This window comes from Tenrec ecaudatus, chromosome 10, assembly GCF_050624435.1.
Source record: "Tenrec ecaudatus isolate mTenEca1 chromosome 10, mTenEca1.hap1, whole genome shotgun sequence".
In the NCBI taxonomy this organism is placed as follows: Eukaryota; Metazoa; Chordata; class Mammalia; order Afrosoricida; family Tenrecidae; genus Tenrec; species Tenrec ecaudatus.
Genome location: NC_134539.1, coordinates 119,217,053 through 119,268,508, shown reverse-complemented (window position 1 = coordinate 119,268,508; position 51,456 = coordinate 119,217,053). Strand labels below are relative to the sequence as shown.

Sequence of the window (51,456 nt, the reverse complement as noted above, 5' to 3'; positions counted from 1 at the left end):
CCCTTCAGTAGCAGTAGAACCCCTGATTTTTACCGCCCTGAAGAAAAAGCGACCTTCCCTGTATCCTTTATCCGTGTCCGCGTGATTAAACTCTGGCCAACAGAATAAACACCGCCTGCAGCACTTATTTGTTCCCCCTTCTCTTTTTCTGGTGTGAACCCGCTCCTGAGTCAGGCGGCACTTTGCCCAAGAAAAGTACTTTGAGAGAACTGCCCGTGCGTGTAAAGTCTCACTTGCCCAAGGGTGACCTAAGGAGCCTGGGGCCGCCGTGTTGGACTTACAAACCACAAGGTCCGAGGTTCAAACCTACCACCTGTTCCTGAAGAGAAAGAGCAGGCCATCTGCTCCCATGATGATTTACAGCCTCGCAAAAACTTTATATAGGGTCGTGACGAATGGGGATAGATTGGACGACAGTGGTGTGACCTGTCTGTTCTTGAGCGGCACAAACATTGAGAGCTGAACTTGAGGCCAGGGGTTGGACGTTTGAATCAGGGCCTTGGACCGCTTTGACCTGGTGTGAAGCCCTGGTGTGAACCCAGCAAGAGGCCCTGACAGGCCTGGCAATCGGCTTCTGAAAGGTGGCACCCTTGAAGATCCAGGGAGCAGTTCGACTCTGTGAGCTGGGGGTTGCTGAGCGGCAGTGGACTCTCACTAACAGCATCCCGCTACACTAGTGGGCCCTGGACATCCCAAGACTTACTGAAGCCTTAAAATCAAGAAGCTGGAAAATAAAAGAGCCCGTTTAAAATCGGTGACTGCCTATGTGGAATTCACACAGGACAGACTGAGAGAACCAGCTGTAGGACCTTTGAATACAAAGGGATTCAAAAGTTCACAGGAAAAAAATCCATTATCTTTTAAATCTATTTTTCCATGGACTTTTTGAGGACCCCTTGTAGAAAAACAAATCTTTACTCCTGACTCAGGTCAGGAACACGAAGGAGGGTGTTTTATTCAGAAAGGAGTATTCTGTTCAGCAGTTAAAGTTGTGGGTTATGCTTTTGGCCCAGCTAATTCTCTGAAAGAGGCAGACTTCGTTGGAGGAGATGTGTTTGTTTATTTTAGATTTAATTTTTAATCATTTTATTGGGGGTTCTTATAATATTTGTATCAAGCACATTTGTACATATGTTGCCATCATCCTTTTCTAAACGTTTACTTTCTATTTGAGCTCTTGGTGTCAGCTCCTCTTTTTACCCTCCTCCCTACCCACCCCCCCTCGTGTCCTCTTGATAAATTAGAAATTATTATTTTCTTATATTGACTGCTGTCTCCCTTCACCCACGTTTCTGTTGTTTATCCCCCCTAGGGGTGGTGCATGCTTCCATCATTGTAATCAATTCCCTCTTCCTCTCCTCCCCTCCCCTTCCCCCTCTTCTGCTGGTATCACTACTCCCATTTCTGTTCCTGACCTGGATTCCGTGTGTCATGAGCTCTTATCTGTACCAGTGTACATGCTCTAGTCTAGCCAGAACTGAAAGGCAGGACTGGGGTCATGATAATGGGGGGCGAGGAAGCCTCAAAGAACCAGAGGAATATTGTGTGTTTCATCGATGCTATACTATGCCCTGCTTGACTCATCCTTTCCTTGTGACCCTTCTGTGAAGGGATGTCCTATTGTCTACAGATGGGTTAGGGGGTCTCTGCTCCGACTCCCCTTGTTCTCAACAATATGTTTTTTTGGGTCTTCTGGTGCCCATTACCTGATTCCATCAGCACCTCATGATTGCACAGGCTGGCATGCTTCTTCCATGTGTGCTTGTTGTTTCTCTGCCAGATGGCCGCTTGTTTAACTTAAAGCCGTTAAGACCCCAGACACTATATCGTTGATAGCCCGACACCATCAGCTTTCTTTACCATATTTGCTTATGCACCTGTCTTGTCTTCAGTGCTCAATCCTGTCAGGTGTGTGTGTATGTGTGTGTGTGCACATGCATCACAGAATGCCAGGTTGTTAGAACAATGTTCTTGCATTGAGGGAGGGCTTGAGCAGAAGCCCAAAGTTCATCCACTTCCTCAATGTATTGCCATATAAATATATGTACATAGGTCAATACCTCTATTTTATGGATTAATATATTTACATAAGTGCACACCTATGCTTACACCTCTGTCCATAGCTTAGCTTCCCAGATCTTTCCTGTTTCCTTTTACCTTCCTCCTGCCACACCATTATGCTCACCCTTCTGCCTCTGGGTAATTCCTCTCTGCAAGATTGCTGTTCCTCCAACACCACTGGGATCTCTACAGCCTCCTTGTTATTGCTTTTAATTCCCTAGTTGTTCCCATGTTTGTGGCATTGTTTGCTCACTGCTCTCTTCCCCCACCTCCTCCTTCCCTCAAGTCCCTCCGGAACAGTGGTCCGGTTGCTTTCTCCTTGGGTTTACTTCCCATGCCTATTTTATTTAGGCAAACCAACAATAACAGAGACCAAACAAAAAGAAAATAAAAGAGTGAATAAAAAGAGAAAAGCAAACAAAAAAATGAAAAGCGTATGTAATTCCAGGTCTGACCGCTGGCCTTTATGATTATCTTTCCCACTGGTCCTGGGACATTTCAGGAACTGCCCCTCCTAGTCTGAAGTCTATTTGGGGGTCTCCTCAGGGATTTTGTGGCTTTGTTTTGCTCCCATTGTTGATCTGTTATGTTCCCTTCGTGGTTCACCCACTGTGGAGGTGGTCAGACCAGACTCACTCCCTGCTGTGTGTCCTCAGTATTGTCTTCTGTCACAGTATACTCCAGCAAGGGGACATAATGTCTCGAGCTGTTGTTGACCCTACAGTCCTCTCTTTGCCTTAGCAGCTCTATGCTGGGATGTCATCCTCAGGGATTGGTGTGCCAGTATGGGATCTAGTTCCTTATTCTCTCTTTTTCCTTCTTGGTTTGCTTCTGTATGGGCAGGGCAGGCTGGCACCTCTCCCCAACCTATAGATTTAGTGTTGTCCTCTGTATCACATACTTCTGGGGGTAGGGGAGGAGTGAGTTTGAATCTCGGGGCCATCCCTGTAGACCTTTCTGTTCATGAGTTGCTCCATGCGATTACGTTGTCCTCAAGGTTTGGTGTGCTGTGGTGGGGTCTGCATTCACACTCCCATTTCTGTGGAGGCATGAACAATATTTTCCCTCTCGATGGGTTAGTGCCCTGCTCCCCCGTGCCATTATCTCCCTTTTTGCTCCCTTTTCTGACACCCCCCCCCACTTTCCCCTTCTATGTGTTGGAATGACATGTACATCCTTGGGTTTGGTCTGTCTCCCACCTGATTGCCTGTACCTCAGCCTGTAAAGTGTAAGATAAGTGGCTTTTCTTCTATATCTACTGTGCTGATTATACTAATTTAGTGGACCATGTTGTACTTGTCTTTTTGTGATTGGCTAACTTCACTTAACATCATTTCCTCCAACTCTTCCCATGAGACAATGCGCTTCACACCATCATCAGTGCTTTTTAGTGATGTGTAGTATTCCAGTGTGTTTGTGTGTGTGTGTGCGTGCGTGCGCCAGAGTTTTCTACACTTGATCTTAGCCAAAAGGCCAAGAAATGATACAGAGTTTTTTAATCCACTCAACTATCCTTGGAAATTTAGGTTGTTTCCAATTCTTTGTGATTGTAAATTGCGCCACAAAAATATCGGAGTGCAGATGATTTGTCGTGGTCTATTTCTTACCTCTTCTGGGTATATATGCCCACTAGGGGGAATTGCTGGGTTGTAAGATAACTCAATTTCCATTTGCTTTAAATATCACTAGATGGCTTTCCACAGTGGCTGTGCATATCTACGCGACCACCAGCAGTGGAGGAGAGTTCCTATTTTGCCACATGCCTCCAACATTTGTTGCTCTCTGATTTTCTGATTTGGGCCATTTTCAAGGGTGTTAGGTGGGATCTCATAGTTGTTTTAATTTGCGTTTCTCTGGTGGCTAATGATTGGGAGCATTCTCTCAAATGTTTATTGGCTATTCAGGTCTCCTCCCTAGTGAAACTTTTATTCGTGTCTTTTGCCTATTTCCTCAGAGGGTTAGCTGTTTTCTTCTTTACCCAGGCTAGTTGGATATTGTAGATTGTAGTAATAAGCCCTTTGTCTGTTGTGTCATTGCTAAAAATCTTCTTCCAGTTTGTGGGTTCTCTTGTTACTCTCTTGGTGAAGTCTTTCGACACACACAGGTGTTTTATCTTTAATATATCCCATTTGTCAATTTCAGCTTCATCTGTGTGTGTACCCTTCCCTATAACAGTTAGCCTATGTATTCCCTGTGGCAAGGTTCTTAGGTTTGTCCCGATTCCTTCATTGATGGTCCTGATAGTTAGGCTTTTAGTTCTAGGACTGTGATCCACCTTGAGTTTGTTCTTGTGCGTGGGGTGAGGTAAGGGACTTGTTTCGTTTTTCTGCAGGTGGATACATGGTTTCCAGTACCACTTGTTAAAGAGGGCATCCACCTCCCACTTGATGTCTATATGCTGGTGGTTTTATTTCTGGGTTTTCTGTTCGCTTCTATTGGCCAGAGTATCTGTCATTATTCTAGTACCGCATTGTTTTGACCACTGTGGCTGTCCAGTAGGTGTTAAAGTCAGGTAGGGCGAGTCCTTAAACTTTGTCCTTCTTGTTGAGGAGCTCTCTGCTAATTCTGGGTTTCCCCCCTCTCCATATGTAATTTGTGGTCAGTTTTTCCAATTCTTTGAAGAAGGTTGTTTTGAATTGGGATAGCGTTAAACTTTTATAGTGCCTTGGGAAAGATGGATATCTTTACTATATTGATTCTTCCAATCCATAAGCATGGGATATTCTTCCATTTGTGGAGGCTGCTTTTGGTTTCCTGTGGTAGAGTTTTAAAGTTTTCCTTGTATAGGTTTTTTGCTGTTTTGGTTAGATACATCCCTAGATATTTGTTTGTTTTTGGCTGTTGTGAAGAGTACTGCCTTCTTGATCTCTTCCATGGTCATGTCCAATGTATACAGCAAATCTCGTATTCCACCACTCTTCCATATTCCGCTATTGCTGCTAGTACTCCTATTGTGGAGTTTTTGGGGTTTTCAACATATAGAAATCATGTAGTCTGCAAATAGTGATAGTTTCACCTCCTCCTTTCCCAGAAAGATACTTTTAATGTCCCTCTGCTGCCTTATGTTGTTAGCTAGGACCTCCAGTATGATGTTGTAAAGAAGTGGGGACAAGGGGCATCCTTGTCTGGTTCCCCCTTTCAGTAGGATTGTTTTTGTTTTTCCCCCATTGACTTTGATGTTTGCTACTGGCTTTTTGTAAATAGCTTGTATTAACTTGAGGAATTTTCCTTCCATTTCTATCTTCTTGAGTGTCTTAATTAGGAATGGGTGTTGGATGCTGTCAAATCCTTTTCTGCAGCTGTAGATATTATCATGTGATTCTTATCCTTTTTCTTATCAATCTGCCAAATACTATTGATGGACTTTTTGTTGTTAAACCATCCCTGCATCCCTGGAATGAATCCCACTTGATCATGATGTATGATATGGATTTGTTTGTTTGTTTAATATTCATGGCCTTTATTAACCATTACACAGGTACTTGTCTTCTGGCTTGTTGAAGCAGTCAGTGAGACAGCACTTGCCGCAGTCATGTCTGTCAAAGTGACTGACCGTGCAAACCCCAGCACCACAATTGTCTGAAGGACACGAGTGCCGAAGGCGCCTGATTTTGCCATTTTTATCCACTTCATAGTATTTTAAGATGGCCAGCTGATATGTTTTATAAATGTCTGTATTCTATTGGCCAAGATTTTGCTAAGGATTTTTGCATCTATGTTCCTCAGAGATATCAGTCTGTAGTTCTCTATTGTATCCTTGCCCTATACGGGTATCAAAGTGATACTGATGTCCTAGAATGAGTTTGGGAATTTTCCATCTTTTCTTAATAACCGTATCTATTTCTTCTCTTATTTTAGATTTAGATTCTCTGTTCAACACATAGAAGCAGCAGTCAAGAAATCAAGCAAGATATTGGGTTGGACAGATCTGCTAGGAAAGACCTCTCTAAAGTGTTCAGGAGCAAAGACGCATTGGAAAGCTGGGCAACGACAAAGAAAGAGTGAAGAAGCATTGGCCCACTGGAATGAAGGTGTTAGTGAAGAATATGGAATCTGTGGAAAGTCAGTTTAACAAGAGCCCTCTCCATAGAAAGCCACCTCACACACCTTCCCACTGTCAACCTTTTTTATATTCTTACAGTGAGTGAGGGACTGTAGGGTAACTAGGAAATTCAATCATTTAATATTCTAAAATTTTCATATTAAGAACTGGTGCCTTCATCAAAATTTCTTCCTTTTTTTTTCGTCTTCAAATTTTGAAACCCAGTCAAAACTTTATTACTTTTTTGTTTTTTAATCGTTTTTATTTGGGGCTCATATAGCTCTCATCACAATCCAAACATCCATCCATTGTGTCAAGCATATTTGTACATATGTTGCCATCATCATTTTCAAAACAGTTTCTTTTCACTTCAGCCCTTGGTATCAGCTCATTTCCCCCTCTTCCCCCCAATGAACCCTTGATAACTTATACATTTATAAATAATAGCACACGTTTTTATGACCTTCACAAGCATGAGAACGTTTACATGTTTAATCCTTACAATCCTGTGTAGAAGTTGTGCATAATCCTAGGCCACACCTTAAGTATAGACACAACAGCCAGAGCCAACAGGCTATCTTATTCTCCCTTCAAACACGAAGTCGCTGAACTGACAGTTCAATCCTGGACCCAGTAGCTCAAAGTCCAGAGTCCTTTCACTCCTCTACCTTGTTCTCTCAAAACTTTATTTTTATCACTCTATTACAGCCAGGATCATCCTGGCTAAAGTAAGCTCAGCCTTCACTCAAATCCCTATTTAATCTACTGCTTATAATATTGTTTGTTCGTTCTCTTCTGTGAAATTACAGACCCCATCTGTCTCACCGGTTTACCCCAGAGCTAATATAACGCCTAGCCTATGGTAGATGTCCCATAATATTTGCTGATAGAATGAATTAACTCTATTTATTTAAACTTTTAATGGTGAATTGGATGAAGTTCAGATCGTGAGTCTGACAGTCAAAGATTCGTACATATTTTGTTTCATCTCTCAGTACAATCACTTCAATGCAACATTGCTTATCCCACTTCCTCCCTGGCTCCTGTTTCCATTCCTTCTTCCCCAATCCTTCTGACCTCGTTCTTGGGTAAACGCTGGCCTTTTGCTCCCAAATGGTTGATCTTGTGAGGTGTGCTTACCTACCAGTGATGTCGTTCTCCTGGTAGACCTGTCTGTTGTTCGGCTGAAAGTTGTGCCATGGGGACGAGTTCCTTTGCAGACCTGAAGGGTGGTCAGGGCTTGGGGGTCCACCAGTCTTTATCTAACCTCTAAGCATCATCCTTTTTCATGATTTTTAATCTCGTCCATATTTTTCTCCCACTCTATCTCAGACCCGCTACTGGGATCCCTTTCAGTAGAGTTGGCAGTGGCGGTCAGGTACCACCTAGTACTGGTCTCAGGACCAAGGAGACAGATGTCCACATGGTCCATTAGCCCATTGGACTAATTGTTTCCACGTGCCTTTGATTTTCACCAGCCTTCTTTCTTCCAGACATGGAGAGACCAATAGTTGCACCTTAGATGGCTGCTCACAAGTTTTTAAGAACCCAGCCGATACCAAAGTGAGATACAGACCATTATCTTTGTGTATTGGGGGAAACAGAGAATGGGAAGACAGTATATATGGATGAATCCTTTATATTCATTGTGTTCGTCTGGGTACTTTAGAGAAACAAATCCACAGAAACTCATGTATAAGAGAGAGTTTTATATCAAGGTTACGTGCACTTTAAGAAAACATCCAAATCCAGTGCTGCCCAAGCCCACAAGTCCAGGATTAATCCATTAACCCATATGTCCAACACCAATCCACAAAATCCTCCTCTGTCTCACAAAACAGAAGTAATGATGCCGACTGCAGGAGGAAAGCCAAATCAGTGAATGTATAAACATCTCAGCGCTGGCAGGGGTCTCCACACAGGTATTCCAGCACCCAGGTCTGCATTGGGGTAGGTCCATGTGGCTTCTCCTTGGGGAATGCCTTCCAGGAAGTGAGCCTTGCCAGCTAAAGCAGGGAACTGGCTAAGGCAGCTGCACCCTGGTCCGACCATCACAAAGCAAGAGATACGAGAACTTGAAAGGTGAGGCTCACTGAGCCATTTATCCCTCCACCCTTCAATTAACCCCACATGTGTTTATAGGCTAGGTTGGCACAATAAGCTAACTACCTCACTCATATATTAAGAAGCCTGGCAGACTGGATGTCTGGGGTGGAGGGAGGCCTTCACCCTTGTGAGTTGGAGGTGATTCCCAATCACATTCTCATAATTAATATTGTTCCCCCACTATATCCTCCCGTCATAGTGCTGCCTTAATGTTACCTCTTAAAAGCACATGATTGTTGGCTATCTAGAACTTTTATAGAGGCAGACCTGTGCTATTGCTCTCTAGGCTCTGAAGACAGTCACTCCCACATACCTGTCATGGGCACTGGTGTTAGGTGACTCCTCCAATATACTCAAGGGCCTTTAGGGTTAGGGAACAGCCGACTTTGTTATATATTTGGTTACCTGTAATTAGGGGGACTTTCACACCCCTAAAGTGTATATAAGCCTTGGTTCGAAATATATTCTCTCTCTGCACAGACCTGGCTGCTGAAGTCATGACTGCAAAGGTGAGCACTTGCATGCTTTACCTGGTCTGACGTCTCTTTAATTTACCCTCAATCACACAGCTGCCCCTGGACTCATTTGATTGTGGGGGCTGGTACCTCACAGTGTATTGTATTATACCAACTGACTTGGTGTCCCCCAAATCTGTGGTGCTGATCCTCCAGGCCCAGAGACTTACTTAGTTCTCTAAGGTGTTTGGTTATGGGTGAGAAGTTTTCATAAACTTATTCTCTGCATGTTGCACACATTCATGGACATATTTGCAGCAAACGAAAATGCCCAGTTAAAAATTTCATCTGTCAAACTGACATATATATTACATATAATATCTATGGGGGTACATATTCACTCGCTCTTCCACACTCAGTCTATCCATGCGTCCACTGATAGATAACTGTTACTGCAGAGCTTCAGAACACTTCATTGTGCTCCTGTGGGATGGTGCATGGACCAAGAGGCAGTTGTGTGAACAAAAGCAGGCAATATTGCATGGTTTAAAATCAGGACAGGTGTACTTCAGGGTTTTATCCTCTCAGCACACTTATTTAATCTGTACTCTTAGAAAATAATCAGAGAAGCTGGCTTATCTGAAGAGGAATGTGGAAAAGGGCCTATTAACAACCTTTGATCGGCAGATGACACCACCTTGCTTGCTGATAGTGAAAGAGGACTTGAAGCGCTTGGTGATGAAATGAGGGATTGGAGTCTTCAGGGTGTATTACAACTAAATGTAATGGAAACCCAAATCCTCACATCTGGACCAATAGGTAACATCATGATAAATGGCAAAAAGGTTGAAGTTGTAAGGTTTTTGTCTTGGTTGGATCCACAATCAATGTTCATGGAAGCAACAGTCAAGAGATCAAAAGACAAATTGCAGATGGGCTTTGGATCTCCATTCCACCCCTTCTCATTTGCATAGATACAGTTGTTTGTTTTGAATTTTTTGATACCCGATTCCATCAATATCTCATGATCATACAGGCTGAAATGCTTCATCCATCTGTAGAAAATTGAATATCCCCCCACAGAAGGGTTATAAGGAAGGGGCGATTCAACTAAGGTTCAGTATAGCACTGATGAAACACAATTTTTCTAGTTCCTGAATGTTTACCCCCCACTACCATGACCCAGTTCTATCTTACAAATGTAGACCAGAGAACACATTGGTCTCGACACATGGAATTAGGATAAGAGGTCTCAACACATGGAATTCAGGACAGATAAACCCCTCAGGAATAGTAGTGGGAATAGTGATACTATGAGGGTAAGGGATAGTCAGGGAGGGGGAACGGGGAGAAAGGGGAAACTAATCACAAGGTTGAATATATAGCCCTCCCCCCACCCCCCAGGAGAGGACAATTAACAGAAATGTGGGTGAAAGGAGACAACAGACAGTGTGAGATAGAAAATAAAAATAACAAAATATGTTGATCAAGGATTCATGAAAGTGGGGAGGTTGGGGGAGAGAGGGGGTAAAAAGGATGTTATCCCAGGGGCTCAAGTAGAAAATGTTTTGGAAATGATGATGGCAACATAGGTACAAATATGCTCGATACAATTGATGTATGGAATGTTGTAAGAGCCCCCAAAAAAGAAATTTTAAAAAGGACGGGCTGCACTGGATAAATTTGCTGGACAAGATCTCCTTAGAGTATTGAAAAGCAAGGATGTTACTTTGAGGACTAAGGCACACCTGACCCAAGCCATGGCATTTTCACTTCTCTCATATGCATGTGGATATTGGAAATGAAGATTGTAATAAGATTTGTAAGAGCCTCTCAATAAAATGATTAATTCAAAAGGGAAAAAATTTGAAATGAATAAAGAAGACTAATCAAGGCATTTAAATTGTGCTGGTGAAAAATATTGAAAGTACCATGGACTGACAAAAGGACAAACCAATCTGTCTTGGAAGAAGTACAGCAGGAATGCTTCCGAGAGGCAAGGATGAGGAGACTTTGTCTTACATGCTTTGGACATGTTGTCAGGAGAGACCAGTCCCTGGAGAAGGGCATCATGTTTGGTAGAGTGGAGGGGCAGCAAAAAAGAGGAAGGCCTTCAAGGAAATGGATGGACACCGTGGCAGCAACAATGGGCTCAAGACGTGGGGACGGTGCTGGACTGGGGTTGCACTGCTTCATTTTGCTGTGTGTTAGGTCACTGTGGATCAGAACCAACCTGATGGCAGTTAACAACGCCACCCTTTATTTAATTATTTCTTGAAGGCCTCGTATTTGACAAGCGTTAATTGATTTGAAAAGCAAATGAGATGTTTGTAAATAATAATTTGTAAGCTATACATGTTTATACTTCTTAGCATCCAGATGTGGTAGTTATTATTATTTCCCCGTTCCCAAGTAAGATGCCAGAGAGTTTAAAAGATTTTTCAGGGGCCACGTAGACAGTTAGTTGGTTAAAATCAATCTGCAACCCCAGGTCAGCTGAATCTTAAGTCTGTGAGTATAAAGAATCCAACATTGTATGCCTGTCTTTTTCTCCTAGAAATAGGCAGAACCAGAAGAGGTATCCAGATTAAACCTTGACTTTTTAGAGGTGTACAAAATTAGGACTAAGCATCATCTGTTCAGCTCTTGATTGCAGTTAAGATTTATGGAATGTTTTGTGTATGTCAGATGCTATACCAAGTGCTTTCCTTGAACTAACCTCTGTTTTTCTTGTAGCTCTATGAAGTATATTATCCAGATGAGGAAGATGAAGCACAGAAAGATTAGGCTACTTGCTGAAGGCCACAGGACTGTGTGATGGGGCTAGTTTTGAAGCCCAGGAGAATTTAATTCAGGATCTGACCTCTCAACCTCTATGCTACAATGCCTAGATCTTGGAGTTTGACCTGGGATTATAGTTTAGACCCTGACACTGGTATGTGACTTAGAGAAACTTACTTAATTTTCCCAAATCTCAATGTCCTTGTCAATACATTGGAGGTCATAAAAAGTTCAGTCACAGAGTTGTTGTAAGGATAAGTTAGGTGATGCTTGTGGAGAATTTAACACAGTCCCTATTGCATAGCAAATGATCCACAAAGAGCATCTACCTGCCCCCTCCTCTTCATCATCCTCATCGCATCCCTAACCAAATAACTCCAGAAGTCTGGACTATTTGAATGACGATGATTTATTAAAAGAAACAAGTTCCCTTTCCCTCCATGCTCTTGTAATCCGATCCGCAAACCCCTATTTTCATGTCTTCCTGGACAAGGAGCTCCAAACGATCACATCTTCAAAGGGGAGAACGCTAGGAAAGGATGAACAGTTATTAGAGAAGAATGATCTTTAAGAAGCAAACAAACAAATATGCATGAGACCGACCTATTTCTTCTGGGATCTGGATCCACAGAGTACAATTGAGAGGCAGTAGCTCCCAAATGTAGGAATCACTAAGCAATTGCAAGGAGCCAGCAAGACCATAATCACCCAAGGATTGTGGGTAGACTGGTCAAATTTGTGCTAGATCGCATATGCAGACTCTTTTGTGTTTACTAAAATTTACTTTGAAACAAAAATGAATCATGGTAATTTTATTATTTTTTTGCTTTTCAATGAATGACTAATGAAAATAGAGAATTATCATGTGAGCCCCCTGAAATGTATCTGTGGGAAAGGTGTCAATATGACAACGTGCATCGGAGGCAATAAAATGAATATGCCCTTCGATCATAATTAGAAACTATTAAAAAAAAACTACTCTAAGGAAATTAACAAGGACGTGACCACACACTTAGCATCCACTACAAGTCACATTAATAATATAAGCACAAGGAAGATCTTAAATGTGTATTTAGTTTATATAGTATGTAATTATACAAATATTATGTAATAACTTTACACCAATATTATCTAGAGTGTAATTAGATAATATTTGTATAAAAATGAGGTAACATTGTACCTAATTTGGATTATTTCACTTAAAAATGTGGATGTGTTTAGTATAGGGTGTTAGGCAGTATAGGGTGTTGGAATGGGGGACTGTAGATGAGGTTTATCTTCTTTCTTTTGCTCAGTTAATAATCTGATCTATCCTCCATGACTTGCCAGGTAATAAAATTATTCTAAAGGGTTGGAAACCACTATCCTGTGATCGATGGAACTTTTTACTTGGGAAAGGTGGGTAAAAAGGGGGAAAGGCCATGGGGAGACAGGTGACTTCTGTGTCACTGATTTCTAGAATGTCCCATTGGGGCTAGTGTACAACTGGCAGTGGTTGAACATGTCTTGCAGAAGCAGGGAAGAGCACTGTTTTTACCTGTCATTCATCTGCGCAGACGTGTCCACACCCATTGCTGACACACCGCTCTCCCATCTCACAGTCCCAGTCACTTTGGCAGAGTTCTACGCAGGCACCTGTGTTAGAACAGAGCCAGGTGACAGCCATTGTGCTTCAAGACAGATCAGAGGGGAAGCGAGTCCCCGAATCAGCAGCCAGTCGCATTTTTTCCTTTCATTCAGTTCGTAATGTAATTTAGAAATGATTACTGGCAGAATGATACTCATTTACAGCTTATCTATTTCAGTAAAAACCCATGTATTCACAGAATCATTTCATGGGATCGCAAGTCAAGCCTACAGTAAAGATGGGGTCACTGTATTTGTGGAGGGCAAGTGCAAAGAAGACAAGACCAGGGACAGAAGTCATCTCTCCACTCTAGGGAATGGAGCAGGGCAGGGTGGCCTCACATTGACTGGGTGCCCTCCAGGGTGCCTTAGAGCCAGCCTGTGGTGTGGGGCCACTAGCAGGGTTTACAGGTGGAGCAGCTGGGGCTCAAAGAGGTGACTTGCCTGCTAGGTGCGACAGCAGTGGGGCCCGACTCAGGCCTGCAGGACTGCTCGGTGTCTCCTTCTGCTGTGGCACATGGTCAAACTGGCCCTGACATATGGTCCATCTCCAGATTCCGTGGTGCCCTACTAATCTGAATAAAGGTCCTCCAAGTACCTAGGACCTCAAGGTTGGCTTTGAAGTTGCACAATCAATTTGGGACAAGAAGTGACTTAAGAGTCCACAGGGGCTTGAGGAAAACACATGCAGAGCACTGGATGATTGTTGCCTCTATTTTGACTGGATACTCAACTCTTATCAGGAGCTGATCTGATCCAGTGTCTGGACCTCTATTGGCCTTTGCTTCTTCCCCTAAAAATGAGTCCTATGGCCCCAGCCGAGGGGGAACGGGTTTTCTTCTCCAGTGTCCACTACAATCCGTCCAGGAAGAGAGCTATGTGAAAGCTGAGTAGAAAAGTCACGAATGCCTTCAACCAGCATGAAGAGAAAGTTCTGTACTCGAGTAGCTTACAAATGGAGTAGGAAAGGGGCCCTGGAGTATGCCTACACTGTGCATACCGACCAACCCCAGAGAAGAACGACCATCCCTTCCTGCTTCTATCAGTTGTTGTCTGTCTGCAGTGAGAAAGTTGAGAATTCCTGGCTCCTACATCCAGGAGTTGAGTCCTTCATTAAGTACATGCACCGAACTCTAAACCATCACCACCAAGTCAATCTGACTCATTGAAACGTGTAGGGCAACATTGAAATGACTCCATTGAATTTCGAAGGCTGTAAATCTTTACAAAAGCACAATATCGCATCTTCGTCCTAAGGGAAAGCTGGTGAATTCAAACTCCCAACCTTTCAGTTGGCAACCAAGTACTTAACCCAGTGTGCCCCAAGGCTCCTAAGTGTATGAAAAACTAACCCACTGCCAACCCTCAGACTCCAACTCATAGCCAGAGGCCTGTACGGGCTTTCCAAGGCTGTCACACTTTATGGAAGCAGATAACCTCATATTTATACCACGTCTCTCTCTGTTTAAGTGCACACCGAAAACCAAAACCCACCTACTGCCATCAAGTCTATTCTGACCCATAGAGACCCTATAGGACCAAGGAGAACTGTCTCTGTGGGTTTGAGGCTGTCAGTATGTAGGAGAACAGAAAGCCTCATCTTTCTCTCTCAGGGTGACTGGTGGGTTTGAACTTCCAACCTTATAGTTAATGGTCCTATCATATAGAACAGAATAAAACTGCCTATCTGGGATTCTGAGACTGTAAATGTTTCCAGGAGCAGAAAGCCTCATCCCATTTCATCTTCCTCCCAAGGAGTGGCTGATGGGCTTCAACTGCTGCCCTTGAAGTTAGCAGGCCTGCACTTACCAGCAGCAGCATCAGGACTCCTCATAAGTACATGCAAAAAGAAAACCAAATTCACAGGCATCAAGTTGATTCTGACTCATAGGGACCATGTAGGACAACGTAGAACTTCCCTCTTGGGTTTCCAAAGCTGTAAAATTTTAAGGGACCAGACAGCCTAATTTTTCTCGCTCAAAACAAATGTGGTGGAGGTAAAATTGCTGACCTTATAGTTGGCAGCCAGAATGCCTCTGCGCACACTCAACCCTCCAGAGGTTCAGTGAGCAGCCACACGTGGTGACCATTTGCACCACTCAATAATCCGTGCATAAAGCACACACCAACCATAAACCACAAACTCCTTGCAACCCTATAGGAGAGAGTCAAAGTGCACTTTGGGCCTCTGAGACTATCATGTGTCCAGAAGCCGACTGCCACATCTTTGCCCTGAGGAGCCGATGAGAGTTTCAAACAGTTAACCTTTGGGTTAGCAGCAAGGACTTAAGCCCTGCAGCACCAGGGCGTCAAAGTATAACATACGGAAACAGATGGTTGAGTTACAAAGACGTAAGGTAAGGTGCTCAGCTTCACATAGTTTCACATCTCACATCAGAGAGAAAACATCCGTTCCAAGTACAGAAATCCAAAGCAATACGTGTAAGTGACCCCGGAAGGCCGATCTAGAGGAGTCAATGGACTCAGAGGGAAGAAGACGTGCCTTCCAATGAGAACAGGTGAGTTTTGAAATGCAGGAACTTCAAGGCAGAGTTCTGGGGAGTGATGCAGTGTTGGGAGAAAAGAACTGCTAGCCACAGTGGGAGAGAGGAAATGCACAGAGGGGATGGGGTGTGGGGTGAATGAAGTGGAGTTGGTGCACAATTTAAGGAGGCGCTTGCATCACACGGGGAAAACGTGTGGATCTGACCCCCTGGGTGCCTCCCCAGCCTCACCCCGGTCCCCGAGCCCAGGCCCTGCACACAGCGTTCACAGGGAATGACAGATGGGGGCTTTCCGTTTTAGCGGACAACTGGACAAGGGTTAGAGAAGTGTTGGATGTGCAGCAGGAACAAAGGGGCACCAATGCAGAGGGCAGACCTTGAGGGCCTGCAGAGTGGACCGGGTCTGGCAAGCGGGGACGAATGTGATTACCACTCACCTGGGAAGGTGACTGTTAAGGGAAGTTACAGCGTTGGTTCCCAAAGGGAAGCCTGCTCTGACCTAGGGTGAGCCGTGTGTCCCAGAGCTCACCTCAGGGTTTCTTAGCTGTCATCTTCACAGGCCTTTCTTCAGGTGACGTGACAGGGGGTGTTTGAACAGCCAACCTCTGGGTTAGCAGTCAAGCATGACCTTTGGCACCACCCCGGAACCTGTGCTGGCTCAGGCATGGAGTAAGCAGGACAGGAAAGACTGCGTGGCAGGGGCCACGGGAAGGAAGGAGTACATACAAGAGACCGTTTCAGAGATGGGCTGTATTTGTCAACGAGTCTGATGTAGGGAGAGACGAGCCAAGAAGAGAGAGGAGTGAGAGTGGAGTCCAGTGGTGTGGAGAGGAGAGGAGAGGAGAGGAGAGGAGAGGAGAGGAGAGGAGAGGAGAGGAGAGGAGAGGAGAGGCGATAGATACAGGGAGAGAGAATCCAGGCGAGCAGCAAGCTTGAGCACGGAGGGGGTGGTCGGCACTGCAGAGGCTGCCAAGGCTTCTTTGATGACAGAGGAGAGGCAAGAGATTTGTCAACAGGACCTTGGGGGGTGGAGGGTGGGAGACGTCAGGAGCACAAAGAGGGCAGAATGGGAGCTAGAGTCTTAAAGAGATTAAGGAATGAGCTTTGGGGAATCAGAGGCAGGAAATAAAGATTACTCCTTAGAGAATAAAATGAGGAAAAAGGAAAGAACACATGAAGATGATTGTTCCCAGGATTAAGGAAATGTTCTCTCTAGCTGATCCAACTGATGTGTAGCCCAGGGAAGAACCCTAGGTCGGGGTGGTTGTGTGGAAAGGGAGACAATGGGGAGGTGGAGGAAGGTTGGTAGAGCAGGGGCTGGTAGACGGGCGGAGGTAGAGAGTCCTGGTGGAGGAATGACCCAGAGAAAGGAAGGACCGAGAATGGGGGCAGACACAGAGAGATTCCGGGCTAGGGAGCTGATGGTGGCAGGCCAGGTGTTGTCCTGCAGTGGCTCCTGAAGAGCCTTTTTGTCTTTTTCCCTCTCTCCCCTCCTCTCCTGGCCACACTAGTCCCTGGTTGTCTGCTTTCCAGCTCCCTTGCCTGGTGTCTGAACTCACCTAGAACATTGAAGCGGTTCACACCAGCCTGAAGTTCCTGCACTCCGAGGCTGAGAGCGAGAAGACCCGTAAGGATGAGGATGCCTCCCAGCTCCATCGTGCTCTTGGAAGCCTTTGGTGGGAATGTAGCAGGGTTGAGAGCTGAGCAAATTTATGCTCTTCTGCCCGCCCACTGAGTTACAATGCAAGGCAGGGGTGGAACTAGGGAAGTTGAAACCCTGCCCGGAACCTGACATTTCTGTAAACCACAAACTGTCTCTTCCTAAGTTTCCTAAGCAATCCTCAGACCCAAGGGAACACCCTCCTCTGACCAGCAGATAAGACTCCTCAGTCAGAGAAGCTTTGAGTCGTCCCCAAATAGGGGTAGGGTGGAGAGGTGGGCACACACATTGAGGGTGTACTTCCAGCCACTGGTTGTGACCCGACAGAGCAGGGCTGTGGGGTTCCAAGACTGTAACTCTTTACCGGAGTAGAAAACTGCATGTTTCGCCCTCTGAGTCACTGCTGGTTTCGAACTGCTAACCATCCCAACTTACAATCAAGCAGAATTGCTCTGAGTTGGCATTGAGTGGATGGCAGTGAGTTTTGGGGTGCATTTACTCATGCATTGTCCAAGTATTGAAAGCCTGCTGTGAGCCTGGCAGGTGCTTAGCGGAGGAACAAAAGGATTGAAAAGGGAAAACAGCAACAACAATCAGCCACTCTCCCTGTCCTCATAGAAATGACAATGTAGGAGCCAGGAGCCAGGGTGCTTTATGTATTTTTATCTTGGGGGGGGGAGTAAAAATTCTGCCTTGTGTCTTGAAAAATATTCAGATTATAATCTCCAATTTATTGATTATATTTTAAGTGTTTTATCGAGGGCTCTTGCAGCTCTTGTGCATCAGTTGCATCAAGCACATTTGTACATTGGTTGCCATCATTACATTCTGGACATTTATTTCATATTGAGCCCAGGGGGTCAGCTTCTCTTCTCACCCCTCCCACCCTCACCCTCGTGGCTCCTTGATACATTATTATTATAGTCATATAATACACTGACCGCTGTCTCCCTTTCCCCTTGGTTTCTGTTGTTCATCCCCCTGGGTGGGGGTATGATTATGTGTCAATCATCCCCCTTCTCCCCACCTGAACCCCCTTCTTGGTATCCCTACTCTCCATTTATTTTTATTTGCACCATAATTAATTTAGGACAAAGTCTTTCTACTCAGTGCTGAGAGTGGTGATACTGGGAGGGTGAAGGGAGGGTGGTGTGGAAAAGGGGAACCGATTACAAGGATCTACATATAACCCCCTCCCTGGGTGACCGACAACAGAAAAATGGGAGAGTGAAGGGAGATGTCAGACAGTGTAAGATATGATAATAATAATTTATGGATTGGCATGGTTCAGGCGGGAGGGGGAAGAGGGAAGGAAGGGAAAAATGAGGAGCTGATACCAAGGGCTCAAGTAGAAAGCAAATGCTTTGAGAATGATGATGGCAACAAATGTACAAATCTGCTTGACACAATGGATGGATGTGTGGATTGTGATAAGAGTTGTACGAGCCCCCAATACAATGGTTAAAATAAGGGGGGTTTCTCCTTTCCTTGCCACTCCCACCCCACCCTGTCTAATACTGAAGATCTCAACAATATTTATAATGGATACATTAATTATAAATTTAGGTGAAATTATAGTTCATGAGCTAAGCATTATAGGGTTTATGAGATAAGCCTCTTTCTTACCAGACGTTTAGTGAGGAAATGGAATTTCTCACAATGAAATGGTAAATAAACATTATAATCTTTAGGCTAAGGGTAATAAATCACAATCTATTATAGAGAAAGAATAATTTCATTAAAAGTTCCTTACAGAGGGAGCCCTGGCCGTCCAGGGGGTCACTCGCTGGCTGGTCATCACAGGGCAGAAGTGAGACACCACCGGCTGCTCTTCCGGAGGAGACGAGGCTTTCTGCTCCCATGAAGACTGACAGCTTTTCATCAAAGACCCAAAACAAAAAATCATATCGATGTGAATGAGGGGGAGTGCGGAGTGGAGACGCAAAACCCATCTGTGGACAAGTGGACATCCGCTTACAGAAGGGTCACAAAGAAGAGACTAGCCAGTCAGGGTGCAGTGTAGCAACAATGAAACATACAACTCTTCTCTAGTTCTTTAATGCTTCCCCACCCACACCCCCCACTATCATGATCCCAATTCTACCTTACAAATCTGGCTAGACCAGAGCATGTGCACTGGTGTGGATCAGAGCTGGAAACACAGGGAATCCAGGACCGATAAACCCCTCAGGACCAGTGGTGAGAGTAGCCATACCAGGAGGGTAAGGGGAAGGTGTTGGGGAGAAAGGGGGAATGGGTCACAATGATTGACATATACTGCTCCCCCCCAAGGGGTACGGATAACAGATAAGTGGGTGAAGGGAGACATTGGTCAGTGTAAGACATGAAAAAATAATAAATTTACAAATTATCAAGGGATCATGAGGGAGAGAGGGTGGGGGATGGGGGAAAATGAGCTGATACCAAGGAATCGAGTCGAAATATGTTCTGAAAATGATGATGGCAACATGTACAAATGTGCTTGACACAGTGGATGGATGGATGGATTGTGGTAAGAGCTGGAAAAGCCTCCAATAAAAACGATTAAAAAAAAGAGAACCTTGGAATCCCATAGGGGCAGTTCTACTCTGTTTTTAAAATTATTAATTAGGGGGCAGCTGCTTCCGGTTGGAGCTCAGTACCTAGTGAGCCACTCTCAGCCTCTGGTCACGTCCTCCGCTGGTCACGTCCTCTGGTCCCTTGGACATGAATTGGAACAAGGAGCCCCAACTCCAGGACTTCAACAGCATCATCCAGACATGCCGCGACACCATGCAGCAGATCAGCCAAGCCACTGCTCAGATGAAGAATTTGATGAGCCAACTAGGAACTAAGCAGGACTCCAGCAAGCGTCAGGACAATCTGCAGCAGTTACAACACTCTACAAGTCAGCTCGCCAAGGCAACAAATGGATCGCTGAAGGAATTAGGGTCCTTGCCCCGTCCTTGATCGACTTCAGAACAGCGCCAACAGAAACTCCGGAAGGAACGGCTCATGAATGACGCCTCTGCCGCCTTAAGTAGTTTCCAGGGGTGCAAAGAAAGGTGTCTGAAGAGGAGAGCATTGCCAGAGTCAGAACTGGGGCTCGCCGCTCTGCAGAGGAGAGGCAAAGAGAGGAGCGGCTTGTCTCCTTCGACAGCCGTGAGGACTGGAACCAGATGCAAATCCAGGAAGATGATGCCGTCACCAAGCAGGATCTGGAACTTACCAAAGAGCGGACGACAGCAATTCGCCAGTTGGAGGCTGACATTTTGGATGTTAACCAGATATTTAAAGATTTGGCCATGATGGTCCATGACCAAGGTGATAGGATCGAAGGTAGAGACGCCAATGTGGAAAGCTCAGAAGTGCATGTTGAAGGAGCCACCGATCAGTTTCAGCGTGTGGCTTACTCTCAGGAAAAAAATCTCGCAAGAAGAAGTGTATCCTGGTGCTTGTTCTGTCGGTGGCTATTTTAATCTTGGGGCTTATTATCTGGCTAGTTTCTAAATGAAGTGACTGCTTCCGAGCCACCTTCTGCTGAGCTGTTTTCAAGAGAACTGATCACAAGAAGAATGCAGACACCAGAACGTCCTGTAATAATTTAGTTAGAAACGAACTACTAATTAGTCCTTGGAATTAGTGACCTACAGAGACAGTATTTATCAATTTATGGATGAATTTTATCGATTACTTAAATTAGGAGTTATGTGGACTTTGCTTTCTCTTGTATTTTGATTGCCTAGTATATACGGAAGATTCCATTCTCAACCCTCTCGTTTTCACAGGTGACACTACAATCTTGTAATAGTGTCTTTTTATGTGTGTACCAGGTTTCCCTTTCTACTAGCAACCCTTAGAGAACTACTTTCTGGAACCTGCATATTGGAATCTGTTGGAAACTATAATTAATAAGCCAGCAATTTTTAGTATTTAACATTTTAATTTGAATTTCTAAGATGCTTATTTATCTGCTTTGAAAGATGTTGGCACAGTGTGCAATGGCAAGGTTATAAAGATGTCCGTGTGATACAGTTTAAGTGAGCAGGACCAATCTGAGCTGGTCAGTTGTTGGGGGACATGTTAATAAGCTGGGTTAAAGTTTACTTCAATATCTGCTAGGTTCCTCAAGCAGTTAGTTGGTCTTTATACACATTAAGCCATCTTGTCTGATTTGTAAAGAGGTAAATTAAATTCACTTTACTGCAGTCCACGGGACCCCTCTCCTGCCTGTAGAGGAAGGGGAACCTGGACAAAGGAATTGTTTGGAGTGATTTCATCTGTTTGATACTGTTGTTCGCTTGTGAGCCTACTTGTGGATGATGAATGTGGTGCCAAGGGCTGCTCCCTACCCCACAAGGCTTGCTAGGCATTTGATGGCAGGAAGACTTTAAATGCTAGACTGAAGTTGGTGTGACATTTAGTCTGGTGAGCCTGGCAATAAAGAAAAGGTTCATTTTTTATAAATAATATAAGTCTTGAATAGTGACCTTATATTTACCCTAATTTATGAACAAGAGACTAATCTCTCCATGCATAGGAAGACACAACACACACACAATGTTTCAATAAAATATCGTTGTTTCAATGTAAATGTCATCCACTCCCCCTTTCCACAGGCCTAGAGCAATTAAAGGGATCATAATTTCTTTAGGTTTTCACGCAAATATGAGTCGAGCCAATGATTTCAGTTCATCCTTTATTCAAGTGAATTAAACGGTATGACTGCCTGGATATATTTATATATTTTCTTCCATTTCGCTTAATGCTACATAAAATTCTTTTACTAAACTAATGTAAATAATAGGGAAACAAGGACCCAAATGCCAAGTTTCTTTGCACTCTTGCACCAATCCACTCAACTAATACAAATAAACATTTTAAAGCTAAAAATAATTAATTAGAATTTAATACATATATCATTTCATTCCATATTTCAATCATATCATGTAGAATTGTACAACTGCTATCCAAATCCATTTCCAAACATTCTTTTTCTACATGCACCCACTGACACTGTCTTCCTTTCACCCCAATACCTCCACTGCACCCCCTCTCCCCTTCCCCTTATTTTACTTGCTGTCCCTATAGGTTCATCAATCCTGGATTTTATATACACCTAAAAACGCAACAGCATATAAAAGCAGCATCAAGAGGGTGACCTCCAATGACATAACGACTCTGAGATACACTCTAATATGGACAGACAAAAACCAAACCAAAAAGTACAGAAAGTTTTGGAAACTAGACCAGGTCCAGTCTGCATCATAGGGGGGATTTTACCTGTTCAAGTCGGATTTATGCCTTTGATCTTCTAGACTCCTCCCTGCCAAGCACTCCTCTGTTTAGTGACCACTTTCCTCCCGTAGAGAGGGGGAATTCCCTGGAGGCTTATTTCCCATGCAGTTCTACCAAGGAGCTTTGGGTTCCCACTGCCATCTATCGTCGTCTGCACACTGGATTCTCACAATTTAGGCTCTGATACTGATCCCTCCTTTGACTTCGGATTATATGGATTCCAATCCTTAGGTGCCTGATGATTGTGTGCTTCTTCCATGCGGACTCAGTCGACATCTCACTTTGATGGCTGCTTGTTTGGGGACAAGACTTTAAGACCCCAGATGCTATTTTATCTGATAGTTGGGCACCATCTATATTCTTCGCCACATTTTGCTAAGCACCCATATCTCCTGTGTTCCCTTCCAAGGGTATCGAGCAGGACCATGATGTAAGAACTAATTGTTCTTAAATTGGAGCTAGGATTTAGCGTGTGCCCCAAACCCGTTCCTGGATCTATGTTTTCTTTCTTTAAGTTTGTTGTAGCTTGGGAGTAAATACATATGTCATATCATTCCATAGTTCAATCACATCAAACAGAATTGTACAATTGCTTCCTTAATCAGTTTCCAAACATATTTTTTCTTCCTGGATTCCTTGCCATCCTCTTCCTTTTACCTCCCCCACACCCCCTGTATCTCCCCATTCCCCAAACGCTTGTTCTATTAGCTTTCCCTATAGGCTCAACGTCCCTGGGTTACATTGACCGAAAACCAGAAAAGCAATAACACAGCTTCAAGAGGGTGACCCCCAATGGCAACACACCTCTGAGATACACCCTAATGTGAACAAGCATAAGCAAAATAAAGCAGAACGTCCCTCACGGGATTACCGGAATAATACGTGTCTTATACAACATACAGGGTGTTGATATAGCAAGAACTTGTTTGTCTGCCAACCAATAGTACATCACTTTTGGTAAACTGTCTTCTGCTTCCTCAGACATCAAGTATTTACTTTCTTAAGCCCTCAGGTTACAAGTGTGTTTGAGTTAGATTCCAGTTCATCCAGTGGAGTTCCTACTTGGGATCTCACTAGTGCAGCCTCTGGAGCTTGCTGAGCACTCTGAAGAGCCAGGATTCTGTGTCCCAGCATTGCATGGCACCTAGCCTGGGTTCCCGAGATACCCCCAGAGTTCAATGTTACCCACCCGTTGCACGCCACTAAAGATATTCACCACCTAATGTCCCCAAAAGCATCCTCAGTCACTTTGCCCTCCACCTGGATGTCAACCCTCCCTCACTCCCTTCACCACAACATACCTGTACCTATGTTTCCCCAAATGTGATCCTTCCAGCTCCCCTCTCCTGCACTGCCCTTCCCAGGAGTAAAGCCTCACCCCCCTAACAGGGCCACTTCCCTCTCCAGGGGACCTCATCCCAGATCCATATGGCAACCATTCAGCAAGCAGCACCTTTCCCCTCCCCTGACCATTTGACCCCAGCTGTTGTGAGGTGGCCTCTGGCCAAGTGGCCTACATTATACTTATGATGTGTGCTCTCTTGGCACTGGTCAGGAGACTGGTGCCCACAAGCTTGAGCTTGTGCTGGCTCTGCGGCTTGTCCCGACCACAGTGGACTCACGCAGCATTTGTCCTCTTGTGCTTGACTAACTTCACTCAACGTAACGTCTTCCAGATCCCTGCACATCTTGGGGTGTTACATGGCTGTTTTTAGGGATGCGTAGTATTCCACTGTGTGTACATAGCAGTTTTTTCCCCCCTTTTAATCCACTCTTCTATTGATGGGAATTCAGGCTGCTTCCGGCTTCTTGCTGTTGTGAACTGTGCTGTGATGAACATGGGGGGAGGGGAGGTATGCTCGTGATCCATTTCTTATTTCTAAAATCAGGAAAGGTGTGCTTCAGGGGTGTATCTTCTCACCATACTTACGCAATCTGTATTCTGAGAAAATAATCAGAGAACTTAGCTTATATGTAGAAGAAAGTGGCATCAAGACTGGAACTAGGGGCCGGCCGGTGGGCCGCCGAGGATGGGGAGGGACAGTGAAGCAGGCGGGACCGAGCTTGGGTGCAGCGTGGGTGCCGCCCGAGGGGGTAGGGTGTGCCGGGCAGGGCGCTCCCTGCGGTGGTCGCTCGCTCGCTGCTGCAGCAGGAGGAGGCGGCGGCGGAGGATTTGAACCTGGAGTGGATCTGCTGCTTGCCCGATCGAAGAGCACCACCTGGCTGCACCCGGTCACCGCGAGGCGTGGTCACCAGACACCGGTGGCACAGCACAGATCTGCCTACTGGCTGGGAAGAAGCATATCCTTTTGAAAGTGCAAGATACTCTATAAACCACAATGAAAGGAAAGTGACTGCAAACATGCAGTAACAGGACAGCCATCACAGGACAATGGTATTTTTGTGGTGAATGAGCAGAACGTTTCAGCAAAGAGCAGCCCATGAGTCTGATAAATGAAGCTTCTAACTACAGCATGACGTCAGATTACGCCATGCGTCCGATGAGTCCTATAGGAAGAACTTCGAGGGCTTCAAAAAGGTCATAACTTTGGAAAGAGGTCAAACTCAATCAAAAGGATTCCTAATGCACGCGTGGTGAGACGAGGTTGGCTTCATAGACAGGACAGTACTGGCAGGAAGCTGTGGAAGAAACGCTGGTCTGTGCTTGCTGACCTTTGCCTCTTTTACTATAGAGATGAAAAAGAAGAGGGTGTCCTTGGAAGCAGTCTATTGCCAGTTTCCAGACAGCCGTGCTTCCTTCTGAGGGTCACATTAATCGCAAATACGCTTTTAAGGCAGCCCATGCAAACATGCGGACCTACCACTTCTGCACTGACACAGGGAAGGAAATGCAACCGTGGACGAAGGCCAGGTTAGATGCTGCTCTTGTACAAACAGAACCCGTGAAAAGAGTGGACGCAATTACATCTGAAAGCGTACCAAGTAAAGAATTCAATAATATTCCCAACCATAGAGTGCTAATTAAGCCAGAGGTCCAGAACAACCACAGAAACAAGGAAATGAGCAAAATTGAAGAAAAAAGCTGAAAAATACAGATTTCAGAAGGATGGCCAAGATAGACCTTTAACAAAAATTAATAGTGTACAATTGAATTCTCTGCTTTCGGAATATGATAGCGGAACAACATGCACAGTTCAAACTGGCCACTACCGGTCAGGCATCATGAATAGTTCAGAGAACAAAACAGTTCATGTGAACCTGGCAGATCTCAGAGGCAGAAGTCACCCAAACCCGGGACCCGCACATCCAGATACTGACCAGCTTGTCCACAGAACCAACTCAATGCAACAGTTGGAGCAGTGGACTAAAATTTAGAAAGGCAGAGGTCATGAAGAAGAAACCAGGGGATTAATATCTTACCAGACATTACCAAGAAACATGACAAGTCACAGAGCCCCGGTTGTGGCCCCCTGCCCTGAAGGTTACAGAACCCCCCCTAGAAACAGCAAGACTAGGCCTGAAAGTATCTGCAGTGTAACCCCTTCCACTCATGCCAAGACGCTGGGCCGGGGCAGAGGAGAAACGGAGATCCATGGGAGATGACACCATGTGGCAGCTCTATGAATGGCAGCAGCGTCAGTTTTACAATAAGCAGAGCACGCTCCCTGGGGACGGTACTCCGAGCAGCCCTAAAACCAAGGTTAACATCTCTGACCAGACGATGCACTTGATTCCCACCTCACCATCCCATGGTTCAATAGCTGCTTACCATGGTTACTCCCCTCAGTGTACATACAGATCGGATGTGTCTTCACCAATTCAGAGAGGAAATGTGATGCTAGAACGCAGACTGAGAGCTCATCACCGCAAGCATGTCTATGTGCCGGACAGAAGGTCAATGCCAGCAAGCCTAACTGTACAGTGTGTTAGTTCCCAGAGCCTCAAGGGCAAAACTTGGTCACAAGAAGAATGTAGAGGCACATTGTACAAATACAGACGCGATGAAGTGGATATTGCTGCCACGTTGAGCCGCCCGTGCGAGCAAGATAAAGTGGTAGACGCTCTGGAAGAGAAGCTGCAGAAGCTCCACAAGGAGAAATACGCGCTTGAACAGGCTTTGCTGTCAGCCAGCCAAGAGATAGAAATGAATGCAGACAAGCCAACAGCCATCCAGACCGTGGAGTCACAGAGAGATGGTTTCCAGAACGGACTGCTCAGTTCATGTCGGGAACTGTCTTGAGCTACTGCAGAATCGGAAGGGGCATGGAGAGAATATGATAAGTTAGAATATGATGCAACTATTACTAGGAACCAAACTCAAGAACAACTTGATCGACTTGGTGAAGTTCAGACTGAAACAGCAGGAATTCAGCGTGCACAGATTCAAAGAACTCTGGAGAATTCAAGATGCCATGGAAGGGCTAAGTAAACACAACAGCAAAGAGGCATGACAGAAACTGGTATGATAGCATCAAAGCCTTTTTCAACAGTCAAGTACAAAAATGAGGGTCCAGATTATAGGTGCTACAGAGTGAACCAGAATTAACCACAGTGGCAGAACTTGATGAATCTAATGGAGAAGAAAAATCAGAAACTGTTTCAGATAAAGAATCTTCGGTTGTTAAAGGTTTCCACTTTCCCATTGGAGTAGTCCCTCCCAGAACGAAATCACCCACACCTGAGTCTTCAATGATTGCCTCCTACGTAATGTTACGGAAAACCAAGAAGCTGGTGGATCCCAGAATGGAATGACCAAGAAGTGCAGTAGAACATCTCTGTTTGGCTAAAACTACCCGGCCTAGGATGACGGTGGAAGAACAAATGGAAAGAATCAGGAGACATCAGCAAGCACGCCTAAGGGAAAAGAAGAAAGGATGAAATGTTATTGGTGCTTCAGACCATTCACCCTACAAAGTCCTTCAAATTTAAGGGATAATCCACACAAGATTACTCAGAATCGAAGGAGGATGACTTGTTATCAAGCACCAGAAGGAACTGGACACTGTCATTTGAGAAGATGATGTAAAGCCAAACCATGAAAGTCCTACAGCAGAGATTGTCCAACTGAAAGAAGCTGAACCTCAGAACGCAGACTTCAGCAAAGAGGTTGGAAAAACTGAAAGTGTTCTGTATGAAACACTTTTTAAACCTGAGCCAAATGGAGTCAATTCTGAGGAAATGATGAATAAAGAAAAAACAAGGAAAAAATGCCTGAGGATGTTTCATACAGTAGTCCCCCAGATGTAACGTGGATCACAAATCATAAGGCAGAAGAGCCCTCTGAAGAAAATGCAAAGGACAATGTTTATACACAGGAAGAAACTGTAACTTCCTATGAACTAACTCCTGAGGCTTTTAGAGGAAACCAGTCAGTGGCAGTGAAAGGTCTGCCCCCACCCTCAGCATCGCCAGGTCCGTCCACTCAGCCGCAACTCACCGAGGGATCGCATTTCATGTGTGTGTGGTCTCAAAACAACTATACCGACCTCTGTTGAAACCATTCAAAGATAAGGACGTGGACCTGTGGCAGTCCCCACTCTCCCACCTTCACTATTTACTCCCCAAATCCCCTTCCTCTCCCTATCAGCAACCCTCACCTCTGTATTTGCTATATCCCCTTATATCAGTGATTATTATTCTGCATCCACTCCTCCTGCGCTTCACAGTTGGGAGACCCAACAGAAAACAATAAAAAACAACATCACACTAAGGTGGTAAGGGTAAAATCGCAATCATATAAAGACAAAAATGCAAATAATGCAGGAAGGCAGGGAAGAAATTTCTGTCATGGAACCAGTAAGCGATACTTGCACTCAGAGCAAATTCAGGTGAAGTCTAAATTCAGTTGGCCACGTATCTAGCTCAATCCAGCATAATCAAGATTACAATGGTCCTTGCCTGAGGGTACCCTGTTTGAGAATCTCCCTGTGACTAGAGCAGATCTACCAGTGGCCCAAACTGACAAGATCCTCTGCAGATGAGTTGGGGGCTCCCACTGTCCTCCACAGGCCTCCACAATTTGGGTGTTCATAGTTTTAGCTCGGATGCCTTTCTCTTTACCAGATTCAAATTCTGTAATTGTTACCTTTGGATCACACAAGTTGATGTGCTTCTTCCATGTGCGCTTAGTTGACTCCCCACTTAGATGTCTGCTTGTTTGAATAGAGCCTTTAAGATCCCAGATACTACCCCACGTGACAGCGATCTGCCCTTGGGTCCAGGTCCCTCCTTCCATGCACCCAGGGCCCCTGTAACTGACCTGCAATCTACCGGAGGCTGCCTGGGCGACCTCCACTGGGGACAATCCACCCCCATTGCTGCCTGGGACCTCTCCACCGGCACCCCGTTTGCCTGCCTGCTGACCCACCCCCATCAGCTTAGCTCTCGCTCCTCTCTCTGCCTGGGAAGCTGCGATGTGCAGTTTCCACAGGTGCGACCGGAACCCATGCCGCTTCTACCCACTGTGCTGCGTTTCCAGTGGAGCCACATTAGGCTGGCCTGCGTCCCCGCGGAGCCCTGTGCCCGTGGTCCAGAGCGCTGAGCCTGCCCCGCCCAGCAAGTTCCTCCCAGGGCAGTGGGCTGATGCCACAGCTCTGACCCTGTGTCGTTCACAGCACCGGCGGCCCACCGGCGGCCCAAACAGTGAGCGTTCCTGCCTACTGGGAGGGCTACTGACACAGCTCTGCGTTCCTGCCGGAGCCGGACCCTCCACTGCTACAGTGCACTGCGGGGTTTCCAGCCAGCAGCCTGGAGCTCTAAGTCTGCCTGCCCCAGAGCGCTCCTCCCAGTGCGGAGAGTGGGCGCCACTGCCCTCTGTGTCCCGCCAGATCCGCTGCTGTCCATTCCGGCTAGGTCCACATTTCTGTGGAGCCTGCACTGTTCACAGAGCTGGCAGCTCAAGGGATGAGCATCCTTCCTGCTAGCAAGCTTAGGACATGGTTTGAGGTCCCCGCTGGAGCCATTTGTCTGCTCCGGCCGGCTCTCACCACTGCAGTGCCCTTCGGGGTCCCCCAAACCAGCTTCTAAGTCTGCCCGCCCCAGCCCATTCCTACTAGCATAGGAGGCAGGCACTGTGGCCAACTTCACCCTCAGCACCCTGTGCAGCCCCAGCCTTTCCAGCCGGTGCAGGAGGCTCGCTGCTGTGGTGCTTCTCCTGCCGTGTAGCCTCTGCCTACTGGCTTAACTTTGCAGACCTGCAGGGACCTGGGGAGTGCATGCTTGTCTGAAGAGCATTTCCCCTCACATAGCCTGGCTCCGGAGCCCTAGATCTGCGCCATTTCCAATGGCAGCGAGGCCTCGTCCACCTCTGCCTTCTAGTATGCATTGCTAAAAATTGGAGGGAAAAGGACAGGGAAAATTAATATATATATATTTTTAGTGCTGGTTTTCTTTCTTTTACTTTATGTGTTTTGTTTTCTCTCTATTTTTCTTTCTTCCTTCTTTTTAATTATGATTATCATTACTTATTTTTGCCCCCCTTTATAGGTTTTCCTTGTTTCCATCTCTTTTTATTTTTCCTTTTCACTATTATAATATCTTTTTTCCTTTCTTTTATAGCTTTTCATTTTTTATATTTTCCTCCTAAAAATTATTTCTTTTAAATTTTTTTATAAAACAAAAAAAGGGCTGCAAAGGGTGTCCTGAGAGACCAGGTCTAAGCAGCCTTAGGTAACTCACTGAGGCTCCAGCCCCCCACTTCAGTAACTGAAACTTCTCACCACTGCTGGCCTTAAGCCATTGGGGAACCCTGTCTACACAGCAGTCTGACCCATCTTTATAGTAGGTCATAGGCAGCCCCCTGAAAGCACCCTTAATTATAACACAGATAAGGGCCCCCAGGTCTCCCAGAAACATGGGGCTTACAAAAGGATCAAGGAAAACTCAACAGACCACATCACTCCCAACAACAACAACAACAACAAATCCCAGAGAGACAAAACACAGTAGCAGAGCTAATGTCTCTCATAGAAGAATCAGATACAGATCGGTCACAGAAGGAAATCTTCAGAAATCTGCTCACAGTAATACAGGAGTTGAGGGAAGCAACCCAGAATAAGGATGCAATGATAGAGGAGATTAAGTGCACAATAGAGGGGATGAAGTCCACCCACCAAAGGGAACTACAGGAGCTAACAGAGGAGGTAGCAGAAGCCACACACAAGGTCACAGATTTTGTGATTAGCCTTGAGGAGTAGGGAACCATATCAGTGATCTTGAGGACACTCAAACAGCCCTAAGCAAGTGGGAAAGACATTGAGATAGAAATATTAAAGAATCAGAAGATAACCTGAGATCAATGACAGATTCTATGCAGAGTTATAATGTCTGAATAATTGGTTTACAGGAGCACAACACACCACACAAGTCAACAGCCAAAATAGCAAATTTCTGGTATAGGATAGGAATTTCTGGAAAGAAAATTTCCTACCCTAACAAGTGAGAAACAAGCGCTCACACAGGAAGCAGAAAGGATGCCAGCTAGAATAGACCCCAAGAAGAACATCCAAGACAAATAATAGTAAAATATCCAATTTTGAGGAAAATGAGAAAATGTGAAGAGCAGCGAGAGAAAGGAAGGAAGTCACATACAAAGGATCACAGGCAAGAGTATGCTCAGACTTATCAGCAGATTCCATGAAGAGGTTGAGAGAGTGGAGCAACCTCTGCCAAAATCTGAATAAAAAAATGCCTCCCCCAGAATCCTGTACCCTGCCAAGTTATATATTAAGATAGATGCTGAGATAAGGGTCTTCCAGGACAAGGAAAGACACAAAGAATATGCTGAAAGACCCATGACCCGGCAAAGGTGCTGGCTGAATTATTATGGCCAGAGGATAACCTCTACCAAGAACAAACAGGAGACCAGCATATAGGCCATCTCCATCTAGAAGCCAACATGCTAGCAACAATTACCAGGACAACAGGGTCTCAGAGGGAAAAGAAGAAAAAACAGAAACTCTCCACTCAAACACAACACACTGATATGAAGGGAGACTGGAAAACACCTCAAATCAAAGACAGGGTATGACAACTATGAATCCACAGATTGTGATAATAACTCTGAAAACAAATGGACTCAATTCGTCCATTAAAAGAAAAAGGCTGGAGGACTGGCTCAGAAAACATAATCCATCAAGAGATACATCTGAAGTACGCAAAAAAAAATCAGCTAAGAATAAAACGCTGGCGGACATTATACCAAGCCAAGAGCAACTTAAAAAAAGCAGGGGTGTCTACCTTGATCTCCGACAAAATGGACCTCAAGGCTCAAACTGTAAAAAGAGACAAGGAAGGACACTACATAGTGCTCAAAGGCTCAGTAAACCAAGAACCAGTTAGCATATTGATTATTTACGCACTCAATAATGGTACAGCGAATTACGTCAAAACAACTATTAAAAAGATGAAAAGAGAAATCAGGGATTCAACAATCATAGTAGGTGACTTTAACACTCTGCTATCAGAGAAAGACAGAGCACTGGGAAAGAAGCTCAGCAAAGAGGCCATAGAGCTAAACAATGTAATTAGGCAACAGGGCCTGATAGACATTTATAGAGCTTTCCATCCAGATGCAAACAATTCACATTCTTCTCAATTTCACATGGAACATTTTCAAGAATAGACCACATGTTGGGACACAAGCCAAGCCTGAGTAAATTCAATCACATAGATATTATTCAGACACCTTTCTCAGATCTCCATGCCATAAAGCTGGAGTTTAATAAGAGGACATCCAGAAAGGCAAGGGCAACCAATTGGAGAGTGAACAACGATGATCTCCTGCTACATGAATGGATACAGGCCCAGATTAGAGAGGATATTAAGAATTTTCTAGAAAATAAGGAGAATGAGCACACAACGTTTCAAAACTTATGGGATACTCTGAAGGCAGTTATCAGAGGTAGCTTGATATCATTAAATACATATATCAAAAAGAAGAGAGACTAATGACAGATATGTTCATACAAAACCTCCAATAGAACAGAGTCAGCAGAACAACCCCTCCAATAGAAAGGGACAAGAAATTATAAATCTCAGGGAAGAACTAAACCAGTGGGAAGACAAGAGAACGATGCAAAAGATAGAACCAGCTAAAAGCTAGTTCTACGAAAGGATCAACCAAATAGATAGACGGGTGGATTAGCAAACTCTGACACATACACACAATGAAGCACTGAAAGCACAGACAAGAAACACGTCGTGTCATGGATAGAGTTGGAAAGAATCATGTTAAGCATGGTAAGCCAATCTGAAAAGGACAGGTGTAACATGAGTCCCCTGAGGTAAGTGCAATCAGCATGACAGGAATAGAAGAATAGACACTTATCTCGCAATAAACGGGTGTAAGTAGATAGTCGGGGGGGGAGGGCAGACCGCACCCAGGGAGGTACATGAGAATCCAACATAAAGAAGGAGAAGAGGGGAAGGAAGAGGGAGAATTGGGGTGGGGAGAAACTGGGATGATGACATGGGGGGCACAGGACACTAATCCACCCAGGGGGAGAGTATTGGTTATGTCCCCACAGAACTGAAATATGCATACAGATCCCACCATGACGCGCCAAACTAGAAGGTAAATGTAATGTGCAGAGGAATCCACAAAACGACTGGACTATATGCCTGGCCCCAACCAGAATCAGCCTGAGCCCACCATGGAAAGGAGTGCTACAGAAAATGAAAATAGATCATCTGGTGAGGGAAAGGAACTGACCTACCATACCCAGAAGGAAGCTGAAGCAAATGAAGGAGGGAGGAAGGAGTGGAGCACACCAGGGCCCACCAAGCTCAGAGATCAATAGCCCTGCTCAGAGCAACCAATGCACAGAGGACCATATGGCCAGCCCCACTGCGAGATGGGACATCCTGACCTGACCGATGGCCCTACACGGAAAGCAATGGAGACATAGTGTAGAATGTGTGAACAAGCTGCCCCACTACACTGAGGCAAAAACACAGGTGCCATGCAAAGGAGTGGCGGGGGAAGCAGAGCAAGGAGTTCCTGAAGGAGTATTAAGGATGGACTTTGGGGCGAGAGCATGGCACCCCATCAGACTCATCTGGAAAACACTCCTAAAGGTCAACAAACAGACCTTGAACTATTAACAGGCTTTTCTTTCTTAAACAAAAAATGACCCTAGATACTATTCTGATTGATAGCCCGGCACCACCTGCTTTTGTCACCACATTTTGCTGTAGCACGCTTATCTTCAGTGATCATTTCTTGAAGGTGAGTTTTGAACAGGGCCATGGTATAGGAAACTGATTATTCTCAAGTAGGCGCTAGGAATTCACTAGGATTTTATGCATTATTTCACTGGACCTTTCTGATTTCAGACTATTTCCCCTCCTCTAGCCTCCCTTTTGTGCTCCGTCAAGTTAATGCTTCATTCTTCAGCACGTCATTCACTTTATTGAACTATTTTTAAGAAATTCTGCTTCCTTCACTCACACTTCTGTCCAAGGACCCAAAGTCCCTATGCAGAGGCGTTCCCAACTCAGTGTCAGCACAGGACAGTAGGAGTTCTGACGTTTCTGGATTCTGCAGTCTCAGCGTCTGGAAAGCCTGTCTTCAGCCAAGACCATGAAGCTCTGCGTGGCTGTCCTCTCTCTGCTTGTGCTGGAGGCTGACTTCTGCTCTCCCGCCCTCACTGCACCAAGTAAGTGCCCCCTTCCACCTAAGATTTCTAGAGTCAGGATTTATGACAAACCCACGAATCTAGTTGGGGTTAAACTGGATCCAACAGTGGAACTTGAAGATGGGGCAAAAGGGAACTGAAGGATTCGAGATAGACATCTGTTAACTGTAAATTAACTGGTAGACATTCAATCACATTCAAGTGGCTGGGTGTGGACATATTGTTTTATTGGAGAAAAAAATGATGATACTATGAAAGCCAGGCAGAATAATCGACTGCTTGATCAAGTCTAGTCTCCCCTTTTATGGAACAAAGGGAGCTGGACATTAGCACTGAGATTAACTCCAATCTTTCAGATTTCTTCCATGGGAACCTCTAGTCAGTAAGACTCCCACTCAGGGGGTGTGAGATCGTGTGTAGGAGACCAACCATGTTAGGGTTCTGGTGGCCCCAGAGGAACGATGACAAATGAGCAGCTCCCGTGAAATGCGTGGCTCCCTCCTCTTTCTCCTCAGTGGGCTCCACCCTCCGACTGCCTGCTGCTTCTCCTATACCCTGCGGCAATTTCTTCGGAACTTTGTGATGGATTACTAGGAGACCAGCAGCCTCTGCTCTCAGCCAGTTGTGGTGTAATGTCACTCTCGGGCTTCTCCGGGAGGGCATCACAGAGGCTGGAGGATTGGAAAGGGCTCTTGGGGTCAGAGGCCCAAGCAGCAGGGAAGTGAGCCCTCGGAACAGAAGCCCTGGTGTCCAGGGAGCAGTGTTGACATAGGTCACGTGGGGGGGGGGGGGCTTGTTGAGTCCCGTGGGGGCGGGAAAGAGTCAAGGGAGTAGAAGGACTTCCTGGAGAGAAGTTAACCACGGGTCAGGAAACTAGAAAAAGTTTTAAAAAGTCACAGAGATGTGGACTGAGTTTTAAAACTCATGCTGGAAAATGTGTAGAAAAGTCATTGCTCAGGTCAGTAGGAGATATTAATGGTAAGACTCACTGATTTCCAGTTTAAGCAACCCTAAACCATCATTGAGTCCAAGGAGGAGAAGTTACAGGGAGTCTTTCTTCATTGTCACCCTCAGGAGCTCCATCCACTAGAGCCGTCTTATGTGTGCCACTAAGGACGGTGTTCATGTCGGGGAGACACAGGCTGCAGGCAGAGAAGAGCCCCAGATGTCCTCAGAGGTTCCTTGGGATTTTAACTCACCCACTTCTTCGTCCCCAGATTCCAAATAGACAGGCAAATCTGTGCCAACCCGAGTGACCCCTGGGTCCAGGAGTACGTGGATAACCTGGAGCTGAACTGAGTCCGCCGAGAGGAGCTCATCTCCAAAGAAGGACACGCAAGCCCAGGCATTGCTCCGTGAGCCACATCCTCTCCACACTCAGGATTCCTCTCACCATGCCCTATTCGTTCTCTTAATTTAATCTTTATGTGTTATTTTAATTGGTGACATTTGGATTATTTATGTCTGTTTTACTGACTCCCACGTGTCCCATGGGGATGGTACACCACTATGCTTTATCTGCTATTTCAGGTACCTCCGTCCTGTTGATAGACTCCATGTGTTTGCACAAAGACCAAACAAATAAAATTGTGTAACAAGTATAGATAGTTTCTTTGTGGTTTTCTTCTGTATTTGGGGCAAATGGAATTGCCGGATAGGGGTTAGTTCAATGCTAACTTCTCAGGTGAAGAGTATATGGTTACAACTCATTAGCAACTGTGCAGGAGAAGACCAGGCAATCAGCTCCTTTCCAGCTGCCCAAACCAACAAAACCCATTGCTACCAAGGCGATGCTGACTCAGCCTTGTCACAGTCACTAGGAATTGGGAGCGACTCGATGGCACACAACAACAGCTCTAATATGAATAGACTCTTGGGCAGCACAAACAACTTTGTTAATCATTTTGTTGGGGGCTTGCACTATTTTTATCACAATCTATACACACATCCATTGTGTCAAGAACATATGCACATTTGTTGCCATCATCATTCTCAAAACATTTGTCTTCTACTTGAACGCTTAATATCTGCTGCTCATTTCCTCTCTCCCTCCTCACTCCCCCCTACCTCATGAGCCCTTCGTCTTTGATATATAATTATTATTTTGTCATATGCTACACTGGCTGACGTCTCCCCCGCCTTCTCCTCTGCTGTCCATGCCCCAGGGAGGAGTCTATACATAGATTCGTGTATTCAGTTCCCTCTTTCTACCCCACATTTTCTCCACCCTCCAGGCATTGCCACTCTTACCACTGGTACTAACGGAGTCATCTATCTTGGATTCCCTGTGTTTCCAGTTGCTATCTGTACTGATGTACATCCTCTGGTCTAGCCAGATTTGTAAGGTACAATTGGGATCATGATGGGGTGGGGGTGGGGGAAGCATTTAAGAACTAGAGGAAAGTTATATGTTTCATCGTTGATACCTTGCACCCTGACTGGCTCATCTCATCCCCACAATCCTTTAGTAAGGAGGTATCCGGTTGGCTACCAATTGGCTTTGAGTCTCCACTCTGCACTCACATTTACAATGATATGATGTTTTGTTCCTTGATGCTTGATACCAGATCCCTTCAACAGCTCGTGGTTGCACAGGCTGGTGTTTGTGGGCCTTGTTGCTTCTGAACTAGATGGCCACTTGTTTATCTTCGAGCCTTTAAGACCCCAGACGCTACATCTTTTAATAGCTGTGCCCAATCAGCTTTCTTCACCACATTTGCTTATGTACACGTTTGTCTTCATTGATTGTATCAGGGAGGTGGACACCCACTGACAAGATTTTTAGTTCTTTGATGACTGTTAACTGGTCCCTTCTGCACCTGTGGTCAGACAGGTTGGTGTGCTGCTTCCATGTGTGCTTTGATGCTTCTGAGCTAGATGGCCGCTTGTTTATCTTCAAGCCTTTAAGACCCCAGATGCTATATCTTTTGGTAGCTGGGCACCATCAACTTTCTTCACCACTTTTGCTTATGCACACATTTTTCTTCACCAATTGTGTCAGGAAGATGTGCATCCTGGGATGCCAGTTTAATAGAACAATGTGTTCTTGCATTGAGTAAGTGCTTGAGTGGAGGCCCAGTGTCCATGTGCTGCCTTAATACTAAACCTATAAATATATGCACATAGATCAGTTTCCCTACACTCATATTAATATATTTACATATGCACATTCCAGTCTTTAGACCTCTATAAATACCCTTTGTCACCTAGTCTTTTTTTTTTTAACAATTTATTGGGGCTCATACAATCCTTATCATAGTTCATACATATACATACATCAATTGTATAAAGCACATCTGTACAGTCTTTGCCCTAATCATTTTTTTCTCCTCTTTTCTATTTTTACATTTTATTAAGGACTCATACAACTCTTATCACCATCCATACATATACATACATCAATTGTATAAAGCACATCCATACATTCCCTGCCCCAATCATTCTCAAGGCATTTGCTCTCCACTTAAGCCCCTTGCATCAGGTCCTCTTTTTTTTCCCCCTCCCTCCCCTTTCCCCCCTCCCTCATGTGCCCTTGGTAATTTATACATCGTTATTTTGTCATATCTTGCCCTATCCGGAGTCTCCCTTCCCTCCTTCTCTGCTGTCCCTCTCCCAGGGAAGAGGTCACGTGTGGATCCTTGTAATCAGTTCCCCCTTTCCAACCCACTCACCCTCCACTCTCCCAGCATCGTCCCTCACACCCTTGGTCCTGAAGGTATCATCCACCCTGGATTCCCTGTACCTCCAGCCCTCATATATACCAGTGTACAGCCTCTGTCCTATCCAGGCCTGCAAGGTAGAATTCGGATCATGGTAGTTGGGGGGAGGAAGCATCCAGGATCTGGGGGAAAGCTGTGTTCATCATCGGTACTACCTCGCACCCTAATTAACCCATCTCCTCGCCTAAACCCCTCTATGAGGGGATCTCCATTGGCCGACACTTGGGCCTTGGGTCTCCACTCTGCACTTCCCCCTTCATTTAATATGGTATATATATACATATACATATACACATATATATACATACATACACACACTTATATCTTTTTTTTTGCATGATGCCTTATACCTGGACCCTTGGCACCTCGTGATCGCACTGGCCGGTGTGCTTCTTCACCTAGTCTTATCCTCTATTTCCTTTTACTTTCCTCTTGTCCCACTCTCATGCTAAGCCTTCATTTCTTTTAAACATTTTATTTGTGACTCATACAACTCTTGTCACAATCCATACATACATCTATTGTATAAAGCGCATTTGTACATTTATTGCCCTCATCATTTTCAAGGCATTTGCTCTCCACTTAAGCCCTTTGCATTAAGTCCTCTTTTTCCCCTCCCTACCCGCTTCCCCCTCCCTCATGAGCCTTGATAATTTATTAATTGTTATTTTGTCATATCTTGCCCTGTCCAGCGTCTCCCTTCACCCCCTTTTTTGTTGTCCACCCCCATGGAGGAGGTCACATGTAGATCCTTGTATTCAGTTCCCTCTTTCAAGCCCCCTCACCCTCTACCCTCCCAGTATAGCCACTCACACCCCTGGTCCTGAAGGTATCATCTGCCTGTGTCTCCAGCTCCTATCAGCACCAGTGTACATCCTCTGCTCTATCCAGACTTGCAAAGTAGAATTTGGATCATGATAGTTGGTGGTGGTGGGGGAAGCATTTAGGATCTGGAGGAAAGCTGTATTCATCAATGCTACATCGCACCCTGCTGACTCATCTCCTCCCCTAGTCCCCTCTGCAAGTGGGATCTTCAGTGGCTGACAAATGGGCTTTGGGTCTCCACTCTGAACTTCCCCCTTCATTCACTATGGTAAGATTTTTTTTCTTTTCTGATAATGCCTTATACCTGATCTCTTTGAAAACTTGTGATCGCACAGGCTGGTGTGCTTCTTCCATGCGGGCTTTGTTGCTTCTGAGCTAGATGGCTGCTTGTTTACCTTCAAGCCTTTAAGACCCCAGACACTATCTCTTTTGATAGCAGGGCACCATCAGCTTTCTTCGCCACATTTGCTTATGCACCCATTGGTCCTCGGCGATCGTATTATGGAGGTGTGCACCCAATGATATGATTTTTTGTTCTTTGATGCTTGATAACTGATCCCTTTGGAATCTCATGATGACACAGGCTGGTATGATCTTCCATGTTGGCTTTGTTGCTTCTGAGCTAGGTGGCTGCTTGTTTACCTTCAAGCCTTTAAGACCCCAAACGCTATCTCTTTTGATAACCGGGCACCATCAGCTTTCTTCACCACATTTGCTTATTCACCCGCTTTGGCTTAAGCAGTTATGTCAGGAGGGTAAGCATCATAGAATGCCATTTTAATAGAAGAAAGTATTCATGCATTGAGGGAGTGCTTAAGTAGAGGCCCAAGGTCTGCCTGCCACCTTAATAGTAAACCTATAAATATAGGCACATAGATCTATCTCTCCATCCTCATATATATATATTTGCATATGTAAATGTCTTTGTCTAGACCTCTATAAATGCCCTGTGCCTCCTAGCTCTTTCCTCTATTTCCCTTGACTTTCCTCTTGTCCTACTATCATGCTCCGTCCCACCTGGGTTACAGCTATACCTCTTCGTTACCTTATCCTTCATCGTGCCCTACTAGGCCTGCCAGTCCCACCTCACCACCAATTTGGATCCCTTGTTGTTCCCTTGTCCCTGGGTTTGTTAACACCACTTCCTTACCCCCCACCTCCCCCTATCACATGTCCCCCCGGAACTGTCGGTCCTGTTGTTTTTCCTCCAGATAGTTCATCCAGCCTATCTTATTTAGACAGACATGCGGAGATAATAACATGCACAAAAACAAGACAGAGCAACACAAAGCTACACTATACAACAAAACAACAACAACAAACCACTGACAAAGAACAAAACAAAACACATCAAGAAAGAAAAGCTTGTAGTTAGTTCATGGATTGTTTGTTGGCTTTTAGGAGTGTTTTCCAGTCCAGTCTGTTGTGGCACCTCGCCCTGGCCCCAAGGTCCACTTTCATCATTCCCTGGGGACCTTGCCGCTCCATTCCCGTGCTGTTCTGCTGCACTCCTCCAGTGCTTTGCCTCGGTGTGGTGGGATCAGGTCAGGCGCAATTCCTACACTGTGTCTCTGGTGCTGTCCCCTGCAGGGCCATGGGTCAGTGAGGAGTGTCATGTCTCATAATGGGGCCAGCCATGTGGTCCTCTCTGTGGATTGGCTGCTCTAATCAGGAACATCATCCTCACGACCTGGTGGGCCAGGCTGTTCTCCACTCTCTCTTCCTCCCCCTTCATCTGCTCCCGTGTGCTCTGATCAGATATGTCCCTCTCCCGGAGCTGCAGATGCAATGTCGTCCTTTGAAACAAATTCTTCTGGGGGGAGGGGCAGGCATCCACTTGATATTTGGTATGGGGTTCAGCCTCGCAGACCTCTCCACTGGTTCCCTACTCCACGCTAGAATGTTGCATTCACACCTTGAGGGACTGGGTTGAACTCTGGTCTCTCTCTCCCTGTGGAGATATAAATAATACTCTCCCCTTGGGTGGGTTAGCGCCCCATGCCCCCTGCTCCCCTTTTCTTCCTTATATTCATCCTTTTTTTTCCTTTCTCCACCTCCTCCCCAGTTGTCTACCATGTGCATCCCTGGATTTGATCTGGTCTCTGCCATACTACACAGTCCTCACCCCAAAAATGTTTGTATACAGTACCTTTTTTCTTATGCCCCTTTTGCATTTTTTTAATACGTACCTCAGCAGCCTCATGTTGTACTTGTCCTTTTGTGCCTGACTTACTTCACTTAGCATGATTTCCTCCAGTTCCTGCCATGCCGCTATGTGCCTCATACGTTCATCACTGCTTTTTAATGATGCGTAGTACTCCATTGTATGTATGTACCACAGTTTTTTAATCCAATCGTCAGTTGATGGAAACTTGGGTTGCTTCCAGCTCCTTGCAATTGTGAACTGTGCCGCAATGAACATTGGAGCGCAGATGTCTGGCCTAGGTTTGTTTGTTGCCTCTTCTGGGTATATGCCCAGTAAGGGGACTGCTGGGTCATATGGTAACTATTTCCATCTGTTTTAGATATCGCCAGATTGATTTCCATAGTGCTCAGCCTTCATTTGGGTTTCAGTAATTTCTCTCAGTTATCTTGCCCTTGCTGAATCCCTACCAGGCCACTCATACCCTCCTCGCTACTGATTTTGGATCACTTATTGCTCCCCTGTCCCTGGGTTGGTCAGCACCACCTCCTTACCCCCTCCTGCCCCCTCTCCCATGTCCCCCCTGAACCATTGGTCCCATTGTTTTCTCCTCCACACTATTCATCCAGTCTACCTTATCTCGATAGATCTGTAGAGATAAGTAATATGCACCAAAAATCAAGTCATAGCAAGATAAGCGATGAGTGAGAACACAGCGGATGACAACAAAAAAGGAAACCAGTTACCCATAGAAGAATAAATTAATTAAAAGAAAAGAAATTTTAAAGGAAAGAAAAACCTGTAAATAGGTCTGGTCTCTAGGCATGTCCTTCAGTCAGGTCCAATAGGGTACCATGCTTTGGCCCCAGAGTCTGTCCTTTGTACTCCCTGGGGGAGGAGGCCCTTCCCATCCCCCCCAGACTCTTCCCCTCCTGGCCTCCCCCCTGCTGATAAGGACAATGGGCCACTTCTCCCTAAAGATTTGTGACCATTGACTTGGCTTCCTTAGGTGGGGATTACACCTACTGATAATGGTTCTATGGAGATCCAGAGAACAGGTCAAACCTGGTCAGTGACATCCAAAGTTAGGCTGCCATCCTCAATGGAGGATCCGCCTTTCTTGTGACATGTGTGCCCCCAATCCCTGCTCTTCCTATTGTGTGTATGTCCCTTGATTGTCCCCTTCACATTGCTGTATAACCTATAGTGTGAGGTATGTCTTTACCTGTAATTAGGGCGTTTGCATGCGCCCTCCCCCCCCAAAGATATATATACTTGGGTGAGCAATAAACAGCTGTCTTGCTTGGACTTCTCCCCTCTTGGCCTCCCCTCAGCTCCCTCTCCTCTCCCATCCTCACTCCAGTGTGCCCTTTCCCTTGTCCTCCTTCCCTTCCCCCTCTCTCCATGTGGACCACCAAGCGGGGCTGAGGTGAGCAAGCTACCAGGATATGTGTCTGACTCCATTATTCCTATCTCTCCTCTCTCATGCTCTTGATGACTTTAGCATAATATTTACATATCTCAACCATACAGTTGTGCCTTTCGTACCCGTGATTAGTGGTGGGGGATGGCACATGCCCCCACAGTCCGTGGATTGAATCCTCTACGCACTCCACGGGAGTAAGATAAGGCTGTCTACTCCTGTAAAATTTTAGTCTCAGAAACCCCAGAAGGGCAATTCTCCTCTGTCCCCTCGGGTCGCTATAAGTTGGAACTGATACAGTGAAGGTGAAGATGAGGTTTTTTGTTTATTTTGATACATTATTCCTTGCCTCCTTCCTTATTTAAATCTCCAAAGCAAAGAAACAGGCATAAGACTACTTTCTTGGGGGGTTTTGTGAGTATACTTTTGGACAAACAAATGAAATGAAATGGCTGTGGAGCACAGCGCAGGCCTGTTGCCGCAGCTTCTATTGGGGAGAGACTTGGAAGGAGCGGAGGGAGGAGCAGGTATGGAGATGTCCCATTCAAAGGCAAGGCCTTGTCCTGGAAGGACTGGATGCCCAACTTCAGGAGGGTGACCTCGACCCTTGGGTGGTAGAGTTTTACGTGGCTTTGTAGAGGCATTTCCACTTCTGCCCTGAAGTGATTATGTTTGGGGGGAAATGGCTCCTCGTTCATTAATTTGATTGCAGGTGACCTCTGAGGGTTGTAAGTGAAAGTCGCATCTTGATCCCACTATTGGTTTCTGGAAATGTACATGATGGGTGTGTTTCTAGGTGAAGGATTTGGTTCTGGTTCATAACAGCCCTATGTATAGCAGGATGAACTCCAACTGGTCCCGCCCCACGCTCACTATCATGCTGGGTCTGAGTCCCTTGTTGCGGCCACTGTGATGATCCACCCTAGAGAGGGTCTTCCTCTCCTCTGCTGACCCCCCACTCTACCAGGATAAGGTCTTTCTCCAGGGACTTGTCCCTCCTGATAGCATGTTCAAAGGACACGAGAAGACGTCTCACTATGCTCCCTCGTACGGAGCAGTCTGGTGTCTTTCTACCAAGATGGCACGGTGCCCTCCATATGCTTCACCAGCACCAGAGCTCAACGGCAGCCGTTCTCCCTGGTCGCCTGACACTGTGCGCTGACTGCACGCTAGAAGGTGTCAGAACATCACGGTGGAGCCAGGTCCACCTTCGTTCTCAGAGGGACATCCTCACTTTGCTTTGCACCTCTGTGAAGAGAGCTTTCACAGCAGAGGTGCCCAAGGCAATACATCATTTGATGCCTTCATGCTGTTTCCCGGGATATGGGTTCAAATAAAAGGAAACCCTTAACAACGTCTTTGATCTTCATCAACAAAGGCTCCCAGGCCTCCTCACTTCCAGCAAGCAAGGTTGTGTCATGTGCACATTGCGAGCTGTTCAGGAGTCTCCCCCCAGTCCTGATGCCACACCCTTCTCCATATCGCCAGTTTCTGCATTATTTATTGAGCACACAGATGGAGCAAGTATGCCGAAAGAGTACAACCCAGATGCATGGATGTCCAAATGGGAAAGCACCCAGGATTTCTTCAAACACCCTTGGGGCAATAGTGAGTTAAACACAGGGCAGTTAAGCATATCGCAAACTCACCAGCCACTCACTGGGAACAAGATTAAACTGTTTGCTTCCATAAAGATTTGCAGCAATTCTGCTCTGTCCCGTAGGATTGCCCTGAATCAGAATCCACTTAATGACAGTGAGAGAGAGAGAGAGAGAGAGAGAGAGAGAGAGAGAGAGAGAGAGAGAGAGAGAGAGAGAGAGAGAGAAAGGAGAGGGAGAGGGAGAGGGATGGTGTGTGTGTGTGTGTGATCCTGTTGTTCAGTTCCAAAGATTAATGCCTTTGCACAGACAATACGACACAAATAATTATCTCCCAGGAATTCTCTGCTTTCAGTCAAGCTCCATCTGATGCCAGGAATGATATCCCTCATTTCACATCCTCTTCTGAATGTAGCTACAATCAATAAAAAATTATTATCTGCAGATGTGTTAGTCCGGGTAGATTAGAGAAACAAATTCATAACACTCATGTGTATAAGAAAGTGCTTTATATAAACAGTGATTAAGAAAAGATGAGCCTGTCAGGGTGAAGTAGAGCACCCAGAAATATACAAGTTTCCTCTAGTTCTTTAATGCTTCCCCCCCCCACTATCATGACCCTAATTCTACCTTACAAATGTGGCTGGAACCAAGCATGTACACAGGTACAGATAAGAGCTCACAACACATGGAGTCCTGGACAGATAAACCTCTCAAGACCAATAATGAGAGTAGTGATACCAGGAGGGGAAGGGAAGGTGGGGAGAGAAAGCAGGAACAGGTTACACTGATCTATATATAACTGCCTCCCAGTGAGATGGACAACAGAAAAGTGGTTGAAGGGAGACAGCAGACAGCGGAAGACAGGAAAAAAACATTTAAAAAATAAATTATCAAGGGTTCATGGGATGACTCAAAGCTTCTTTGGTTTAGGGGTCTTATCTGATGGTCAGAGGAGTGTGTTCCCGTGGTTCTGAGAATTGCTTAGGGAACTTGGGAGGAGATGGTTGTTGTTCACCAGAAACTCAGGTTCTGGACAGGATTTAGATTTCCCTAGTTCCATCCCTGCCTTGTATTGAGGTTCAGTGAGGGGGGCTGGGTGCAGAAGAGCATACATTGCTCAGTTCTCAACCCTGCTGCATTCCCACCGAAGGCTTCCAAGAGCACGATGGAGCTGGGAGGCATCCTCACACTTACGGGTCTTCTCACTCTCAGCCTCGGAGTGCAGGAAATTCAGGTTAGAACCCCTTCAGTGTTCTAGGTGAGTTCAGACACTGGGCAAGGGAACCGGAAAGCAGACAACCAGGGACTAGTGTGACCAGGAGGGGAGAGGAGAAGAGATGAAAAGACAAAAATATTCTCTTCAGGAGCCACTGCAGGACGACACCTGTCCTGCCACCATTAGCTCCCTAGCTCGGAATCTCTCTGTGTCTGCCCCCATTCTAAGTCCACCTGTCTCTGGGTCATTCCTCCACCAGGACTCTCTACCTCCGCCCGTCTACCAGCCCCTGCTCTACCAACCTTCCTCCACCTCCCCATTGTCTCCCTTTCCCCACACCCATCCCGACCTAGGGTTCTTCCCTCGGCTACCCATCAGTTGGATCAGCTAGAGAGAACATTTCCTTAATCATGGGAAAATCATCTTCATGTGTTCTTTCCTTTTTCCTCATTTTATTTTCTAGGGAGTAATCTTTATTTTCTGCGTCCGATTTCCCAAAGTTCATTCCTTAACCCCTTGGGGACGCTAGTCCCCATTCTGCCCCCTTAATGCTGCTAAGGACCCTCCAGGTCCTGTTGACAAATCTCTTGCCTCTCCTCAGTCATCAAAGCCTTGGCAGCCTCTGCAGTGCCGACCACCCCCTCCGTGCTCAAGCTTTCTGCTCGCCTGGATTCTCTCTCCCTGTATCTATCGCCTCTCCTCTCCTCTCCTCTCCTCTCCTCTCCTCTCCTCTCCTCTCCTCTCCTCTCCTCTCCTCTCCTCTCCTCTCCACACCACTGGACTCTACTCTCACTCCTCTCTCTTCTTGGCTCTTCTCTCCCTACATCAGACTCGTTGACAAATACAGCCCATCTCTGAAACGGTCTCTTGCATGTACTCCTTCCTTCCTGTGGCCCCTGCCACGCAGTCTTTCCTGCCCTGCTTACTCCATGCCTGAGCCAGCACAGGTTCCGGGGTGGTGCAAAGGTCATGCTTGACTGCTAACCCAGAGGTTGGCTGTTCAAACATACCCTGTCAAGTCACCTGAAGGAAGGCCTGTGAAGACGACAGTAAGACACCCTGAGGTGAGCTCTGGGACACACGGCTCACCCTAGGGCAGAGCAGGCTTCCCTTTGGGAACCAACGCTGTAACTTCCCTTAACAGTCACCTTCCCAGGTGAGTGGTAATCACATTCGTCCCCGCTTGCCAGACCCGGTCCACTAGCAGGCCCTCAAGGTCTGCCCTCTGCATTGGTGCCCCTTTGTTCCTGCTGCCCTTCCAACGCTGTTGGGGTCTCATACAGCGAGACCCTCACGTGGTGACCCGGAGGGGTGACGAACCTGGATGGAAGAAAAGACACAGAGACGTGGGGCAAGACAAGTGCTGATCAAGCCCGTTTATTTTGACAAAACTCGGGGTATAGATTTACAACAGAGAAGGAAGTGGGAGGCACATATTTTACTGAAGCATACTGTGTAACAACCAATCAGCTACATGTTCCCAAAAAGGTACAAAGGGTGCGCAACAGTAATCAAAGACGTCTGTGGTGACGTCCGCATGCAAATCAAGGCTTACCGGGTGAACTTATCACTATGCTCCTAATATGGTGGGTGCTCAGTACTTTGACTAATGGCAACAAGGTCAGTTATCGGAACTGCCCATGCTACTGAGCATGTAGCTTGGAATGTGGGGGCGAAGTTGGGCAGGAAACAAAGCCTTGCTGTTAGAAAGCGGCCAAGTTTCTGCTACGTGTCTGCGGCCAAGGTCTTAATGGCTATCGGCTCCCAACCCAACGCTTCCCTAACCCTTGTCCAGTTGTCTGCTAAAACGGAAAACCCCATCTGTCTGTCATTCCCTGTGAACGCTGTGTGCAGGACCTGGACTCGGGAACCGGGGTGAGGCTGGGGAGGCACCCAGGGGGTCAGATCCATACGTTCCTCCCCAGGTGATGCAAGCACCTCCTTAAATTGTGCACCAACTCCACTTCATTCACCCCACACCCCATCCCCTCTGTGCATTTCCTCTCTCCCACTGTGGCTTGTAGTTCTTTTCTCCCATCGCTGCATGGCTCCCCAGAACTCTGCCTTGAAGTTCCTGCATTTCAAACTCACCTGTTCTCATTGGAAGGCACAGCTTCTTCCCTCCGAGTCCATTGACTCCTCTAGATCGGCCTCCCGGGGTCACTGACACGTACTGCTTTGGAATTCTGTACTTGGACCGGATGTTTTCTCTCTGATGTGAGATGTGAAACTACGCGAAGCTGAGCACCCTATCTTATGTCTTTGTAACTCAACAATCTGCTTCTGTCTGTTATACCTTGGCGCCCTGGTGGTGCAGTGCTTAAGTCCTTGCTGCTAACCCAAAGGTTAGCTGTTTGAAGCTCTCATCGGCTCCTCAGGGCAAAGATGTGGCAGTCGGCTTCTGGACACATGACAGCCTCAGAGGCACAAAGCGCACTTCGACCCTCTCCTATAGGGTTGCAAGGAGTTTGTGGTTCATTTGGTTGGTGTGTGCTTTATACACGGATCATTGAGTGGTGCAAATGGTCACCACACGTGGCTGCTCACTGAACGTCTGGAGGGCCGAGTCTGCGCACAGGCATTCTGGCTGCCAACTGCAAGGTCAGCAATTTTACCTCCACCACATTTCTTTTGATTGAGAAAGACGAGGCTGACGGGTCCCTTGAATTTTGCAGCTTTATGCCTGATCAGAGCACACAGAAGCAAACGAAGAGGGAAGGAGAGGGAGTGGAGCACATCCTGGCCCAGATTGTTCAGAGCAATCTTAGTGGGGCAGGCCCCCCTATGAGACACAACTTCCCTCACTGACCCATAGTGTACAGTACTTGAAGGGACAACACTGGAGACATAGCACGGGAATTGTGCCTGATCTGACCCCAGCACACCTGGACAAAATGCTAAGGGTGTGCAACAGAGCAGCCAGGGGAGCAAAGCAATGAAGCCTTCAGGGAATACCAATAATAGACTTTGGGGCCAGGGCATGGCACCCTTCAGACTTGACAGGAAAACACTCCTAAAGGTCAACAAACAGGCCTGGAACTATTTATAGGCTTTTCTTTTTTTCTTGATTTTCTTGTTGTTGCTTTGTTTTACTCTCCTTTGTTTGTGTGCTTTTTATTGTCTCTGCAGGTCTATCTAGATAAGATAGGCAGGATAAACAATCCGGAGGAGTAAAAAATTGGACTGACAGATGGTTGAGGGGGATAGGGTGGGGGTGGGGGGGGAATGTGGGAGGTGGGGAAGTAGGGGAAATGAAAGAGGGTATGAACCAACTCAGGGACAAGGGAACAAAAAGTAATTAAAAATCGATGGCAAGGAGGATATCCAATCCTTGGTGTGGCTTAATCAAGGGCAATATAGCCAAGAGAAATAACTGAAACCCAAATGAAGGCCAAACATGATAGGGAGCCAAGAGGAAAATAAAAGGAAATAGAGGAAAAACCTAGGAGGCAAAGGTCATTTATAGAGGTCTAAAAACAGAGATGCACATATGTAAATATATTTATATATAATGATGGGGAAATAGATCTACATACATGTGTGTATATGTTAAGTATTAAGGTAGCAGATGAACATTAGATCTCTACTCAAGAACTCCCTCACCACAAGAACACTTTGTTCTAATAGTCTAGCATTCCATAATGCTCACCTGCCCAACATGATTGCTGAAGACAAAGCAGGTTCATAAGCAAATGTGGTGAGGAAAGCTGATTATGCCTGGCTATCAAAAGATATAGCACCTGGGGTCTTAAAGGCTTGAAGGTAAACAGGCCACCATCTAGCTGAGAAGCAACAAAGCCCACATGGAAGAAGCACGCCAGCCCGTGTGAACATGAGGTGTCAATGGGGTCAGGTATCAGGCATCAAAGACAACAAACAAAAAATCATATATATGTGAATGAGCGGTAGTGCAGAGTGGAGACCCAAAGCCCATCTGCAGACTATTGGACATCCCCTTACAGAAGGGTCACAGGAAGAGATGAGCCAGTCAGGGTGCAGTATAGCACCGATGAAACATACATCCTCTAGTTCAAGTGCTTCCCTCTAGTTCTTTCATGTTACCCCCTCCTGCCCCCCCACCCCAGTATCATGACCCCAATTCTATCTTACAAATCCATCTAGACCAGAGCATGTACACAGGTACAGATAAGAGTTGGAAACAGAGAATCCAGGACAGATAAACCCCACAGGACCAATAATGAGAGTGACAATACCAGGAGGGGAAGAGGAGGGTGTGGGAGAAAAGGGGAGCCAATGACAACAATCTATATATAACCTCCTCCCAGGTGGAAGGACAATAGAAAAGCGTAAGTCATGAAAATATAATAATACTTGATAAATTATCAAGGATTCTTCAGGGAGGAAGGGTGGGGCGTGGGAATGGAGGAAAACACGAGGGGCTGATACCAAGGGCTCAAGTAGGAAGAAAATGCTTTGAAAATGATGATGGCAACATATATACAAATGTGCTTGTGTTGGACAGGGTCCTGTAGAGAAACAAAACCAGTATGCCAATAATTCTATATATTTTTTACAGATAGATATGTAACATAAGAAATAAAAAGTTAATTAAATTTAAAGCAGTACAAATGGCTCAGTGCAACTCACTCCCATGAGACAGTTGTGAGACACTGGAAGTCCTTCAAGTCTTGAGGACCACCAGGGAGTCCTCTGTAGAGCAATTCAGGCTATCCAGGCACAGGCAGCAAACAGCAAGGAAAGTCACCAACAGTCAGCCAGATGACAGGGTCCGACAGTCCCCAGCTCAAGACACGTAAATTTCAATGGTGCCCATGGTGTGGCAAAGCAGGTCTTGAAGGAACCTCAAATTACAGCAACACAGTCCGTGGGTTAGGTGTCCCACAGGTAGTGTAGCTTGCAAATTGAGGCAAAGATCAAGCAAGGCAGCCACACACTGGTCTGAAGATCAAGGAGCAAGAGACAAAAAGGGCCAGGCTCCAGAGCCATTTATCTCTCCGCCTTTCAATTAATCTCATATGAGTTTATCAGCCAGGTTGACAAAATAAATAAACTACCTCAGGGACTGAATAGTCTGATCTATCCTCCAGCATTTGCCAGGTAATACAATTATTCTACAACCTTGGAAACCACCATCCTGTGATCGATGGACCTTTTTACTTAGGAAAAATGTGGTTAAAGAGGGGGAGAGACCATGGGAGATTTGGTAGTTACATAATCTGTTGTCAATTTGAGACCTATGAGTGAAGGGGTGTTGTTTAGCTTGTCAATCAGGTTGCAGTTTGATGCCCTCATTTGGAGGCGTTAAGGAGATAAATAGACCTCTGGAGGGGACACACACTCACTCCCTTAGAGACGTTACTGAAGACGAGCCTGATGGAGCTGCGCTGATGCACAGGAGCCCTGGAGGTGGAGAAGCCTCGTGGAGACCCATGCCAACACTGAGATGCTTCTGCCGCCACTGGATCCATAAGACGTTCCACCCACTGGCCAGTGATCTTCCTGCATTCAGTGTCATTGCATGTGTTGCATGAATCTGAAGAGGGCTTTATAGATTGGTGTCAGCCATATGGGCTAATATTGGACTTATGGATTTGATCTGGTCTGCGCTGGGATGCTTTCTAACTTTCCATTCCGCTTGTATATAAAGCTTTGTCTTATATACATGTGAGTGCCTATGAATTTGTTTCTCTAGTAAACCTTGACTACTACAGTAGACATGTGGACTTCTATTTCACTCATTTCTAGAATGTTCCATTTGGGCCAGGGTACAACTTGCAGTGGTTGCAGAAGCAGAAAAGAGCTCATAGTTTTCACCTGTTATGTCCTCTGCACAGATGTGAGGACACACCTCTCTCCTTTCTCACAGTCCCAGTGACTTTGGCAGAATCCTAAGCAGGACCCTGTGTTAGAACAGAGCCAGGTGACAACACAGATCAGACAAATCAGAGGGGAAGCGAGTCCCTGAATCAGCAACTGGTTGCATTTTTTCCCTTTCATTCAGTTCATAATGTAATGTAGAAATGATTACTGGCAGAATGATACTCATTTACAGCTGTGGTATTTCAGTGAAAACTCAGGCATTTACATAATCATTTCATTAGATCACAAGTCAAGCCTACAGTAAAGAAGGGGTCACTGTGTTTGTGGAAGAGAAGTGCAAAAAAGGCAAGACCGGGGACAACTTACGTGGAGGACATCTCTCCACTCTAGGGAAAGGAGCAGGGCAGGGTGGCCTCACATTGACTGGGTGCCCTCCAGGGTGCCTTAGAGCCAGCCTGTGGTGGGGGGCCACTAGCAGGGTTTATGAGTGGAGCAGCTGGGGCTCAAAGAGGTGACTTGCCTGCGAGGAGCTACAGCAGTGGGGCCCGACCCAGGCCTGCAGGACTGCTCGCTGTTTCCTTCTGCTGTGGCACACGGTCAAACTGGCCCTGACATATG

At 45.8% G+C, this 51,456-nt stretch overlaps 3 pseudogenes; all 3 read left to right on the top strand.

The window, feature by feature from the left end:
• The first annotated feature begins 19,941 nt into the window (after window positions 1-19,941).
• Window positions 19,942-20,728, top strand: LOC142458691 (syntaxin-12 pseudogene; annotated as a pseudogene).
• Window positions 20,729-24,542: 3,814 nt separating this feature from the next.
• Window positions 24,543-27,968, top strand: LOC142458690 (pleckstrin homology domain-containing family A member 5-like; annotated as a pseudogene).
• A 6,086-nt stretch (window positions 27,969-34,054) lies between these two features.
• LOC142458224 (C-C motif chemokine 4-like) lies at window positions 34,055-35,408 on the top strand (annotated as a pseudogene).
• Window positions 35,409-51,456: the final 16,048 nt, after the last annotated feature.